Consider the following 72,089-nt stretch of genomic DNA (forward strand, 5'->3'; position numbering starts at 1 on the left):
GCATTATCAATAATAATTTATACCATAGTTTTTGGTCCAACCTTCATCAAATACAGGTGGTAGAGAGATTTTTTTTCATTGAACTTTCTATTTTCAATATTACTCCATTGTTTAATCTTTTAAACTCAACAAGTTTTTACGGAGTCACGTTTGGACAAATTCTAACTCCTTCTCCCATGATTTTTAACATATGAGCTCTAACTCGAGTATAAGATCTATTAAATGATAAACTACACAAACTACACTTGATCACATTATTTCCACCACATGGAGTTTTTGTTATCTTTGAAATATATATCGACAGAGGTTTGATTCATCTTCTTTTTCTATAGCTTGATTAGGTATACTTATCTTAATTTCCTATTATAAAACAAATCGAATAAGTTTTTTACTTAAATATCAAAATAAAATAAAAAAATTTAAAATAAATTAATCTAATGAAAACTTATTATTTGAATATAAAAAAGCATGTAACAAATTAAAATTATAATGTAATATATTCTATATTTTAAATTAATACTAAATTATTATACTATTTAATATTATGTTTTATGTTTTTAGTATGATTATTGTAAAAATTATTTAATCTTTTTTTTTTTTTGCATTAGTAAAAGTTTAATTTATTTTTTATAATTTTTATAATTAATAGGACTTTAATTTATCATTTAAGAAAAATATATTCTAATTGTAAAATTTATAATTTTATGTTCCTAATTTAAAAATAAAATGAAGTCTTAATTATTTGCTTAACCCCACATTAGTTGGAAATTTTAAGTTGGCCTATTTAGCTTTTTGTTTCAACTGCGATTTCGTTTTTTTTCTAAAAAAAGAAAATTGCAAATTTTTCTAACGAAATATCATGTATCAATTCATGGTTTATATTTTTTTCTTTTTTTTTAAGTTTTTATTTTTTTAATTTATTTATTTTATTTTTATTTTTGCAAAAAATTTTGTTGTCCACATGTCAAGTCCTGTGGTATGACATGTGGCATTGTCATAATGTCAAGTATTATTGTGTTGTACTCACTTTAATCCCTATATATGTCTTTTTGATTTAATTTATTCTTATTTTTTTACAAAATGAACCAATATTGTCCCTCTCTAAATTAAGACTAAATATATTATTCGTAATAAAAAATGTTATACTAATATTTTTATTAAAATTTATTCTTTGTATAAATGTTATTATTTAGTTTTAATCTTATAAAAAATGATGGATTAATAATATACATTAGTTTTAATCTTAGTAAAAATATTGGTATAACATTTATACAAATAATAAATTTGGTCTCAATTTAGAGAGAAACAATATAGTTTTATTTGAAAAAAAATTGGGACTAAATTAAATCAAGAAAACATATATAAGGACCAAATTGAGTACAACACAACGAAATGTGACACTCACACTGCAATGTGGGATTGTCGTGCCACGTGACACTAATAGCATCACTTGCCATACCATGGGACCTGATATGTAGACGACAAAAAAATTTACAAAAAAACAACTACAAATTGACACGTCGCATGCAGTTAATGCCATTAATATCTTTTTTGTTTTAAAAATGACTTAATTGAGTTAATTTTTTGAAAATTGGAACACAATTGAAACAAAAAACTAAGCAAGGAACACCTTGAAACTTTCCTACCGAAGTGTAGTAATTAAACCTAAAATAAAATGAACTTTGAACTTTATGTGAAGTTTTTATATTTTTTTTCTTTTAATTTTGTATAATTTTTTTGTTCTTTTCCGGGAAAGTTGTCTAGACATGTGATCCCTATTACATATAGTCAGACCTAAAAAGTAAAGAAAGCTTAACATATGTAAATTAGACTATGCATGTGAATTGAAAGAATCAAAGTAAAACTTATTTAAACTATCAAATAATTCAATCAAATTATTAATTATTAATATCATTAGTACCTTTTTCTACTTCTTCTACACATTTCCTCGTGTTAACTCCTTTTACTCTTTTTCTATTCTTCTTTCTTCTTCTTACTGTCTGCAAGTTTCTTCCTTCTCTCTCCAACTGCTTAAAAATTTGCAATGTCGGTGATGGAAACACAACTCAACTTTTTTGCCTTTCAGCAAACTAAACCAACACAGGGGCTTCTCCCTACACCTCCAAAGACTTCTACTACACCCCCAAAAATTTCAAAATTCCAATAGTACCTCTCTGAAACTTTCACTGTTCAACGATAAATAAAGTTTAAAAAAGATTCTCTGCTCTGCTCTGAAGTCACGGGCTGTCATAACTGTCACACACCCAACACCTTTTAACCTCCCTCCTCCACTTTCTCTTCATTAAAAGAGACGTTTAGTCTCACACCCCCAATTTGAAAGCTTCTGTTGATGGGGAGACCCTTTGCATCCAAACCCAAACCGGCAGTTGCACTGAAGAAATGTGCAAGGAAAGGTTCTTTGTTTTTCCAAGAGTGGTAAGCATTATTCTTCTATTTATGGTTATTGTTTGAATGTACTTGGAAATGTGAATGAATATGGTTATTGTTTGAACATGGAAAAAATATACCATGTGTAACATCGTTTATAGCATCGTTCAAGTAGAAGTGAAAACGGATTTGGGTACACCGGATTTCAAAACCCGGTAAAATATTTAACCGGCTTTCTAAACCCGGTAAAAACTTTAACCAGCTTTCGTAACCTGGTAAACATATTTAGAATTGTGCACTGGCATTTGAAATCTGGTTAAGTGATTAAACGGAATTCAAATTTCGTTTTCTTTGTGTACCGGCATTCGAAGTCCGGTTTAATTTTCTACTGGCATTCGAAGCTCGGTTAGGAAATTCAAAATCAGCTTCTTCTTTTTAACCGGCATTGGTAGTCCGCTGATGATTTAAATTTTTGTATTTTTTTATTCATTTGTTTATAAGATTTAATTTATATTACTTTATAATTTATGTATTAATTATTTAATTTTAGATTATTTATATTTTATATAAGTACATTAAATAAAATTTTATTATTTTAAATTTTGTAGTTATTTTTACTTTGTTAATTTTTAATTAATAATGATAAATTTTATTTAAAATATTTTACTTTATAATATCTAGATTAATTATATTTAATTATTTTCTAATAATTTTGACTTATTTATTATTTGTTAGCTTTTAATGTTTTTATTTATTTATATGATTTTATTTATAAGATTTGATTTCAATTTTTTTATATTATATATTAATTATTTAATTTTAGATTTTATATTAAATAAACCTATATACCGGGAATGGAAATCCGGTATGTTAACTATATTTTTATTTAAAATTGATATTTGTATAAAGACATTCCAGCTAGTTTACCTCTTTTATTTATTTTACATATAAAATTTAATTTTAGATTAGTATTATTAAGTTATTTTTACTTATTTATTAGTTGTTAGCTTTTAATGTTTTTATTTATTTATTTGATTTTATTTATAAGATTTAATTTCAATTTTTTATATTTATATATTATTTATTTAATTTTAGATTGTTTATATTATTTATAATTATATTAAATAAAATTATATACCGGCAATCGAAGTTTGGTTGTTAAACTAAATTTTTGTTTAAAGTTACCCACATTCCAATTATGGTAGTTTACTTTTTTTATTTATTTTACATATAAAATTTAATTTCAATTTGATTAATGTAAGGCCCAATTAATTCTGCCCCTTTTATTTTATAGAATGTCCAATCTTATGGGACTAAGGAAGTTGGCCCAATTCGATTTCTGACCTAAAGTGCCCAAACTCTAAATTGTGCTCATTTTCGTAAAAACATATCCCCATTCCCTTAGAGCTGCTGTCGCCGCTGCTAGGGATATTCTTTTAGGGATATCCCCATTCCCTTATTTGTTAGCTTTTGACTCACCTCTACGATATTCTCCTAGAGCTGTGGTACTTCACTCTTCGGTGTCGGGGCATTTAAAAACTAGCTCATTCCATGTAAGGGAAACTAGAACCTCTTTGTATGGTGTGATTTTGACTTGTACCATTGTAGTTCATTGATTCCTTGAGTTTGTGTGCTACCATGAGTGACTGGACTGTCTGGAGTTTCTGTTTGGTGTGTGTATATGCGTTGTGCAGGTGTGAGCACTAGCGAATACTGATTATTTCACCCAAGCTAGCTGGCCTCGCCTAGGCGAAATGAACAGAGGCTCACCTAGGGTTTTCTACGCGAGTTGTCGCTCAGGCGACCAAACCCTCGTTTTGAGCGAGCGAATGTCTCGCTTAGGCGGTGAGGGTCTCACCTAAGCGAGATTGCGCAGGGACTACTATCCTCCTTGTCGGGCTCTCGCCTAGGCGGAGGGGAGCTTGCCTGAGCGAGAGTCATTCTCGCTTGAGTGAGACCCTCCAGCCTGAGAGAGGAGCTGGGCGAGGATGCGTCCTGAGATGTTGTTTCCTCTATGCTTGGATGTTTAAATTGTGCTTAAATGGGTTATTATATGATGGCTTAATGGGAAGGAGTATGCATGATTGGGAGGGGATTATATGTGGGGGATTGTGAGCTTGGCATGATTTCTATATGAGTTGTACATGAGAAGTTGGATACATATATATGTGCGTGTGCTCACAAATTTGGCATGAGCAACAATGGACCTTGATGGTTGGTAAACCAGTGGCATGGTATTGGTATGAGAGGAAGTATTTTACTCATGATTGATAATGACGAGTTGGTGTTGAGTTAACCGTGAGAAATGAGGATTGGTTATGGATGTTGGTATGAAATTTTATGTGTAATGTATGTGTTAATTCTTGGATGTTTATATATATTGGTCCGTGTCAGTGTGTAATTCCTTGGAGTCTTTAGGTGAGACTTTCAGGGTTGCGCTTTAGTGGTCGGGACGTAATTGCATGGCCCCTATTAGTGGGTGTCCATGGTGGTGCCCCATCTATATGGTCTAGTAAGGATTCAAGGTAAGGTTGCATCCTAACACTCTAAGGAGTCAATTAGTCTCACTTAGAGCGGACTGACTCCTGTGGTGAGAGTAGTAGGAGGCATGAAATTCATTAAGGACTAACCTTGTGTGTGAGGGAAATTGATTCATTGTAACACTTAGCTTGGGGGTGAGCAGCTCGGGGGTGAGCAGAGGTATCCACAACAAGTGCAAGCATCCGTTGAATTCGACCAGGCTATATGTATCCGGATGAGTCGAGTCTTAGTGTATTGATTGAAAGGTCATAACATGTTTGTGTGGTAGATGTATATTGTATATGTATATTGGACTACAAAGGTATCTTTGATTGCATGATAAAAAATATTGTTGGATCTAGCTTACCCTTTTCTTATTGGTTTCTTTGTATGTTGCGCTTCTACCTTTGCGATGATCATCAATTTATTGATGGGAGCAGATGCGAGAGGTAACCGTGGTCAACAAGGGAGAGACGAATCCGCTGCTTAGCCTTCTTGGGCTGGACTTTTTGTCCTTCTTGGGCTATCTTTAAGACTACGACCCATGTACTTGTCCGCCTTTATATCTCTCTAGGATTCCAGTAAACTATTTAACATGTTTTCTTTATTTTTGGTGGCATCGCGGTGTGCCTTGGTTTGTAAGGCGTTATGTTTAAACTCTAGCACTGCATTGTTATATTAGATTTGTGTGACGTTTCTTTAATTACGTGCATTAATTAAATGAGACGTTACAATTAATATTATTTAGTTATTGTTTAATTATTTTTAGAATATAATTTATTAATATTTAATATTTTTTGAATTTTAAACTTCAGCTTTTATGTATTTATTTTTATTTTTTTTAATTTGTTAATTTTTTTAATTCATTTTATTACTTTATTTTTAATTTTCTTTTTCATATATTTTTTAGTTATATATTTTTTAGTTATTTTTACTTTGTTAATTTTTAATTAATAATGATAAATTTTTATTTAAATATTGGCCTTTATAATATCTAGATTAATTATATTTAATTATATTAAAATTATTTTTACTTATTTATTATTTGTTAGCTTTTGATGTTTTTATTTATTTATTTGATATTATTTATAAGATTTAATTTTAATTTTTTTTATATTTATATATTAATTATTTAATTTTAGATTGTTTATATAATATATAACTATATTAAGTAAAATTATATACCAACAATGGAAATCCGGTTAGTATTTGTATATCGGCATTCCAATTCCGCTATTTCAGTTTTTTATTTATTTTACATATAATATTTAATTTCAATTTGATTAATATTATTAAGGTGTTGTTTAATTGTTTTTATATAATATTTTATTTAATTTCAATTTTATTTCTTATTAAGTTGTTGTTCAAAAGATATGGCTAGAACACGTGGAGCCTCCATACACCCACCTAGTACCTCTAGACAGGAAGAGGAAACACGAGTGAATAGTTCTGTACATGGTGATGTTAGACGCACACCTACAACTTCTACTTATAGGAGTCGTGGCCATCATGTAACTCGAGAAGCTGCAGCTTTACTTGATCCTCCTGTTGAGCAACATGAGGATGTCACTCAGCAGCACGAGGATGTTGTTGATCATCAACAGGGAAATGAAGAAGTTGGCTTTCCTAGAGGTCCATCTGACATTTCATTTTGACGAGCTACAACGATCATGTAGCTCGTGTAGTGTGGGAAGGCCAGGTCAGTATATATATTTATTTTTGTTTATAGTTCATGACCTGGGTAATTTTTACATGCAACTGTTCTGTGTAGGATCGAGGTGAAATAAAATTGATCTCACATGGTAAAAAGTTAAATCAATTTGGAGCTTGTCACCTTGGTATTCAAGAGTTTATGCTGAATTCGGGTCTGAAGCCTCTATGTGACATTTCTTATGATTACGTCAATAAGGTCTTAATATTGGCGTTTGTAGAAAGATGGCACAAGGAAACCAACACTTTTCATCTACCCATTGGCGAGACGACCATCACCCTAGATGACGTCTCTTGTCTTCTTTATCTACCTATTGTCGGAGAATTTTGTCCCAATGAACCCCTCGACTATGATGGTGCATTGAAGACTGTTATTACGCTTCTGAGGGTGGAGCGACCCATAGCTTCAGTTGAGCTCAGACAATGTCATGGTCCCCAACTGAGACTCAATTGGTTGAGGAACCTTTACAATGATTGTTTTGAAAAACAACAATGGGAATTTGCAGCACCGGCGTATTTATTGCACCTTATTGGATGCACTATCTTTGCTGACAAGAGCGCCACCTTTGTCATTGTGTCTTACTTGGAGTTGTTTAGAGATGTGTGGTCGTGTCACAGATACGCGTGGTGAGTTGCTGCTCTTGCACACCTCTACGAGCAACTTGGTGATGCTAGCTTTGTTGGGACAAAGCAAATGTTTGGATATCTAACTCTCTTACAGGTACACGAGCAGTTGCTCACTTTTTCTTCTTTTTGTAGAGTTGGATATATGAGCACTTCTCTACTTTGGGAAGAAAGCAGTTGCTCACTTCCCGAGCCGCACGATTTGTGATTGGAAGGCAGACGTCCAGCCTACACCATGTAAGGACTCAACTAGATGCCTTGACATATGATGGAGTGATATGGGCTCCATATGGATCACACAGAGATACTCGTGTCTTTATGATAATATGCATGTTTTCTGGGTTCATCAGGATCGATACCATTGTTCACCGTCATCTACCAGAGCGTGTCTTGCGACAATTTGGGTATGAGCAGACCATCCCATGGTCGCCAAACGCAGTTCCAGATGCTGACATTCCCACCATTGATGATCGGTGGATACATTTGAGACAACATGTCTTCGTTAATGTCACACCAACGTCCTCTCCATCAGCAGGTGCGACTACATACCTATAGTGGTTTAGGAGGGTATCTCATCCCTATATTATTTCTGGTGTGGAGGACGAGCGACCTAGTCTTGTGCCCCGACAACGCCGACATCTCCCAAACGATATTCCATTGGGCAGAACATCTGAGTCATCTCCCAGAGGTTTATTGGTATGTGATCAGTTTATATTTTTTTGTATTTATGTATGTTAATTTTTATCTTCTGCTTAATTGTGAGGTCATTGCAGGGCACAATGAGATGCATCGTCATCGACCTAAAACAAATGATTGACTGTCGGGATGTCAACGAGGGCACGGTTGCCTGGGAACGAACGAACGAGTTATTACAAATAGCTCAACAGGCGTATGAAGAAGGTAGAGGAGGTCGCACTGTACGAGGCAGACGATCATGTAGTTCTACATAACTTTTTATTTCGTTTTGTGATGTTTAGAACTTTCATTTGATTTTGTATTTAGTTGTGTTGAACTTTATATTTATTTTAAGAAAAACCATTCGTCCATAATTTAAGCATTTTATATTATAATCACACTAAGGCCAAAATATATTTGTCCCTTGGCTAGAGGAGTAAGCATTTCATTTATACGCTAAATAATTACAAATGATTTTTCTTTCTCCAAAAGAGAATCTTAAAAATACAAACGATAATGAAAATGATAATAAACAAAATACAAATTTCAGTCCTGCATAAGATCTATTTAACTAGTACTAACGCCCATAAGAAGATGATCAGGCCCTTGCCTTAGGGTAACACTGACGGGATGATATGATATCCATCATGGGTATAAGACAACCTTCTTCTAGTTGAACCTGAAAATAACAAAATAGTAAATGAAAAAAACTATATTCATTAGGTATACAGATTCATATTAACTTTACCTGCACAAAATGACAACCATGAAAATGTCCGATACAAATAAGTCGATGTTGTCTCGCGTCAGACGATGGTGAAGTACGCAGTGGGAATATAGTACAATTTTGAACTGATGACAAACAAGACTAGGATGACATTATATCAACTAGCAATTGCTTACCCCATGTCCGGTATAGTCCTCCACTTGTCAGTCTTAGCCTATTATTAAATAAATAAATTATTCTGAAATATAATGGTAAAAAATCATCATTAAATAATTGTGAAGTATAACACCATGTACCCCTGATTGTGAATCAACTAGCAAAGAGTTTCTTAGTTGTTCAAGTTGGTCATAACTCCCCACTAATGTTGCATATTTGTCACGCCATTGACTAAGTTCTTTAAACAAATCATTTCGGATAAGTGGCCATGACTCTTCACCCATCCCCAACAATGCAGCAATGCATCTATACCCGCAGTGTGAATCTACAACAACATCGACTACATCAACAATATAAGGGTGACAAATCAGATGAAATTGATCTAACATAGGTATTTTTCGTTCACCACTTTTGACTTTAGATTTAATTAGATTCTTTGCTGAAGAACTCTCAATTGTTGAATGCAAAGCGTCTATATGCTCAAAATATGACGGTTCACGCTTTGTAGACCTTTGAGATCAATGACTCTTTTGTGCACCCTTCATTTTAACTTTATATCTTGGAGGTATCATTGATGTCTTAGAAGGACATACAATATCAAGTAACTTTTGTTTGATAAAGACTTTTCCTGCAATGTCAACTTCTTTGAATTTATTAAGCACTAGATACAGTTCCCTTTCAATGCATAATTGTCCTTGTGCTGGCATAGATGAAATATTTGAGAAAGTTAATGTTGTCCATAGGATATGAACTTCAGGCAGAGGAATCACGCCAGGGTCATAACGTGCTAATTCACAGGCACATGAAAGACCAAAAGTTTGTCTTAGGACGCATCCACAAAGATGACTATCAAATCCTATATGCTTAACTCGGTCCACCTCTGCTGCAATGAGTTCTAAAGCATATCTCGATACATATCCAACCAATCCTTTATACCTGTATGCCTTAAAAGCGTCGCTCATTAGATTAAGACTTTGTTCAAATGACACCCTTATTTGGTTACGTTGCAAGATGATGACGTTATGAATTTCATCCCAACACGAACACAAGTCTCCCATACTACTACCCAAGACTTTCTTCAGACTCCAATGAGTAGACTCAACCCTGATACAAATGTTATGATCAATAACATAAAACATATAAGAAAAGAACTTCCAAAACTAAGATATAGACATACCTGTTTGTTGTTGTATTTCCTAAATGCATTACTTTATTTGTCCATGCCTTCATAAAGTATTTTTTATACGGAATGATCCAAGACTCATTCACATATTCAAAGAATAAAGGCCATGAAATACAAACATGGTGAAGATGATCAACATAGTGAGTAAACTTTGACTCATCTTCTTAATCCATCACATTTTCCCAAGATTTCAGGACAACATCCCATGCCTCAACAAAATTCACTAACATTTTGCATTTCGCTTGCACATTTTTTTGAATATAGAATCGACATAGTAGATGATAACATTCAGGAAATACAATGCCAACAGAATTCATCAAAGCTAGATCCCTATCAGTAACAATGACGTGTGGACCACCCTCAGATGTCATAAATAATTCTCTAAACCTTTCTAGAGCCCAAGTGAAATTATTTTGTCGTTCACTTGATAAAAATACAAAAGCTGTCGAGAAAGTTAACCCTGTTGATATGACCCCCCCAACAATCTCAAGTAGTGGCAACCGATATTTGTTGGTTTTATATGTGCTATCCATCAAGAAAACAACATTGAAATTAAAACAAAACATAAAAAAATATTATTAAAACAATAAACAATAAATATAAAATTTTAAAAAATAACAAATAAAAAAATTATTAAAAAACTATTAACATTAAATTAAAAGGAAATTAAATTTTCAACCGATTAATAAAATTAAAAATAAAAATATAAAACAAATACGTTAAATAAATAAAATATTATACCTAAGGCTAACACAACACAACTAACAAAATATTTGAAATAATTAAAAAAAGCATTTCAAAAAAAAATTCAATAAAGCAAAATACAAACCGGATTTCGATTTCTAGTTTGTGTAAAATCAAATATGTGGTTATCATTACCACTATAGGTTGGTTTGTATTAAAAATGAAGAATTAAAGATTGAACAAAATATTTTAATTTTAAAAGTTGGAAAAAAAAATAAATTAAATAAAATATATAATGAATCATAAAAAATATAAACAATTTAAAAATTTAACAATTGAATCGTTTTCATAAAAATTGGATATCGTAATCCGTTTAATTTGTGAAGCGGATTTCTAAATCCGTTTTTGGGCAACTAGGTGTTGCCGGTGCTTGTGTACAAATTCGTTTTCTGTAAAATCGGATATCAAAATCCATTTAATTTTTGAACCGTATTTCAAAATCCGTTTTTGGGCAGAACCAGATGTCGAAAGTCGGGTGTATGCTTTCTAAGTTTTTTTTTCTCTTTTCGATGTCATTATCTATCATTTTCTATCTGCATCTTGAAACACAAATCACCCATTCATAACCATTCACAAACATGCATTCCCTATATACAAAATATATAAAATGCATTCGGTTTATACAAAGCTTATTGTATAAAATGTGTTGATATATGAAAGTTGAACCTGCATATGATAGTATTTCAAAAGGATGGATGATGGACGTCAAACAATAACTTACATACCTTAAGAAGATAAAACTTAAAAAACTGAAAAATGGAAGAACGTTTCGATAAACCTGATGTAAACAGTGGAAATGCAAATGCAGTTGACTGTGAAAGCCGTAGTTCTGAAAACAGCAATGAAAGTGACTTGTCGAGGGAGAAGGGCGCAACATAAGAACCAAATCCAACTCTCAACTCTCAACTCTCAGTTCACCTAACGTAGTAACTATTTTAATTACTTTTACCTACTTAAGAGAGAGGTGAGTCAGAAGGGTAAAATGGACTACACAATTAATATTTGGGAGTGCAGTAAAAGTGTTTGGAGGTGTAGGGAGAACCCCCACCAACACACTATTCTTGTTTCTCATAGCATTGTGTCTGTTTTGGCGTGTCCATGAATAGGGACGTGTCACGCAATGAAATGTGTCTAACACCACCCACTATGTGTTTGTACTGCGTCAGAAGTTGGGAAACACAATCACACCGTCGTGTCCAAGCTTCATATCTCTCCTATTCAATTATAAAATGGTGATAAAAGCAATTTAGTGCATAACTATTACCATTTTTCACATAGAAGCCACTACAACCCTTGGTTCCAATAGAGTTTGAGACAATTATCAATAAGTTACATATTTGGACCCATTGCTTAAGGTATTATAAATAAAACTATCAATTTAGTTTAGCCTGCTTGGTTTGGTCCTGATCTATATGGGTCAGAGCCACAAAAACCATAAAACTAAAAATTCACATACAAAAAAGTCTACAAGGCCCAAATAACAATAAAAGTCACATGGGCTAGATCAACCTATTGGCCGATCTATGAAAGTCGATTTTAAGATAGACATGGTTGGGTTGGAACCAAGTCAAGTAGGCCATTTAGGTTGGGTCTGGGTCAAAATGCGTTTAGGTGAGATCAAGGTTGATGAGTTCTAGTTTGTCAAGGTCGAAGATCAAGCCGACTCGGCCAGGATTAAACCTTGAGTCAAGTCGGTTGGCTAGGGTGTCAAGTTGAGTTGGCTATAATGAAGAATTGAGTTGAGCTAATCCATATTGAAGCTTGAGTTGAGTTTACTCAGGTTGAAGGTCCACCCAAGCTGTAACATCCCGGCCAGATATTACAAATTTAAATAATTAAAATAGGGAATAAGTATAAAATCACATTTATGATAATTGCTTTTTCCAAAACGTGGGAAAATTTAAAGCATTTATTATACCATAATAAACCAAAATCCACAAACTATAATTATCGATTACAAATTTTGAGTCTGGTAAGCTAAATGTTTACAAAATGTTTAAAATTCATAAAACAAGAAAACATTATAAAGGTTTTTCCCCAAGCTAGCCCTTCTCCGAAACTATGATTCACCAGCAACACCTACAACATCATCTGCTCCAGTGTAATGCATTACACGATCATCGCTAAACACAAGTAGATCCGGTGAGCTCAACAAAATAAAACTGCACTACACAATATAATAAATAACCATACAATATTCCAACAGTTCTAATACTCCCAAGTCTCATCACATAGTATACTATTCTCTCACAACCAACCAGATTCCTTTCCTATGCCCTAACGCCTCCTGGGAAGAACAAGCAACAACCCTTACTTGTTCACCAAAATCTGGTAAGAGCATTACTTTCCTTAGGACTTATAAGCAACCACCCTTGCCTACTCAATAAAACCCAGCATGAGCACAACCCTTACCTATTCACCAAAACCTAGTAAGAGCGTTGTTTTTTGTAACGTCCTAGCCGAAAATTACTTGTTAAAGTAAAAACAAAATAAAATTTAATTAAACAACCTCATTTATTATCAAAAATTCTCAAAATGCGGGAAAAAATTTAAAACTTTAAGTCCAACGCGCCAAATTAGATAATATAATCCACGGCAATACCGGAATACAAATATATTTGTCTATGAAATTATTACAATAAATCCATATTTTGACAAAATAAAATCAGTAAAAACTCCTAAGAGGTCCCCACTCCGTCCCTATGCATCAGCCTGCTCACCTGCATCAACATATGCTCTCATATAACAAGTTACATGATCATCACCACACATACACAGATAGTGTGAGCTCATTTAAATAAACCAAACAAAATTAATTTTAAATACGTCATTTCAACATTAAAACCCGGGTTGGTATTCTTCTCCCTTTTTCCTTACTTCTCCATTTCCAACACTTGCATTAGACGTATGTCATTTCTATACCCTTTAGGTGAGATCAATGATCGATCTTCGCTGCATGAGTGTCTACTCGACCCTCCGACTACAGGCCACCACTTGATAGTCCACACGTGGGAATAACTTTGCCACAACATCTCACCGTGACACCAAGTGGAGCTCCTCAAAACAAACATAAGTTTGTAGTTGTTCCCAGAATACCAAAGCTCTATCAGAATACACTGAAGAGGGCAATCACCTGAAACCTTGCCGTGTGAGCCACAACTCGCACACTCCACTAGACTTCCTAAACCACCAAGATAAAACCTAGAGTGGTCACGTGTTACCCCAATACAAGTTACACTCGTAACTGGGCCCCCAGCCAAAGCCTCGCATCATGAAAATCACCTAAAGCTATGTAGAAGCCTTTCCTCGCGCACCATCACTAAACAAAAACCGCCTGGCGCGCATCTCACGCCGCTAGGCGGAATCTAGGTCCAAACCGCTTGGCGGGCATCACACACCGCCAGGTGCCAAGCACCAAGCAGGAGTGTTGCTGCCCCGTCACCGCCTGGCGGACCCCAAGCCTGCCGCTAGGCGCTAAGCACCCTTTAGAGCCTATACAACACTTCTTCCGCCTGGCAGAACCAACACTGTCGCCAGGCACCTCACAGCTTCCAGTACTACTGCTGCTTCACTTCTGCCTGGCGAAACCCATCCTGCCGCTAGGCACCATCTCGTCTAGTGGCCACTGCCACTAAGTTGATTGTCTATCGCCTGGCGGCTTGCCTCGCACTGTTAGACGTCATACCAGTAGCGCAATGCTACCAGTTTTTGGCACATCAAACGGGTTCTAATGGACCCCAAACAATCCAAGCACAAATTATAGCACCAGTATAGTAATCCAGTCATAGTTCTATAACTTGATACTTATGCACAAGTTTAATCATGCTAATGAATCCATATTACACATACAATTTTAACACAACACCAATAAAGAGGATTACAATCTAGGCTGTTATAGGGACATACCTCTCACCTGTCTAAACATATGCATATCACAGAATCACACTATCATATACATTCCTTATATCATATTTCTTATTTAATAACACGTTCTTAAACACCATCATACTTTGTACTTGATATTCATCCCATTACCAATAAACAAACTCAATACCAATTAATCATCCCCACGGTTTCATCACATCTTCTAAGTTATTACAATTACTTATCAGGTTCTCATACCCCCTTATATGATTTAAAACATGCATCCCTATCATTACATACTCACACTTACATCCTTTGATATCTAATGCTTTAGGTTTCCTTTACTTCACTACCTCATTGATTTCCAACATACCACTAGGTTATCCCATATAACCCCCCAATACACGCAATTTTAACAGCACTCGTAATAGACACCAGAGCTGGGGTGTCGCCTGGCAGGTCTCATGCGACCGTCAGGTGGTTTTCAAGAAAATTCCAGAAACCCAGATGCAATGCAGATGACAACGAACAGTGTCATTCTCAAATACTTAGCACATCACAAGTATAGACAATTAAAATTTAAAACAATCAATAGAAACTCCCCTAACCTGAATATTCCTTGCCCGAGACAAAAACTAAACTCTCCCTTTGATGTTGGCGCCGTGAACCCATTAAACTAGCTTCAATCTCTCTGCAACTAACCTCTAAGGCAGCCCCCACGTCCTGAATTTTCCCTCTCCCACTATTCACAATGTTCCAATTTCGAAAGCTTTTCTCTCTCACCCTAATTCTCTCTTAATTATGCCTTAAAATGTCTTAATGAAGGTAAAAACGAAATGGCTTTTAAATTGGGTTTAATTGGCATTCAAAGAATTGTTTTTCTAGCCCCTTCTTAGCTGCCACCTAGGGTTTCCGTGCCTCTTCACCTCCATGCTAGGGTAAGTTTTAACAAAAAGAAAGTTATTTTGTTCAAGCCAAGGTTTGAAAAATCACCACACAATTGCAATTCAAGTGCACAACCAACTCAACCAAGTCATCTTTCATGCCAATCTTTATGCATATAACACTATCTATTACTTATCACGCTCCCACACATCATCAGAAAAAAAAAACAATAAAATTAAATAACACATAAATGGCATGCATAGGACTTGAACCCAAGTCCTCTCACACAATAAAGTACTCTCAACCACTTAAGCTAGTACTTTTCCACATCATAAAGGTTAGCATTAATTGCCATATAGGCTTTTACTACCCTCATTTAATTAAATTCATATTTATTTAATTATTTAAATTAGTGGGTCTTACACTTTTCCTAAGACTCACAACTCATAATCCTTAATCCTTGACTTCCAAATTTTCCTCTGGATGCCTCTTGATTCTACACCCTTTGATGATTACATTGATTGATCTTTGCTATCACGAGTGTCTACTCGCCCCTCCGACTACAAGCCATCACCTAATAGTCCACATGCAGAAATAAATTTGCCACAGCCACGATCCGTGGCACCAAGTGGAGTTCCCCAATACGAACTACAGTCTATATTTGTCCCAAGACTACCAAACTCGTTAGATAACACCGAAGAGGGTAATCTTTCGCAACCCATCTGCACGAGCCATGATTACGCACACTCCACTGGACTTCCAACCTCGAGTGGCCATGTGTTACCCCAATACAAGTTGCACTCGTAACTAGGCCCCATCAAAGCATCATATCAAGACCTCCAGACGAAGTTATGTAGAATCCCTCGTGCACTCCATCACTGCATCCAAAACCGCCTAGCACAACATTCACGTCGCTAGGTTAATTCACGTTCTAGACCACTTGGCAGAACACTTGGCGTCACCAGGCGCTAACCCACTGGATTTTGTGGCCTATCTCTTGGCGGTTTAAACCGTTCCGCTAGACACCACACCAGTAATTCGTAATTTACTAGTATTTGACACTCTAGAATATGACACTCCTTTCATGCAAAACATGCATCCATGACAAGTAAATACACTTCCATATCATTAAGTTGAACTCAACTACACAATATCACATCATACATCAAACACAACCATATTCTTGCTTTTATACATCATGGAGAATCACAATAAATCCACATAAAATCATCAAAACAAAGTGTTATATACCCAATACACAATCCTGGACAATCAAACAATATACAAACCAAGAAGAACACATAACCATTGCCCCAAAATATCGCATGGGCAATAAAATAGTAATAATGATAATAATAAAACAACAACAACAATAATAATAATGATGATGATAATAATAATAATAAAACAAAACAATAAAAATAAAAATAATAATAAAATAAAATGAAACAATAATACTAATAAGATAAAATACTAATAATAATAATAATAATAAAATAAAATAATAATAATAAATAATAATGATAATAAAATCATAAATAAAATAAAACAATGATAATTATAACAATAATAATAAAATAACATAAAATAAAAAAATAAAAAAATAATATTAATAAAGATAATTATAAAATGAAATGAAATGAAAATAATAATAATAATAATAATAATAATAATAATAAAATTAAAATTATAAAAATAAAAATAGTAATAAAAATAATAATAAAAATTATATAAATAATAATATTAAGAATATAAATAATACTATTAATTATAATAATAATAATAAAACGAAATTTTAAAAATAATAATAATAATAATAATAAAAATAATAATAAAGTAAAATGAAATGAAATAATAATAATAAAAAGTAATATCAATAAAATAAAATAATAATAATGATAAATAAAGCAATAATAACAAAACAACAATAATGATAATAAAATTATCAATAAAACAAAACAATGATAATAATAACAATAATAAAAACAATAGTAAAAATAATTATAAAATAAAATTAACAATAATAATAAGAATATCATGCACACATATACTCATAACATCATGCCACGTGTTCATATATGCGCCTACAATAAATTACATAATTAAAACATCAGATTAGTGGCATACGCAAGACTTAAACCCAAGTCCCCTTCAAATGCACCAAGCGTGTTTAACCACTTGAGCTACCATTGCTCCTTTTTCATAATTCTCCGCATTAATTACTTTATAGGTTCCTTTCCTCACATTTATTAAATAAATATTTATTTACTTACTTAATTTTCTCGGGTCTTACACAAGTTGCTACACGTTAAAGGTCAAATGGAGTTGGCTTGCATTGAAGCTCAAGTGAAACTAGCCAGTGTCGAAGGGACGAACACTAGTGCAGGATGGGGATTTGACAGTGGTTGTTTTTAATATTCTGCACCGATTCCCGAACTGAAGCATATTGGGATAGGCCAAAAAGGGAAGGCTTTTGGACTCGGGTGTGAACCGAAGCCATAAATCAACCTTCTGCCTTAGTTCAACTTGACCCGAAGCCATATATCTCCACGTTTCTACTTCGGTTCAAGTTGACCAGAAGCCATATATCCAACCTTTTGCTTCAGTTATCCTGCAACCAAAGCCATATATGTCACTAAATTTTTAATTTATTTAAAAATTCGATGAGCTTTTGGCCTCTTCTAATTAAGAGTTGTCTCAATCTAGTGGCTCCTCTGATGGGTCTCTTAGTGATTGCTTCGTCCTTTGATGAACTATGATGCTCAAACCATATATCTGTGAAATGAAAACATCACAAAACATTAATATGCAACATATAAAATCACATAAAAAACATTATTTAACAAAACACTTAAATTTTAAAAGGAACGTTAAATTCATACTAAAAGTTATTTATTGGTCATATGTATATTCCTTCATCGCGATCTTCTCGAATTGCATGTACATCATAAACTAAAGGGACTTCATCAACATTTATCGTTCTTCTAAATGGGTGGGTGACAACAATATTAAGATTACTCAGATTCTCTTCATTAGGATCTGTTTGTTTTTTTTTTCATGAAGAGCGACAAACCAATGTTCAGACACATGATCTTTAACGTAGAAAACTTGAGATGCTTGTTTTGCCATGATAAATCGCTTGTCTCGATAACCCACCTTTCGAAAATTAGCTAGAGTCATCCATGATTCATTCATTTTGACACCACTTTTATTGTCAACACACTTACATTTGAATAGTGGAATAGTAAACATGGTATAGTCAACCTCCCATATCTCTTGTATTACACCATAGTATGTCATTGATCCAAATACAGGATTTTGATCTTTAGATGTAGAAAATTGTAGCGACTCAGCTTCAAGACTGACTCCACTATTTTATATTATGATTCAAAGACTTCGTATAGAATGTGCAATCATTAATTTCATAACCTGTACAACATATGACATCATGTTTCAACTCATTCGCTAACCACATCAAAGTCTCAAAAGATTGCAAATCTTTCAAAACCTCAGATTTAAACCAAGGCATGAATGTTCTGTTATGCTCCATCAAATGCCATTTCTGTGATTGTCTTGGATTTTTGTCTTTCATAATGGCTTTGTATGGAGATTAGTAAGGGATGACCTCATTTATGTTGTTCAATATGTATAGGTGTACTTGCAACAACTTTTCACGATCTTTGCTAACCACACTCACACCTTGGATGTTGTTACTTATAGAACACCTGTTCAACCATAATCTTTGAGGAACTCTTATTGGTTTTGCTTTTGCCATGTAATCTGAACAAAACTTGACACTTTCTTCAGCAATATACCTTTCGATCATTGAAGCTTCTAGACGATATTAATTTTTCACATACCCTTTTAAAATCTTCATGTAACGTTTAATGGGATACATCCATCTTAAGTATATTGGTCCATAAAACTTGATCCCTCTTACCAATGAACAAGTAAATGTACCATGATGTCAAAAAATGATGGAGGGAAAAACATATCCAGCTGACATAAGATGATAACAATCTCGGCTTAAAGTTCATCTAACTTTAAAGGATCAATGACTTTGCTACAAATTGAAGTGAAAAATGCACACAAACGTGTTATAGTTTGTCTAACATTTTTGGGTAAAATTCCACGAATAGCTACATGTAACAATTGTTGCATTAAGATGTGACAATCATGAGACTTTAGGCCAACAAGCTTCAAGTCTTGCACGGACACTAAACTCTGAATATTTGAACAGTATCATTGAGGTACCTTGACACTCTTTAAACATAAGCAAAAACTTATCTTTTCTTGTCTGGACATAGTGTAACATGCAAGAGGTAAATAGGTATGCCTACCAACCTCCCTTGGTGCTAAGTTTTCTCGGATCTTCATTTCAACCAAATCCAAATGAGCATTTACTCCATCTTTTGTCTTTCCTTGAATGTTAAGTAGTGTACTAATTAAGTTATCGCACACATTCTTCTCTACATGCATAACATCCATGCAATGCCTAACTTGTAACTTCGACCAATATGGAAGATCAAAGAATATTGATTTTTCCTTCCAAGGACTCGATGCAGATAACTTCTTAGATGTTTTTCCAAATACATGATGTACTTTATTAACTTTTCAAGAATTTGAAGGCCAGTCAATGGAATTGGTGATTCGTCATTCTCTTGATGTCCATTGAATGCTTTTTATAACCTTCGATAAGGATGATTAGCTTGTAAAAACCTTTGATGGCGCAAATACATGGTCTTCCTTCCGTTTTTCAATTGATGAGATGTAGTGTTTTCTTCACATATAGGACATGCTGTTTTACCCTTGACACTGTACGCCGACAAATTACCATAAGCTGGAAAGTCATTAATGGTGCAAAATAACATTGCATGCATCCTGGAAGTTTCAGAAGCAACAACATCAAATACTTCAACCCTATAAACCCACAACAACTTCAAGTCTTCAACTAGTGGATTGAGATATACATCAATGTCCTTTCCAAGCTGCTTTGGACCAGATATCATCAAAGACAACATCATGTATTTTCTCTTCATGTAGAGTCCAAGAGATAAGTTGTAAATGAATAATATAACAGGCTAACAATTGTGGTTTGTACTTAAATTACCAAATTGATTCATTCCATCGGTGGCTAAGCCAAACTGAACATTTCTACATTCTTGACCGAACTTGGGAAATTCCAAATCAATATTTTTTCCATTGCATTGAATAAGCTGGATGACGTAGCAGTCCATCACATATTCTCTCAGTTGCATGCTATCTAAGGTTTTTAGCGTCTTTAGGATTTGTAAACAAATGCTCAAGTCTGGGCACGGTTGGAAGGTACCAGACTACTTTCAAAGCAGATCCTTCCTTTTCTATTTGAGCAATATCCTCACTATTTCTTTTTTGCTTGTACCGTGATGACCCACACTTTGGACATTTTTTTTAAATCTTCAAGTTCTTTTCTGTATAATATGCAATCATTAGGACATGCATGTATCCTTTTATACTTCATACCCATCAGACAAAGAATTTTCTTAGTGCATTGTTTCGAGTGGGTAGAGTATTATCCTCGGGAAGCATTTCATTCAAGAGCACGAGCAATTATGTTAAACTTTTATTCGTCCACCCATTGGTCGCTTTCAAATTCGTAAGTCTTAAAACCACTGAAAACCACGTGAACTTAGTTGACTCGACATACAAGGGAGTTTCCGCATTAGTAGACATCGTGTCATAGACATGCGTTGGTGCAAATGCTTCTATGCCAACACCCCGTATCATGTCCTCCATATTGTCTTCTTGCACTCGCTCTTCCATGATGGAATTGACAACATATTCAGTTCGGGAAATAGTTGGAAAGTCTATTAATTCGCTGTGCCATGTCCATATTGTATAACTTCTAAGGAAATCATCACAAATAAAATGTTCTCTAACTTGAGTTGCATTCAAATTTCTCTCATTCAAACAATTGACACAAGGACATCTATACTTCACCTCATCATCACTTCTACCCTCATAACGTTGCGCAAATTGTATAAATTCTTCTACTCCGTTCTCATACTCAACACTGATGCGTGGGGAATTAATCCAATCTCGATCCATACGTATATATACTGAAATTGCGTGAACAATTTCAGTAATCTTTGAATCAATGCTCACGTCACTAGTGTAATCAAGGTGTGCCCTATCCCATTCAAGAAGATTTACTTTCTTTATTTTATTTGAACATAATACTTTTAAAATACATATCTTAAATTTTACAAAATTTTGCTAGCATTTCGCATTATTCTTCAGGATACACAAAATGAAAGTAATTATCAACCACAATCAAATATGCACCCAAAGATCAATACAAAATACAATTGACAAATATTCATGAATTTTAAGATATGTATATTAAAATATATATGCACTAATAAACTGTTAGAAAATGATTAATCTTCTTAAACTGTCCAACTGGACAATTCATTTTGAATACATTTAAATTATTAGTATTGTCTCCTTTTAAGTTATATCTTACAAAATACAATTTTTATGAAAAATTGGAGACAATAAATAATTATCGTATTCAATCTCAAACGGGAAACTAAGGCTAATACGATATATTTAAGCATATAATGAATATATCTAACATCCAAATAAGTGGCATAGAAAAATATAGACTCACATTATTAAAAATAAAGGTTAGAAGATTATGCACCTGCGAGCGTGACACGTGAGCAATAATAAAGATACAGAAGGTGTTTTCGTGCGAATTAGGTGCACTACCAACCGCTAGCACTCCAAACTTGGTGCACACTACAACATTTGAATAAATATCACCTGCAAAACAGATAACATTCCAATCCATTACAACAAACTACATGGACTTTTCTTCCAACCATCTTTCATTTCACTAAATTGCCTAAAACATATAGCATTCATGCCACCACCTTCAATGCACACAAACGAACAATAAACCCAATGCACATAGACAGTAATACGAAGAAAAAAAAATATCACAAAATCACTCACCAGTGGAATCGAAATTCAGTAATATGCGAGAAATGGAGAAGTGGCCGAAGAAGCCCCACAAATTCGAAGAGGACCCGCTGTCATCAAAGCCAAGAAGACGAAACAAAGCTGCTGCCACTACACACCACTACGTCGCACGGAGTCGCTGTCGTCGATGGAAAACCCACCAACAGAGCCATCATTGATGCAAGGAGGAACCACCCAACACCACTGTTGTTAATGACGCTACCACCACAACAACCGTCCACCGTCGCGATGAAGAACTAGTTGCAGAGGGCGAACCAACGCGAAGTCGCAGAGTGGAGAAGAAGAAAGCAGCGCGCGAGAGGAAGAAGATGAAGTTCTACGCGAAAAAGTTTCTGCAATAAATCCCTAAATTAAACTTTAGGCCTCGGTTCTAATTAATAACTGAAGCATATAACCTTAGGCCTCGGTTATAATTCCACCTGAGGGATATAAGGTCCCTTTTTGGCCTTGTTTGTTTTAAACCCGATGCCTATAACTTCCACCTGATTAATTAATAATAAAATTTGAATTTCTACATAGGTTTAGGCCTTGGTTAATTTTTAACCGAAACCTATAGGTTCCTAGTTGCAGTTATATGCTTCGATTTACTTGCAATCGAAGCCTATAAGTTCCATTTAATTACAAAAATGACACCACGTTTATATAGGCTTCGGATGCATTGGAACCAAGACCTAAAAGCTGAGGTAAAAAACGAAAACTACACTAGTGGAAGGTCAAGGCGAGCCCGCTTGGGTTGAGGCAAGTCAGGTTAATGATTGAGGTGAGTTGGCATAGGCGAAGGTCAACCCAAGTTGACTTAGGTCAATGGTAAAGTAGATTCAGTCTGGGTCAAATGTCGAGCCAAGGCTGTTTGAGACGAAGGATGACCTAAGTTGTTTGGACCAAAGAATTGAGTTAAGTCAGCTCGAGTTAAGTGGCCCAAGCTGAAAGGTTGAGTTAAGCCAATACAGGTTGAAGATCGATGCAGGTCATCCTAAGTTGAAGGTTAACCTAAATCTACATGGGTTAAGGCTAAAGACAAGTTATCCGGAGCTGAAGGGTTAACCCTTTGACCCAGGCTGATTTGGCTCGACTTTTGACCTCAATGAGCTTACATCGATCTTTGACCTTGACTGATTCATCTCAACTTTGCCTTGTACTGATTTGTCTTAACTTTTAGACTTGGCTAACTCATCTCGACCTTCAACTTAGGCCAACTTGTATCAACCTTCGGCTCAGGCCGAAGTGATTCAACCTTCCTCATGGATCAACTTTATTTGACCTTCAGCTTGGGCTACTGGTCTTGTATATAGGAGTTAATTAAAGTTTTGTAGTGGAGTCAAATCCACCTTAGCCAATACTCTAACCCACTTTAAGAGGGGGTGATAACACTACCATTTAACCGATCAAGTTAATACTACTTAAATCAGCTTCAATATTGTTAAGAAAGCAACAAAACATATTAGTATGGGTCAAGATAACCGAAAGTCAAATCCCAACGAACATAAAATTTATTTCATACAAATTAGTTCTTATAAAAACTATACAAAACGAGTTAGTAGAATAAAATAACAAAAGAAGAAATGTAAAATATTTACGAGAGATTAAATATCAAAATAATAGAGAAAAGAAAGATTAATATAAATTCAATCAATTATTTTTTTAGATTTCAAATTAATTAATATAAATTCTCAATGAATTTCTTAGTGTTCTTACTATTAACCAAAGCACAAAATCTCAATTAAAAATAAGAAGTTATTACATTAATCACAATAAATTTAACCAAAGTATAGTGATGAGGACATGACCATGAACAAGGGAAAGGACTTACTTAAAGGACTTGGAGGACTTGTGACCGGATAATGTGATCCCAACAAGGCTTATAGCTTGGGTCAACGCCTAGGCCCAAATCATGCTCAAGGCCCAATACATGGCCCACATGCAGCTTCAAGCCCAAGCCCATCAAGAGGCCAATAACAAGGAGCATGCTAAAAAATATCCAATTGGGCTTCATTCAAGATGGCTTAAACCCATATGGGCTTCTCACACTTTTCAAATTGGCCAAAGAAGATATGAAGATTTGAAGAGGTGTATCAAAAAGCAATAGAATAGCAATAAGATTGGCTCATTGTTTAGGCCTTGCTTTCTAGAATAATAAGTCAAACAATGAGTAGTTCAATTGATAAAATTGGGCTTGACTAAGCCCAATAGGAGATTTGGCCATGAACTATCAAAAGCGCCAAGGTGGACTAAGTGGAAGTCAATACTTCTTCTTACACCTCAAGGGTTAGGAATGCTTCCTCCTTTTCCAAGGCATCATCTAATGGCCAAGATCAAGCCTCCTTCTCCAAGCTTGATCTAAGGACCAAGATCAAGGCCCACTCCATCCAATGGCTATCCTTTCTCATGTGTAAATGGCTTCATATAAAAGCCAAAATTTCACTCATTTGTAGACACTCTTGAAATTTTAAGCAATAGATGCAACTTGAGTTGAGAGCACTCCTCCCTCTATTGCCTTTGAGAGTCACCATTTTCTAGAGATTCCCTCTCTCTACCTCTAGCCACCTTCCTTAGGCTAGCATAGATTAGGAAATCCTATCACCTCTTTAACCTTTCATTGCTTGCAAGTGCCTTCCAAACTGCCTCCATTCCTTCATCCATTTCTGTTGCCCATGGAGCTCTTCATGCATCTTTGGAGCTCCACCATAATGGTATCAAGAGCCATCAAATCATGGTCTCTCAAGGTTTGGTAAGGTTCTTTCCTAGTCTTGTGTTTCCATCATTTTCGTCTTGTTCTCATCATCTTCTTCTTCTTTTTTGTTTTTCTTTCACATTTACCGTTCAATGTCTATTATATTATGTTTCTCCATTGATTCCATGCAACTATGAGACTACAAGAGTGTTCTACACTCTATTTGTAGATTTCCTTGCTTGCGATGGTTCACATCATTTACTAGCTTTCCTTTACATTTCAGCACCATTTTATTGCTTCCATTATGTTTCTTGTCATTTTTATTTGATGATTCTTTTTTCTTTTCAATTTTCCACCATTTACAATCATTTTCTACACTTGCTTAAGTGAAACCGTGCCAAACTCCACTACAAAACGCAACGAGGCTTCATGTTATGCGTGTGGTTGTTTGAGTCAACTTTCCTCACTATTTTAATGTCATTTCATCGATTGGTTTGTGCCTTAGAGTGTCCTAAGATGTTCATCTTTATCTATGCTTGATTCTAGATCATAATCAAGCTCCAAATCGAATTGATTTGTCTATTGAACATCTTCCCCTTTCACTCTGCTTTTCCTTTTATTTTCAACTTTTTTTCCACTGCACACCTTCTGTTTGAGAAGTGTCACGAGTGACTCAGTGCACCAAAATTTAAGCTGATTGTTGCTTCGAAACGCTGTCATAAACGAAAATTCTCCAACAAGAATCATTCAATTATGTTGAGAATTGAATTCTATACAAATTTTTGAAGTAGAGGCTACTTTCTGCGTTTTTCAGTGTCAATTTGCTGTTGTTTTCACTTGTGTCCTGACGTACACTTTTCTTGTGTGATTTAACTGTAACGATTCATAGCACCGAATCACCTTCTGATTTTTGCCTAATTTGCTTAACCTCTGGATGAAAAAGTAGCAAAAAGAATCATTCAAATATGTCCAGTACAAAAAATATGATAAATCGACAATGTTAAGGCATCTATCAGCGTTTTCTAGTGCTTTGTTTTCGGGAAAATCACTGTTTAGTGCGTTTTTGGTGTGTTTTGCTTCAGAATTTCAGTGCTCTTGCTCTATACATTTGCTTGTTTATGTGTGTGTTCCATATTGCCATCAATTGCTTTCATTTGGAGTGGATTACTTCCCTCACATTGGCACACATGCAATGAATACCATAAGCATTTTGTGAGCACTGCAGGTTCTGTTTTTGGTTTTTACTCCATTCTAGTTCCATTCTAGGATTCCTTTTGTTGTGCTTTCCTTTATTTCAAGCCTTAATTTCTTGCTTGTCCTTGTTTTTAGCTATTCAATTCAGTCTTGTCAAATCATTTCAATGTGGTTTAGCTTTCTTAATTAACTTTTCTTGTGTTATACATTTCATTTGGCAAGTAATGTTGACTTCAATGCTCTTGATTGTGAATTAAGTGACTTTGTTTTCCAAACTGGTTGCTAGTCTAAGGTAGCATTTTAGGTGGTGGTTGAGAAGTAAATCTCTAGAGAGTGTGCTTGAATTCTTCCTCTCACCTTCACCATATTTTGGAAAGTTTTGAGCCACCAATTTCTTCTTTGAGTGAGAGCTAACTAATGCCTTTGGCATAGTTTGTTTGCTGTTTTTGTTCATTATTTTGGCCAGGTTTTGTTGTTGTTTGGTGTTGCATTTTGCATCCACAAGGGGTCAAAATATTCCTCCAATTGGTGTATACTTCAAAGCCATCAACTAAGGCTTCATTTGGCACCAAAGTGCTCTTGGGAGTGCATCACTTTGCTGTCCAAAATTGTGGTGTTCAAGTTGGCCTCGGGAGTAGCTTCCAACACCAATTTCAAGCATTTTTGTTGGCCATTGTGGCTTGTAATTGTTGCATCTTTTAGTTTACTAGTTTTTCTACAATTTGGTCATTTCTTTTGGTCAATTTGGAGCATCCTTTGTGCCTTATTTTCTACTCAAAGTTCTCTAAAAGTTTGGTGCTCTTGGGTTGCTCCTCTTTGCCTAAATTTTGTGTACCAATTTTAATTCTCTTTGAACTTATATTTTGGCCTACTTAGGTGTCTTGGGGAACCACAAGGTGTTCAATCCTATCTCCTAAGTAGAACCTTTATCATCCATTAGTAATTCGCTTTTAGTTGTAAGTGTGTTGAAAGTTCTAAGTGCTTTCTCTCCTTACATTAGGTCACATAGCTTAGATTCATGTTTTCACGTTGCATACTGGCTTGATTTGTGAGACCAAAGTCTCTAATATTTTGCCATTTAGGGGTTCGTTTTTAGTGTTAAATTTCTTTGAGTCTTGTTTGCTTGTTTTGTGCTTAGTGACTCAAGTGATTCTATTTACTTAGCACTTAGACAATTGTGTGATCTTTGACACCTTTTACAAGTGTATCTTGGCAAGGATTGGCCTTGGTATTTAAGAAGTCTTAAAGACTCACCTTGCCTAACCTGGAGGTCCACTTATGATTGATTTCCTCTACCACACTTTGTTCAAGCTGTATAAGTTCATTCAATCACCATGAGTACATATTCTACATATAGTCCTAGGTTGCATAAGCATGGTAGTCATGAGTTGCATCATACATTTCATAGTGATATTCCATTCTTTGGGGAGGATATAAGACCAATATCATTTAGAGATAGGATGTGGGATACCGAGAAATTGGTGCAACCATTGTTTAGTACTTATAGTCAATTTGACATTCTTAGGCATGTTACTTCTAGGTTTATAGGACGTGCATCTGAGTGGTGGCAAGAGAGGCAATATAGAGTGAAAAAGGGGAGAAAATCATGCATTAACACATTTTCTGAATTAAAAGCATGCATGTGGAAACATTTCATTCCCCCTTCATTTAGGATCACTAAAGAGCAACAAGCTAGGATAGAAAACTTCATTGACATAGGGGATGCTTTCATCCAAATCTTGCTAAGTTTTCTAGACTAGAAAAAGATTTTAAGCACAATTTCGAGTTGCTCTTAAGTGAACAAAGAAAGAGAGAAAAACATAAGAAAGAGCAAGCAAAACTTAAAAAGCTTCGAGAGTATGAAAAGAAGAGAGAAAAGGAAGAGCTTGAGAAGCTTTGTGCTAAAAGAGAACAAGAGGAAAAAGAGATAAAAGAGAGGAAGAAAAGAGATGAAGAAGAAAAGGCAAAAGAGGATAATATTAGAAAAGCCAAAGAAGAGAATGAGAGAAAAGACTTTGAAGCAAGAGAGAAATTAAAAAAAGAGAGTGAGTTTGAAAGAAAATCAAAATTGGTCGAGTTAAAGAGTAATTCAACCTCAAGGGAACTCATTGTTAGGGATTTGGTGTGTAATCCTTCACCAATTCCTTTCATGAAGACCCAAGTTCCAAAGGGAGTTTTCCCATCTTTAAACTCTTCTCACTTTTTCATTAAATCTCTTATTTTGTTTTCTTCTCAAACTTTTTGTTCTCTATCTCATTCCCTTATTTCATCATCTTCAAAATATAGTGCCAAAATACACTTAGAATTTAAAATTCTTTTCAAAAATCATCCAAGTCAAAGTGTGAAACACTCTTTTTGTGAAGTGGACCTAATACCAACATTTTCCAAATTTATAAGCCCACTTTCACACATTCCCCAATCAATTATATTGCATGGTCTTCATGATTTTAATCCAATTCTGTTTGATGACTATTGCAAATATGTTTTTGATCCTAGCGGAACCCAGTTTTAGTTGTTGTGAGCCTTAAATAATCTTCTTGATCTGAGGTCACATCCTCTTCAAGTGGGAGGGGATGATGTGATCCCAACAAGGCTTATAGCTTGGGTCAACGCCTAGGCCCAAATCATGCTCAAGGCCCAATACATGGCCCACATGCACTTTCAAGCCCAAGCCCATCAAGAGGCCCAATAACAAGGAGCATGCTCAAAAAGATCCAATTGGGCTTCATTCAAGATGGCCTAAACCCACATGGGCTTCTCACACTCTTCACATTGGCCAAAGAAGATATGAAGATTTGAAGAGGTGTATCAAAGAGCAATAGAATAACAATAAGATTGGCTCATTGTTTAGGCCTTGTTTTCTAGAATAATAAGTCAAACAATGAGTAGTTCAATTGATAAAATTGGGCTTGACTAAGCCCAATAGGAGATTTGGCCATAAACTATCAAAAGAGCCAAGGTGGACTAAGTGGAAGTCAATACTTCTTCCTACACCTCATGGATCCAAAGCATCCAAGGGTTAGGAATGCTTCCTCCTTTTCCAAGGCATCATCCAATGGCCAAGATCAAGCCTCCTTCTCCAAGCTTGATCTAAGGGCCAAGATCAAGGCCCACTCCATCCAATGGCTCTCCTTTCTCATGTGTAAATGGCTTCATATAAAAGCCAAAATTTCACTCATTTGTAGACACTCTTGAAATTTTAAGCAATAGATGCAACTTGAGTTGAGAGCACTCCTCCCTCTATTGCCTTTGAGAGTCACCACTTTCTAGAGATTTCCTCTCTCTACCTCTAGCCACCTTCCTTAGGCTAGCATAGATTAGGAAATCCTATCACCTCTTTCACCTTCCATTGCTTGCAAGTGCCTTCCAAACTGCCTCCATTCCTTCATCGATTTTCGTTGCCCATGGAGCTCTTCATGCACCTTTGGAGCTCCACCACAGGATATAGCAAGAAAAGAAAAGGAAGCTCTTCAACATGTGTTGTCAATGTTATTTCAATACAAGCCCATGTTTCAAGGAGAAAGGACTAAGGTGGTGAGTTGCATCATGACCCAAATGGAGGACTACTAACAAACTATTTTGTTTCAGTGTTTAGGTGATTAAGTTATTTAAATAATGATTCAATCCTTTCTAAAATTGGTTGACCAAATTATATTTTGGGTTAATAATTTAATAGGATTTAGTTTAGTTTTATTTTATGTTTTTTTGGTGACTTTTGGTTAATACAACTTCAGTTACATTCGACCATTAAGTAGTGGGACCATTATTAGCTTAAGTGACATTTAATTTCACTTAATGGATCTTTTATAATTCTGATGGCTAAGCTTCTATATAAGTTAAAGCATTTTTATCAATGGGACAAGTTGAGTTTTATTTAGAAATATTAGAGTATAAATCTTTTATCTTAGTAAGAATGATTCTCCTAAGTTCTTGAGTTATTTAAGAACCCCTTGGTTGTATCGAAGGACTTTCCCATCCTTTGTGTGTTTCATCCCTTGGAAAGAGTGATTCTTTCCTTTCACCTTTCATATTCACCTCTTATTCTTCCTTCACTTGAATTTAGAAACTCACTTCTGTCCAAGTTTATCTTGTGGTCATATCATTAGTTCTACTCGTCCAAATAAGTGATTCTTGAGCCTAAATTAAAGTTCAGAACGTGAACGTTCACCTCATTTTGAAATCATCTCAATTGGAGTTCTAAAATATTGAAATCACCTCATTCTTGAGATATCGATGTTTCTAAAATATTGTCCAACCTGGAATTTCAACCACTTTCCAAACCACCTTCTCACTAATATTCCAAATTTTCTACAAGGTTCAAATCCTAAAGATCCTAAATCAGACTTTTTTCAAATGGGTTTACATCATATAGTCTTAATCAGATATTATTATGTCTAATCATGTCTATATATTTTATCACTTTATCATGTAATAAGCTAAATAAACAAAGTATAGTCTTGATTAATTCTTGTTAAAGTTTTTATCTTTAAGGTACAGTCTCAATTATTGAAAAAAGCATATTCAATCACATAAAAGTCTTTAAATTTAATCAAAGTACAATCTCAATTAAAATTGAAAACTATTTGACTCATATGATAATGTTATGTAGATTAACATTATGCTAACTTGCTACAATGTAAAAATATTTACTTTTACTTTAGTAGAAAATAAAAAAGACACAAATAAACATAAATCACAACAATAATCTAAAGAACAAACAATTATATTCATCTAATCCCAAAATCCATTAAGAAATTACAGCAGAATGAACCCACTAGGCTTAGCACTCATAGGAAACATAAGAATGAAAGAAGAAAGAGGGTAGAACATGGAAAAGAGAGGGAGGAAGGCGGAGAAGGAGGGTTGCACGAAATTGAGTGCTTCAAAATGGTTTCTAATTAAATATATTTTTTAAGCATAAAATCCAATTCAAAATTCAAAATTAAAAGCCAAATGAAGGCATAAATTTACACTCATCACATAGTTGAGAACTGAAAATGGATTCATTTATCTTCCCAACATCTAACAAAATGAGAAGAAAAGAAACATGTTATATTTATAATGATAAAATAACATATTAAGTTATAAACTAAAATTTATTACATGGATTTCGAAACTAGCTAGACTGCAAAGAGATATATGTTTCATCAATGTTCTAGGACAAACTATTTCTCATGCTTCATTGACACGATGTCCTTGATCATACTCTCTATATTATGAGAAGAAGAACCAACTGCTTTAACACTATTTCGAGCTTGTTTTGCAATCTCATCCACGGAGTTTCTGAGCCCTTCTATCCGATTCTCCAACACATCCTTCACCATCTTCTCAATAGTGAACCTATCACAGGTCCCATCTACATCAACTCCAATCCCCCATTGCTCACTCACACACCTACTGTTTATTGTCTGATCAACCAGCAAAGGAAAACAAAGCATAGGCACACCTTCAGCAATGCATTCCAGTGTAGAATTCCAACCACAATGTGTCAAGAAACCACCCACAGCTGGGTGCCCCAAAACCTCCTCTTGAGGTGCCCATGGCACCAACAACCCCCTCTCTTTAGTACCCAACTCAAGCTCTTTAGCCACATTCTTATGGAAAAAATCACCTTCTCTATTCATCAAGTCCTTCCTAACAACCCACAAGAAAGGCTTCAAACTATTCACTAAACCATGCCAAAACTCCAACAACTGCTCAACTGAAAGCTTCACCACAGTGCCAAAACTGACATAAATCACTGACTTTGCCCTTTGATGGTCGAGCCAAGTTATGCAACTTTTGTCTTCTTTTGCAATATTAAGGGATATTGAAGGGTTTTTGGTGACTTGGTTCTTGACGTGAGTGTGAAGAGGGCCTAATGAGTAGACTCTCGGAAACACAGTAGTGAGCTTTGTAATAATGGGAGCTTCTAAATGATCGAATGTATTGAGTATCAGAGCAGAAGCTCGCGTCATGGTTAAGGTTTCTTTCATGTAGAAATCGAGACCAGAGTTTCCAGGTTTCAGTTTGAAAAGAGATGGAAGATCACGATCTCTCAATAAATTCTCTAACCCTTGAATGCTTGATAGCACCTTTTGTACATCTTCTGCATTTTAATTCCAAGTCAATCAGGAAATTGTGTAAGACGAAAAAGATTGTTTCACATAAAAAATAACCATCTGACAACTTATTGTAGAAGTAAAATGATGGTATAAAACAATTTTTTTTATTTATAAAGAAAAAGAGATATTGAATAATAGTGAAAAGAAAAAAAGAAGAATGAATGACAGTGAAAAGATAATATAAAATGAAGTTAAAAAACTTTTCGAAATAAAAATATCATTCAAAAAGTAAAGATGTTGAAATATATATATATATATATATATATAATTACATTTTTATTTTAAAATAAAAACTAATTTAGATAATAATACATAGACACTATCACTAGTGCAGGGAAGGGAAATGACAGCGGTTATTTTTAGTTTTTGGCTTCGGGTCCGCAACCGCTGCATATACGACTGAGGTAAAAGACTAGTATTTTATGCCTCGGTTACAACCCGAGGCATATTTAATCTTTACTGCCTCGGTTCTCGCACAACCGAGGCCTAATGAGCATCAGAAATTTAAAAAAAAAACACGCAGCGGCACCAGAAGAACCTCCTGGAGGTGCGTGCAGTGGCGGTGCAGGTAGACTAAACAGAATCGCAGTGGACATTGGTGATGGTTGCTCGAAGAACACGCAGCGGCTCCGGTGGTAGTGCACAGCTCCTCCACGGTGCAGCGACGGTGGTGGTTGGTCGAAGAAGAAGAAGTCGCGGCGGTGCGGTGCAAGCGACGAAACGATGGCCTGGAGCGTCGGAGGTGTGCGGAATGGTGGGAGTTGTGCGTCAGAGGTGTGCGGGACGGTGGGAGCTGTGCGGGACGGTGGCGTAGAGCTACGCTGGTCGTCAGAAAAGGGCGGTGCGGTGCGGTGCAGGCGACGAAATGCTGGCCTGGAGCGTCAGAGGTGTGCGAGATGGTGGGAGCTGTGCGTCGGAGGTGTGCGGGACGGTGGCGCTGGTCGTCGGAGAAGATGAAGGTTGGCCGGAGATGGTGAAGCTCGCAGAGAAATCGGAGAAGATGTCGCTGCACAATGAAGAAATTGGGGTTTTTTAACCCTACGAAGGGATACTGCCTCGGTTATTCGAAACTGAAGCATATTGTACCCTTACTGCCTCGGGTGGGCGCTTGACCGAGGCCTATTGTCTCGCTATTGCCTCGGTTATTAGAGAACCGAGGCATATTGCTTCAGTAAAAGAAAGAAAAAAATTCAAATTATGAGTCAAGCGTGAGTCAAAATTTTTTTTTAGCCATATGCCTCGGTTAGTATGATAACCGAGGCATAAAAGATGAATTTAATTACGAAACTGCCACCGCGTGCTTATATACAGCGGGTCCGCAGGAACCGAGGCATATACTGCGATGTAAATGCTCCAAAATGCACTAGTGTATTTTTTACTCTACGATTATCTAATATTAAGAAAAAAATTATTTTTATTTTAAATACAAAATAAATTGAGGTGAATGAAATAAAAATGAAAAATATTAGATTTTATATTAAGTGTTCAAAGAGTGTGTGTTTATAATTTTCAAAATAATTTAAACAATTTAGAATAGAATCACTTAAAGTGATTTTTTTTTTTTATCATTGAAAGGGATAAAAACTTTAGAGATATGTACACGAAATGTTTTCCCAAAAGTAAAAATAGCCTAATTACAAATAAATGAAGAATGTTTCTACATAAAACATTAAATTCGAACCTGAATTAAGGAAATGTTTTTATTATTTAGTGGCTCTAGAAGAGATTTTACACGTGTGGTAATAAAAAAATGGGTTAGATATGATTTTTGGTCTTTAAATTTCATAGAAATTTAGAATTGGTTTTACTTCAAAATTTTGGGCCAATTTAATCCCAAATTTTAAAAAATAAGTGGATTTAGTCCTTCGTCACCGTCGCGACGGACATCGCTCTTCCTATGCATATGGGTTTCTTGTCCTTCCTTAAAAATGTGTCAAACGCAACGCTGCAGCGGTTTTTTCCTTGTTGACACCACTGTAGCAAGATTAGGGAAGTCGTCAACATCAGCATCGCCTTCCTTCCTTTCCTCTTCCAAAAACTCATAGGACTTCCTTTCTCAGACCTGAGAATCACAACTTCGCCTTGCCACTGCCCTTCCTTTCCTATTCTCATTAAACCCTATATTTTTGTTCCATGTTTTAACTAGTTTCAATTTTATAATTATTTGATTTTTAATTTACACTGAGAGCTTGAAAGTGAAGGGGGAAATGATAAACAAAAGTTGGAAACGTTGAATGCTTAAATAATTTTAAATTAATCTAGAATTGGTGGTATTTTTGTTTTTTGCTTTGTTGTGATTTTTGGTAATAAAGATGAAAGTTCAGTTATGCATGGAAGATGATTGGTGAGGTTTGTGAGTGATTGTGGTTCTGGTTAATGGTGGAGGGTTCGGTTCCACAGAGATGGAAAATTGGTGATGGTGTCCCCCATATGGGAAGAGGAAGCTGAATAATATTGTGATTGAAGATGGAGTATCACTGTAAGGCCCATTTATTTTCTGCCTTTTTTTAAGGGCTGCCCCAATCTTATGGGCCTAAGGGTTGGCCCAAAGGGAAAAGATCAGACCTAATCTGCCCTAATCCTAAACTTTGTGCTCATTTTCGAAAAATAGAACCCACACACCCTTAGAGCGGTTGCCATTTTTCTCTGCTAGGGTTTTGGATCTCGTTCGTTCCCAAGTGCATACAGCTCTCTTTTGTCCATGTAAGTTGATCTCAGCCATGCTCTTCTTCCTTTAATGTACTCTTCGTAGTCCAGGTAGGGTTCATACTGATAAACCCGTTTAACTTTGTCCGCTTCACTTTTACAGTGTTGTAATCTCTTTCTAGAGCAGTGGTGTTCTGTTGTTCGGTGTCGAGATCTTATTCTAGCTCATTCCAGGTGAGGGAAGCTAGAACCCTCTTATTTGTTGGTGTGATTGTAGTTGTTTTGCGTTTGTTTCGTGATTGGTTGAGTTGTATCCTGTTGTGGATGCATGAGCTGGTTGGCATTTTTGTTTGGGTATGAAATATGACTATGGCAGGGAGAAACAATGGCGAGGTTCGACACACTCGCCCAAGCGAGCCTTTCTTGCCTAGGCAAGACTTGTAGGAACAGATCAGAGTTGCACTTGAGCTCTCACTCAAGCGGAAGCTCTTGTTTTGAGCGAGGCACTATCTCGCTCAGGCGAGAGACGCTCGCCTAAGCGAGGACGCATGACAGCTTTGGGCCTGTTGCTCTTGTTTTAGCCCAGGCGAGGAACTTCACCTTTGGGCGATGGATTGTCTCGCTCAGGCGAGGAGGGCTTGCCTAAGCAAGCCATGCGAAAGCCTCCCTATGCCCCTGTCGCGATCTCGCCTAAGCGAGGGTCCATCGCCTAAGCGAGGGCACTCCTCTTGCTTGAGTGAGGGCTCCTGGCTTGAGTGAGATCTACTGTGAGTTGTGTTGTTTTCCTTCGCTTGGCTAAATGCATGTTTGATTTATGATGTACCCTATATAACACATGAGACCTACGAAATGAAATGCATGATATAAGTTGTGGTTACAAATTGGATTTATATAATTGCATGATCTCGATATGTGAAACAAATGAGATGGTTGGTGTTAAAGTGGCATGGTATTGGCATGAGATGAAATTCTACAACTATGGTTTGAGAGTAATGGATAGGTATGGAACCACTGGGAAATAAATAAAAGAGGTGAATTATAAAGAGTTGGTATGTGATGTATATGTATATGTGTGATAAATCTTTCTTGATTGGTCTGGTATGCTTAGTCCGTGTTAGTGCATAATTCCTTGGAAATCTCTAGGTGGGATTTCAGGGTCGTGCTTTAGTGGTCGAGACGTAATTCCATGATCCCTGTTAGTGGGTGTCCATGGTGGTGCCCCATCTATATAACTTGGTAAGGATTCAAGGTAAGGATTACATCCTGACACTCTAAGGAGTCAGTTAGTCTCACTTAGAGTGGACTGACTCTTGTGTGAAGGAAATTGATTCATTGTAACACATAGCTCGGAGGTGAGCAGCTCGGGGGTGAGCAGAGGTATCCACCACAAGTGTAAGAATCCGCTGAATCCGACCAGGTTATATGTATCTGGATGAGTCGAGTCGAGTCTTAGTGTATTGATTTGGAAGGTCATAACATGCTTTGATGATGTATGTATATTGGACTGTGAAAGTATATCTGATTGCATTGATGAAATCATTTTGGCTCTAGCTTACCCTTTTCTTGTTTGAATGCCTTGTATGTTATTCTTCTACTTTTGTGATGATCATCAATTTATTGATGGGAGCATATGCGAGAGGTACTCGTTGTCAATAGGGGAGAGATGATTCTGCTTCATAGTCTTCTTGGGCTGGACTTCATATTCTTATTGGGCTTTTCTTTAGGGCTATGGCCCATGTACCAGTCTAACTTTTAGATTTCTATATGTTCCTTTTGAACTTTAAAACTTGTTTACTAGGTGAATGTACCTTCATGCTTAACTTACTAAGCAAGGGAGACTGGTTGTTGGGTGAGCCTGAGGTTTTTGAAAACTCCCAGTTGGTCTTGTTGGACAAGGGTATGTGGTCGCTGAGCAAGAGAGGGAGATTTTTGGAAGGAAAATTAGCTCAGGTTCTAAGATGCGAGGTCGAGTATAGCCTGAAAGGTTAGTCAAAATCTATTGAGAGTCTATATCACAGTGCAAAATCTCCAAGTCCAATTCACCGCATAAGTCCCTATAATAATAAATAAAATGTGGCTTAATTACTTATTTGCTCACCAATTTGGTTAGAACGTTTCAAGTTGGACCTACTTTTAAAAAAGTTTCAATAACATCCTAACTTTTGAAAAAGTGTCTCAATTATGTCGTTCAAAAAAAATATTAATTGCATTAACGACATGCCGAGTCTCAATCAGTGGGTTTTTTAAGTTTTTAATTTTTAAAATTTTTGTTCTAAAATTTATTTTTTGCCACGTGTCAGGTCCCTAGGGTGACACGTGGACGTGGCAAGACACTACTATGTGTTAGTGTTTGATGAGAGACCTCTAGCTAAGGGACTAACCACTAAAGTCATGGGTATGAGGATACAAGATGATTGCGTCTCCTCTAAGCATGCAAGGCCAAGATAGAATTTACATGGCCAAGGAGGATGTGAAGACCTAGCTTAGTACTCTTTGTTTGTAAATATTAGATTAAGATTTAATTTTTGGCTTTATATTATGGGCCTTGTAGAATAAATTTTTCTTTGAGCCATGATTGGACCTTGCTAGGATTAGGGGCGTTGGAAGTGTTTTAGACAAAAAGAGAGTTGGGCCTACCTTTGGGCCTTGTGGATAGCGCTTTCCTTCAAGGATTCTAGATCGTTCGTGCACTAACTTGGCCATCAAGCTACAACTTTGAGTGCCTAGGAGCAACCTCCATGTGACTTGCTTAGTTCATAAGTCAGAACTTCCTCATGCTCTCCTTTTGGCTTTAAATACCACATTTTAGATCCTTTTTTCCTCCATTTTTTTCTAGCTAACCTAGCTCTTCTTTTCTCCTATAAATAGAAGCTTAGGGTCTCGTAAAATCATTCATGAATATAGTACAAAATTTTTGTTAAGATGACTCAAGACATTCTCCTTTTGTGAATCAACTTAGGATAGATCTCCCCATAGTGAATTCTTCTAACCTCCTTCCTTGAGTTTTGGCCTAACCTCACTTGAGAGTGGCCCCCAAATGCTATAGTCAAATCACTTCTTCACCATATCTTCTAGCTTCTGCGCCTTCATCTTACTCCATGGAAGTCTCATCAATTGTGCATGGATTTCTCTTGTTGTTTTCCTTGAAGATGGACTCATTAGTGTCGATGTCAAATGTCATTATCTTGATTTCAATTTAGTTCTTAATATGTATCTATGATTCAATTTAATCTCCTTTTTCTCAAATGGAGCAATATTGTGTCTCTCCAAATTGAGACCAAATTTATTAGTTGGATAAATGTTTTTACTGATATTTTTGTATAAAATAACTTTTTAACATACAACATTCTTATATATTATTAATCTATATTTTATTAATCCATTACTTTTTTAAAAGATTAAACTAATTAAGTATAAATATTTTTACAAAAATGTAAGTATTTAAAACTAATATATTATTAATCCATGTTTTTTATGAGAAAAAAATAATTAATACCATTTATTCAAATAATAAATTTGATCCTCTTTTAATTGGAACCAAATTTATTATCTGTATAAATTTTATACTAATAGTTATATTAAAATTTTGTAAAAAAAAAGTCATGATTAACAAAATATGGGTTAATAGTATACAATAATGTAATATGTTAAAAAATAATTTTAAATAAAAAATATCAGTATAACATCTTTACAAATAATAAATTTGGTTTCAATTTGAAGAAGGGCAATATAGTTTCATTTTGAGAAAAATGAGGACTAAATTGAATCACACACACATTGACAATGAAACTTCACACTAACATCTATATATTTATTTTCTTAAGGACTAAACTGAAATTAAGACAATGAAACTTGACACTAACATTGACATGTGGCAGTGTCTTACCTCGTGACATTGATAATGCCACATGTGACCTAGGGACATGATGTGACCCCACCAAGCCCAATTGCACCTTCAAGCCCAAGCCCATTAAAAGGCCCAATTACAAGATCAATGATGAAGAAGATTCAAAAGGGCCTCCCATTAGATGATCAAAAATTCAATGGGCTTCTCACATTCTTTACATGGGCCAAAGAGATCACAAAGACTTGAAGAAGTGCATGTAAATCTAGTAGTGTAGATTTAAATTGGGCCATTGTTTGGGTTTTGTTTTCCAATAATACATAAGACATGCAAGGAATATAGGATGGGGTTCAAATTGGGCTCGGCCCAATTCTCTTCATACATGGCCGAGATTATCAAGACAAGGAGACTCCTTTGCTTCATGGTTTGATTAAGGTTGATCATCACATCTAAAGGCTAAGAATCCTTCTTGTTCTTCAAGCCAAGATCCAAGGGGCGTGATCTTGACTCCTTCTCCAAGCTTGATCTAAGGGCCAAGATCAAGGCCCACTCCATCCAATGGCTCTCCTTTCTCATGTGTAAATGACTTCATATAAAAGCCAAAATTTCACTCATTTGTACACAGTCTTGAAATTTTAAGCAATAGATGCAACTTGAGTTGAGAGCACTCCTCCCTCTCTTGCCTTTGAGAGTCACTCCTTTCTAGAGATTTCCTCTCTCTACCTCTAGCCACCTTCCTTAGGCTAGCATAGATTAGAAAATCCTATAACCTTCTTCACTTTCCATAGCTTGCAAGTGCCTTCAAAACTTGCATCCATTACTTCATCCAACTTCCGCTGCCATGGAGTTCTTCACGCACCTTTGGAGCTCCACCAGGACAAACGTGAAAACAAAAATTTTAAAAAATAAAAAAACATTAAAAATTAAAAATATTATAGATTGAAACGTGGCATGCCATTAACATTGTTAGTAATTTTTGTTTTTGAAAAAGATCTAATTGTAGAACTTTTTCAAAGGTTAGGAATATATATTTGATAAAAGTTGAAACATTCCAACCAAAGTGGAAACCAAACGAGTAATTAAGCCTAGATATATCTATTTGATCTAAATGACATGTTTTGCTTTGTTAAGATATTATGAAATGTTTGTTTCTAAAAGTGAACTTTGATCTTTTAAAAATGGTAGCTTATGTGTTTTTGTGATTATAGTTTTTATCTCTTGTGATCATATGTTACACGAGAGAAGAAAATAACCCATGTAGGAGTGCTCAAAAGTGAGGAGCTAATATATTAACACTCAAATTACCCTCAAGTCTTTGTTCTCTTTATTCTCCTCAATGAGTTGGTCAAATCCTTCGTCCAGTGCAGTCGTTTTCCTCCACTGTTTGGTTAGTCTGGCGATCGGTATACCTGTCTATAAGGCTCCGATGCTTAAGTTAGTTAAGGTCGATCGGCGGATAGCAATGAATGTTGTAATAAATGTGAATTAATGATACTTACCAACCTACATTGGGCCTCTATTTATAGTTTCCGGTATGGCTTGTGATTAGGGTTTCTTAATCATGGCCCAATTGCTTTTTGAACTTGATTACTAACTTTATTATAATTTACTTCTAACTTACTGATCCAAGTTTTGGTATGGCCGCCCGACTGGGGGTCGTGCGTCTTATCGGTTACCCTTTCGAGTGTGGGTCTCCATTGAGATGGAGACAAAGTGCAACTGGAAATGAAGACGAAGGGGATCTTTAGTCCGTCTGAGTGACGGATAGCCGATTTAGCGTATCCAGAGCTGACACTTCGTCTGGAGCGCAGGGGGTCGCGGGCTCTTCTTAAAGCATTTCGGAGAGATGGTCACATCAATGTCCCTAGGTGAGGTCTACCTGTAGCGGGCGGCCTACGGCCCTTGACCTTAGTCCGCCTGACCGATGAACCATACGGTATATATATATATATATATATATATATATATATATATATATATATATATATATATATATATATATATATATATATATATATATATATATATATATATATATATATTTCTATAAATGGTGTGTAAATTAAATTTGGAGAAATTTACTCAAAGGAGGACTGTGAATAAATTTATCTCTATATGAAATATCTACCTTTTGTGAGATGATTAGTAAAATAATATCATTAGGTAATTACAATTCCAAAGTAAGGTATTATACTTTCAAGATGTAAAAACAAAGAGATAGTAGTGTCAAAAGGCAACTCAAGTTTAATTAAGTAATTTAATCTATTAAAGACAAATTTCAAATGTTTTTTAATATTTATTTTTATTTTGTTTAATCTAAATTTTGTTTAAAATGGTACAATATTAACCCTTCCTTTAAATTCCCGCATGTCAATATCTAAATATTTTTTTATTTAATTTTACTTTTCCTTTCTCTTTAACTTGTTTTTGTCATCCTTTACCTTTTTTTCTCTTTTTTTTTTTTCATTATCCCTCGGTCTCTCTCTTCAGTTTCCTATGTCTGTATTTTGACTTTCAAATCCATGTGCTGTCTGTGTTTCGCTTGATATTTCAACAACCTCGATCCCAATTTCGACCCCATCAGATATGAATATATTGGGAAGACAAACTTTCCCGAGTTCGTGTCATGGTCACAGAGCGGTAGGCTGCGATTATTTGGACGGGTACCTAGAAGATGCTTCTGTGCCACGAAGAACGAAGGGGAGTTTCCAAAAAATAGTGGGATTCATTTGAGATGTTTATAACTAGGGAAATTGGTTGGGGAGTTAGGTCCTCTTACCTTATTCAATTAAGCTCAAAATTAAATCTCATCTCAAGTTCTTATATATTTAATTAAACTAAAAAAATTAAAAACAATCCTATTCACTTCAAATAGATAAAAAAAAAAAACTGAATTCTTTTCTATTATAATTTTATACTATAAACCAATAAAAAAATGAGTCCAATAAATTTTAAACTAACCCGGATCCTGCATATTCATCACTCCTTCTTGAATAACTTTGCTTACGTGGATTGTCACCCACGTCGCAGTGGCACTGTAGGTTCGGAAAATGATGACCGGGACACCCAACTCTTCAGCAGAGTCCATGGCAATCGTTGACATCATCCCATCCACAACGATGCAAGAAGGCGCGCCCCACTGCGGGGGATTCCCGACAAGGCTTCTCAACATCTCTCGGAACTCCTCGGCAACCTTGGACCTGCTGGTCGGAGACAGTATCACGCTGAAGTCGTTCGGAGGAACGTCGTGAGGCACGCCATCGGTGACGAATGTGAAGCGAAAATCTGTGTCGAAGGACGGTAAGCCAGAGGACTGGAGGAGGCGATTGTGGGTGTGTTGGGTGTTGACGAAGGTGATTTTGTGGCCTTTGTGGCAAAGAAGTTTTGCTAAATTGAACATCGGTTTGATGTGACCTTCAGCTGGAAAGGGTAAGGCCACTACGTGGAGAAGGCGTTGTTCCATGGTTGGAGGTTGGTGAGGAGAAGGACAGTGGCTTTAAGTAGTATCGATAGAGGCGTTTGATCCTATACCACACATGTCAATAAATAAAGTTTGTTTTGGCCAACATTGAAAAGATACGTTCGGCAAAAGCTTGTCTTGTATAATCCGCGCGCAGCGCGTTGGAGGATTTTTTTATTAGACTTTACGTTCGTTGGAGGGGAGTTAGGAATGACACGTGGGCTTGATCTATAGGCTAATAAAAAAAATGCAAGGCGGACCAGAATATTGAGCCTGTTGATCTGCATAAACCTGACCTGCAAGAGTTTGCAGTCTGTGTAGACTGGTTCGCAGACCACGTAGGTCGGTCTGTTGGTCCATATAAAAAAACTTGTACTTGTGTATATTGGTTATTTTTCTTTTAAACTTTTGTATGAACGTTTTAAATATTTGTATGATTAAAAAAGACAAATATTATGTATTTTTGAATATGCTAAAATTTGAAGAATGTAGATGTATGTCAAAGTACAAATATGAATACGATGAAAATGTTAAATTATCAATTTATTATCCAACTTTCTAAAGTCTTTGCTTAATTTTATAAACTTTTCAAAGTTTCCCAATTTGTTGAACATGCAAAGTTTTATGATGAGATATTTTTCTAAAAAAAAGACAAACTGATCCGCGAGCTCGTGGGCCCGCACATATGCAAGGCAGAACAAACTTTTTAGCCTACGTTAAAAATGTTGGGCGAGCTAGTTCGACCCACATTTTATAGACCAAGTGCAGGTCGGGTCAGCCCGCATTGCCACTTTTACTCGGAGTGAATGAAAAACACTTTCCTTTTACCCCGTGTTGCTAGAGATAACTCAATTCATTTAAGTTCTCTTGCATTTAAACATTAACATGGAGACTTTAAATAGTGCCTTGAATGATATTTACTTTAATGACATTTGAATAGTCATCGTGTTTAAATTTTATGAAATTGAAAATGTAATAGAATTGATATAATTAGTAATGTTGGATTAACAATAAAAAAACACGTTATAATACACTATTTAGTAGATGATTTTTCTTTTTTTTTATTAAATGATTATGTTTTTGAATCCATAAACAATGTATCTATTCGTATTTGAATTACACATGTTGAGAATATACGACATAATAGATATTACTCTCTAATTAAGTCAATTAGAAAGTATTATTCTATAATTAAGCTAACTATCTTCATGTCAATAGGTTGCTAATTTCGTAATTTCCTATAAGTATGTTATGCATAATTAGATACCTAATTTAGGTTATACAATTTGTGTATTTATACTGATCTCTAACGAATAAGAAAGCACACAATCAAACTGTCATATGTTCTTACAGGGTATCGTGGGTCTCTCTTTTATCAACATCTTAGAGTTAAGTTTCCATGATGTTTTGTTGAGTTTCATTCCACATTTGATTCCTTTAAGTTTCCTTCTACTTTGCTTCTTGTTTTCCAACCACATGTTACATGATGAAGCTTTGGTAGTGATGATTTTGTTTTAGTGCTAAAAGTGCTATTGTAAAAAGAGATAAAAGAAAGAAAAGAGCACTAAAAGAGCAAAGAAGAAGTGTCAAAAAGAAGTGTGCAAAAGGATTAAAAGAAAGTGGCCAAAATTGTGCATTAGAATCATCACCAGCAATTGTATTTTTTTTTCTGTTCGAGTAATCTGTTTTAAACTACACACTATTATTTTGTTTGATTTATCACAATTAATTGAGAAGTGCAAATTCAAAATTGTTTTAACTATAAATGAATAAGACATTTGTGTCCATTTTGTAGTTGACAACATTTTGATAAATCATACTAAAGTGCATTTTTTATGCTGTTTTAGTTTATTTTCAATTGGGTTTAACAAAGGTGGATTAATTCACTTGTTTCTGGTCTAACATTGAGATTAGACTAAGCTTCCACTACGAGAAAATTGTGTATTATCGACAGCAAGATCGGTCGGTAAGAGCAAATATCCGTCGGTAACTGTTAATTTTTGACGGATTTTCGATGACAAATTTTGTCGGTAACAAGCTTGTCTGAAAACATTATTGACGAATCCAACATCCGTCGGTAATTACCAACGGATCTGACATCCGTCAGTATGAGATTGTAACATTCCGTCAGGATATTACTGATTTAAATAAATAAAACAATTAAAATATAAAGTCACCGCATTTATGAATAAACCTCATTTCCCAAAAACGCGGGAAATATAAATTTTATTAACTTCCGAAAATAAAAGCAAAATTCATAGTTCATAAAACTGAAACAACTTAATAAAATCTCTCATAAGAGTTTACAAAATAGCCCTACTCAAATAATACAAAAATATATAAAACTCCCAAGCATTTCCCACGCTTCGTGATTAAGCCTCACCGGCTCCACCTGCATCAACATTCTCTGCTCACGTGTACCGCATACACGATCATCGCCAAACACAAGCAGATAGGGTGAGCTTATGAAAACAACATACATCATAACATATATCAAATAACCAATTAAACAGATGTAAACTCCACAAGTATCAGGTACCATCTCTTAATCAATTCTCTAATGTCTGGCCACAGCCAGACCATTCGGGTTCTACCTCTTCTAGTGATTACCCTAAGGTAATTTACTGCCAAACCTATCGGCCACAACCGACAGAGCACGTGCGGGAACCAATGCCACAGATAATACACCGTAACGCCAGGTGGAGTTCCCAATTATGAACATAGTCCGTAATGTCCCAAGACTACCAAACTCGTCAGCCAACAACTGAGGAGGGCAATCTATCTGGACCCATCCGTACTGGCCACAACCAGCACCCTCACACTGGCAACACTCGCCAACCTGAGCTCAACTTAGTGGTTCCTCGTGTTCATCCGCCATCCCGAGCTCAACTCGAGGGATGCCATTCCGAGCTCAACTCGAGGAATGTACGTGCTTAACCCCTATCCCGAGCTCAACTCAAGGGATACGTTTCGAGCTCAACTCAAGGAACCCATCAATCTTACCTTTAAAGCACCACCAAAAGCCTTGTAGAACACCCTACAAAGTCCAATAACTAGGACTTACAGCAGCCAAATCGCCTAGCGGGGGACACGTACTGCTAGGCGCCACAGCTTCCAGACTGCCTGGCGGGGGACACGTACGGCCAGGGGCCAAGCACCTCAAACATGCAAACACAGCAGCTACCGCCTAGCGGTTCAGCCCCCACCGCCAGGTGACCAACTCTCTAGGACCCCACTATTTCAAACACAACCGCCTAGCGGATTCTCCTTCACCGCCAGGCGAACATGACACCAGACCTCACTGTTTCTGACGCCATCGTCTGGTGGAATCCTTTCCCTTCGCCAGGCGCCTCCTGCACCATCAACCCAGTGGTTTCTCGCTGTCGCCTGGCAAACCTAGCTCTGCTGCCAGGCGCCATATCAGTACTGGTTTTGGTCCGATATTCTTTGCACCATACTCACAGACCTACTCTCAATCCAATTGTGCTCCTAACTCGGTGCAAAGTATCGTATATTGGATGAACATATACAATTATTCCCCTATGCCACAACTCCCCACGAAATTATTCCACGCCGAGAGACTCCCCAATTGTTGGGGGTCATCCATGTCCTTCCAAACCAATACCTATATATGTAGTTTATGAAGGTCCTGACAGTATTGGAATATTTTATGAGCTAACATGCTTCCCATATTTCTAATTACCATTCTCTCACTGCTTTATACACCCAATATTTGGTTTATAGATAGATTGTAAATATCCTTACCTTAGTTGGGTAACTATACACTAACGTCCTCAACTCCCCCTTTAACCTTTTCAAATTTCCATTTCCTTCCCTCACTGAACACCAAAATACCCCAAACCCAGCACCACAATAGTGACCACGCAGACACACTACTGCTGCGATGGCGCCTGGCACCTGGCCCCGTGCGGCCAGGCGATACAATTATTTCTGGCAGAGTTCCAAACTCTCAGCCCCCGTGATGCTTCCCACACTTCCTTCCGAGGTTCCCCTTCATCTATCTCAATCAAAATTTCCAGACACATGATACATATGACACACAATTCACCTTGATCACTCACAAAATTGGTATACATGGTTTAACACCTATTACAACTAGTTCCATCTAAGAAGCAACCCAATATGAACTCTAAAGTTCACCCACACTGTTCCATCAATTTTACCTATCACTTGTACTGGTTTTCAATCGATTAAGACTTTATATCATCTCTAAATCACTAACCCTTGACTTCCATCCGATCAGAATCACTCCAAATCCCACAAAATATCAAAACTCAATCATAGACTCGCGTCGCCTGGCGGTTTAGCCAATACCGCCAGGCACATCATCCAGAAATCTAGAAATTTGAACAAAACCCTACGCGTCGCTTGGCGGCCGGGAATGTGCCGCAAGGCGGTTCATCTCCAGAAGCACAAAATTTCACAATCAACCATGTGTCGCCTGGCGGCAATGAACAGCCCGCCAGGCGGTTTCTGGAAATTTTCCAGAATTACATGATTTCAACCAGAATCGGGTACATGCATATAATATCATACCAAGGTATATACAGTTCATGCTATAATACATAATTTTACATGGAAACTCCCCTAACCTGGTTTTTCTCCACTTAAAGCTTGACGATTTAGTGTCCTCCCTTCACCAATTGGCTCCTTAGCCTCCTCTCAATGCAACCCCAAAGATCATACTCCAAACTCACAAACACTCCAAATTCTCGTGCTCTCTCTCTAGTGTATTTTCAGCTTGCCAAACCCTTGCTACTTACCCACTTTTTCCCTTTTAAAGTGTGCCTAAAACTAGGTTATTAACCTAAAACGAAATTACCACTTAATGGTGGTTAATTCCCATTCATTGCCCCTTTATGGGTTGTTTCACAGCCACCCTTATTTTGCCCTTCCACTAGGATGTTCCTCAACTCTTCATATTCAAGCCAAAGCCAAAAATATCAAAAGTTAAAGTTTAATATAAGTTCTCCAAGACTCGAACCCACAACCATGCAATCCCCAAATCAATATCAAACCACTCAACCAATTCAGATTTCATGCTAACAATCATAATTCAATTGTCATATTATTTCACAACATGGTTAGGCTATATTAAAATAACAATGAATAATACACAAAATGGCATACATAGGACTTGAACCCAAGTCCTCTCACACAAACCAAAGTACTTTCAACCACATAAGCTAGCACTTTGCCATGTCATTCCACTCATAATTTAATGTCATAATTAATTCTCCCACCCGCATTTATTAATTAATTAATTATTTAATTAATTAAATTTCATGGGTCTTACAAGAATTATGACTACATATCTATTGGTAAAGTCATCGGTATATATTGATTAGACTGCAAAGTATGTTTTGCATGTTTGCTAAACTACACTTGCAAATCACAAACATTTAGAAACATACCTACCAATTATAAATTCTTATCCATTCTAAACAAATACATATTTAGTTGAACTCTAACATTGAATTGTATATCACGATATTAATTAAACATAATATGTATTTGTATGTAAACATAAAGTGAAAGTATCAAATTCTTATTACTCAATCAAACTAAAAACTAGTCCTTAGTAACTCTGATATATGGTCATAATAGTCTAAGTAGTCATCTGATTCAGAGTCCTCAATAACTAGATTGGGCTGGACTGGTGGGGGTTGGACTAGGGAGGGCTAGACTACTACAGGCTGGACTTGGTTGGGGTAGACTGAGGTTATTGAAGGGCATGGAGGTTAGGAGGCAGCAATGTTAAGACTAGATTGTGAAAGTTTTGAAACTGACCTTTTAATTCCTCAAAAGCCTGATTACGGGCTTCTAGTCTTTGTCTGAGGTATGTAAACAAGAAGGTATTAGTGAAAGGTCAAGATTATACTTTTATAGGAAACAAATGAAAGTGTTTGCTTACATGGGTCCTCCGAGATCTTTCATCAACATACTCGCTGGATCCTTTACGAAGATGGGTTTTTTTGAAATACGTCATCAATGTGTACATGTCGTCCAAGCTCCTGTGCCTCTAAAAAAATATGGTGTTACTTTTTAAGCATAAATTTTTAAAATTCCAAGTTATGAATTACTTAAGAGAGAAGGTTTTTACCATACGAATGGCATGCTCATGAGTAGTAATGGAACCGCTTGTTTGTAGGCTCCCACCCTTGGGGGAAGCTCTGTTCCTTTAGGTTGTAACATATTTATTGCAATAGGATGGAGAATTCCAATGTGCTAGGAATTGACTTCACATACCATCCCCAAGCCAGTAAGGGCATTGTCCTGCATTCCTGGCCTCTCTATACATCTTAGAGAGCCTTGTGTGAAGCTCTAGAGTTAAAATTTGTGTGAATTTGAGCTTTATGCTCAAGTCTCCATTGAACTTTACTTTGCGACAATGAATCAAGTACAAATCATCAATTGCATTGCACTATTAACATATAAAATTATTAAATGAGAATATGGTTTATGATGTGTTTATCTTAAAATGTTGCCAAAAATGATCTTTATCTGCTAGAGGTATTGCTCCCCATGATGACTAAGCAGTCATATATTGTGATGGCCTAGAAAGCAACTTTAGAAGGATAAAACCTGCACATGGATTGAAGAAAATTTATGCACAAAAGGGCAAAGTAAAACAAGTCATGTAAAATAAATTAGTTTTTAAGATGGGAGAACTTATTATTACTCTTTTTCATAAGGTTCAATCATCAATTGTTCATGGGGAGGAGGGTCAACAAGAACAACATCTGCATCAGTGGGATTTGTAGAGGTAGGAATACTCGGTGAAGGGACTGATGATGGAGAAGGTATAGTAGCAACAGAAGAGGGTGAGGAAGAAGGTTGTGGTACCACAACAGGGGGTGGCATGGGCACCATCACAAGAGGTGGTATGGGTACCATAACAGAAGATGGTATAGGTACCAAAGGAGGGCATGATGTGGGTACCATAATAGAAGGTGATGTTGGAACCACAGGAGGAGGTGGTGTGGGTACCATAACAAGAGGTGATATGGGTAAATTACAGGAGGTGGTGTAGGTACCATAACAGGAGGTGGCGTGGCCTTTACAATAGAAATAAATGGAGATGATAGTGGTGTGGGTGCAACAACTGGGGAGGTCGACTGTAATGGTGCACTATGTGTGTCAGCAATAGTGGGTGGAATGGATGTGGATGGTCTTGCAGGAGGAACTTTTACTAGATAGGGTGGCCTTTTTGGTGCCTTTTTTGCTTTAGACTTTGCGATCTCTTTCCCCTTACCAGGATTAGGTGGACTATCGGATGACATTGTAAACTATTTTCGATTAATACTATTAGAATAAATAAATGATGAATGTCAAATACAAATGTTAATGTCAGAATTTAAGCATGGTTACAATCTTAGAATTTAAGAATAGAACAAAAATTTAGCAGTGGATGCATTCTCAGACATTGCCACTTGCCTTCCTCAATGATGCAACCATAAAATCAGCAGCCTCCCTCGTAGCCTGGTCACGCGAACATCCCAGCCTCCCTCGGTGGTGATTCTTGGCTCTAACGTTCTCTACCTACAAAACACTTCAGAATTCAGACAAGATGGATTGAATGGCAAAAAGAAAAAGAAAATCACTCACCAACAACTTCTCCGCCCGTTAACGATGTGCCAGTTTGAGGATAATAGCGGCGACAAGATTAGTAAGAGGAGATAACACGAGAAGCGTTGAAGCAGCTAGCACCGACGACACTATTGTTCTGATCGAATCTCCGATGGCAGGCGAGCTTCTTCCAAGTGGGGCGAGAGGTTGGGGCGAGAGAAGGCAGAGAATTGGGAGAGGGGCAAGACTTGTGATGTTGGGGGAAAACGATTTGATTTGGGGGAGGGAGTCTGAAATATTTCAGTTTTTTATCGACTGACATACCAGAGGATTTATCGACGGATATGGCCGTCGGTAAAGGTCAACTACCTTATCGACAATATTACCGACAAATCAGTGGTCCACTATATATTCTCACCGAATTACCAACGAATGTATCTGTCGGTAAATTCAGCATACACAACTGTCGGTAAATCCATCGATAAATAAAATTTTGTCGAAGGAATTTATTCCATCGATAAATATCCGCTGGTAATACCATGTTTTTTTTAGTGTTCTTTGGAATTTATTCCATTTTCCTTTTTGTTTTTAATTTGTCAATCCATTCTAGAAACTTTCTTTAGGTGCTCATTTTGATGTGCTTACTTTCTTTCTATGCCTCAATTTTTTACTTGTCAATTCTTTGGCCACTTTGACTTTCAACCATTTGACTTTTGCATCCTTAATTTGTAGCTTTTCTTGCTTTATTTCTTGCCCTCTTTTGGTTTAGTTATCATATTTGGTGTAGTTTTCCTTTTGGAGGTGAACTAACTTTCCTAAGGTATCATCCTAGGAAGGATGGAAGAGATGTTCCACAAGCATAGCGGTCACGAGGTGGTGGTGGCAACAACGACGACGACAATGACGACAACGGTTGCAACGACAGTGGTGATGGTGATGGTGGTTGCGGTGGCAAGGATGGTTTACCAAGAATAAGTGTAGTTGGGAGAAAAAAGAATTATAAGATAAATCGTAAAAGGAAAAAAGAAAGAGGGAGGAGGAAAAGATGAACAATGTGCATTTTTACCGACAAATTATTTCGTCAGTAATTATTGATGAAACAGGATTTCTGCTGGTAAAATTTTACCTACATATTTTTTACCGTCAGTAATCTATTGGTAATTCTAATTTAGCGACGTATTTTGACCATTACCAGCGAATTTTGAGCGTCGGTAATATCAATTTTTCTTGTAGTGTTCAATCGACTGATTTCACTAAAGTCAAGTGAAATCAAGTAAGTGTAGGGAAAATTCAACTGATTGATTTCACTTAAACCTGACTATATATCCTGTGTTTTTGTGAGCAGAGCTAAGTTTCTGAGTTTTTGAGGGCAAAATCTTGTCATTCATTGCTGGAAAACTCTCTCTCTAGAATACACAGTTGCAACATGTGGATTGAAGATCTTGGTTGATCTTGGAGGCATTTTGACTTGTGATTATCTTGAAGCACACAGGTATGGTTGGCTAGATTTGTTGTTCTTGTGCCTCTGATTGGTTTGCCTGATGTGATTTAAATTTTGTAAGTGTGATTCTTGCAGGGTGTGTGTCTAGATTTTTGTGTGAGTCAAAAATCTTGTGAGTTATTTTGTTCAAAAGTGTAATCTTGGTGTGTGATTTGTAAAACTTTTGAATATAGTGGAAACCAGGCTCAGGTTGTCCTGGTAAATTGAATGTAGCTCTGTGATTGAGTGAACTAGTAGAAAAACAACTGTGCAATTCTCTCTCCCTCATCTCACTCACTTTGAATCTATTTAAAAACTCAAGAAAACCAAGCAATTCATTCTTTGGTATGATTTAATGCGTTCTTGTTTAATCTGAGGTTGTATACTTGTTAAAAATATTGATTGGAACAATTCTTGTATGTAAAAGATTGTTGTTTGAGTTAAATATGCGAATTCTGCATTTTGCATAAATCTCGAGTATTTTAGTCGACTGATTTGTTTTTTTAATCGTTGTTTCATAGCTCAAGAATAAAGTAGTCTACTATTTTATTTTTTAATCGATTGAAAGTGTACTCTGGTCTGCTTCTTTTACATCCTAACTTTCCAGTCTATTTGATTCAATTGAAAAAAGATTTAAGCTTTCGAAAAAGTTTTAAAAAGCCAATTCAGACCCCCCCTTTTCTTGGCTTAAATCACCATTTCAAAACTAACACAAAGTACCATGTGAGAGGTTGTGCCCTAGAGTTTATTTGTGTGAATGCTATCACTTTGGACTCATAATTGATTTTGTTTGAGTTCATTTGCTAATCATTCACTCACATGCTACAGATGATCAAAGCTGTCTTTCTTTTTCCTGTTATATAATTAAGCCAAGCTTTTTCAAGTAGAACCCTTGTGCAAGCTCTTTTTGTCTTTGAGCCCTTAAAGACAAAATTTCTCATCCCTGGAACCTTGAGCTTAGTGAAGATATTGACTACCTTACTTTGAGCTTGAGTGAGCAAATAATTGCAAGTCATGAGTATGGTTCAAGTTTGGGGGAGTTATTAATGATATAAGGGGGCATGAGAAACTTTTTTAAAGCTTTTGGTTCAATTCAAAAAATAAAAAGGTGCAAAGAATAAAAATTGGTGCAAACAAGTTGGGATTTGGTTTCGTTTGTTTCAATAGAGAAGGGAGAAAAACGCTTTCATGATTTGAGTAGTTGCTCTCTTAGCTCAAGGTAGTTTTGTTATCCTAAAAAACTAAATTTCATTCTTAGCCTAGCCACGATACAAGCCTTAAAAGACCTTGTGATGATAGCATGCTTGTTAAAGTTTTCAGCCGTTTTGAACAAAAAGAAAAGTTAAATTGTGTGACATTATGATGGTAGAGAGAATGTTATTTATATTCATACACTAGTGGGCTTGAGTGAAACACTTGTTCTTATGAGAAGTGGTTCCCATTGATCAAGGAAACATTTAGCCATGACTGTTGATCCCTTATAAACTTCTGCATGCACTTGTGAAGCTTTTGTTTTGTGAGCACCATAGCTTAAGCTTGCCTTGCTAATGAAACACATGTGCCAAACAATCTTTTCATATAAGAGCAAGCATGATTGACATCTATTTTAGTTGTTTAAATATGTTATCTTGAGTTCCTTGATCATTGCAATTGTGTTGTTCATCCAGACTAAGTTACCTTTTTGCTTGAGGACAAGATATGTTCTAAGTTTGGGGGAGTTGATAATGTAGATTTTTACCATTATCTTAGCTATTTTTTGTTAACAGAATCAACTCCTGTTGAGCTTTAAACCCACTTAATCCTCACTTTTACATTACTTTTGTGAATAAATACAATATGGGTTACATAGATTTAATTATAGTACTAATCCCCTTTTTGTGTCCAATTTAATGATAAGAAGCTGGTGTCTCAAACCAAAGAAGTTGTCAACGAGAGAAGAAAGAAGAAAAAAATCAAAATTGAAGATCTCAACCCTATATCTAGCGTTGAGCATCAAAAAGTCAAGGCTCAATTGGGCCACTGTTCCGAATTTGGGTTAATTTCATATTATTTGACCTAATTTTCATTTTTAATTCTTTTTAGGTACTTGGGTGAAGCAATTTTGGAGTTTTAACATTAATCTTCAGATGAAGAGAGTTGTCACACCATTTCCACGTCATTTCCACGTCATCTAAGTGAATGGGCCAACATTTGAGGCCCAGTAGTGGCATTTTTGTAATTCTACACCCAGTAGTAGCATTTTTGTAAATAGTAGTGGCATAATTGATTTGACCATGAGACTTTAGGTCATTTAGCATGGGTAGCCGGAACTTGTGTTCTCCAACCTCCATTCTCACATTTTCAAGCTTTGGTGGGTGTCTATGGAGGTGCTTTTTTCGTTTTTCACGTTTTTGGACTAGTTTTTACTGTTTTACGTTTTGAATTCAACTTCTAGCTTGGGCATCTAATTTTATGGATTGTATTGACTTGGAACACCACCCATTGATGGGGCTTTTAGTTTTTTATACCACAACAGCGTTTTTCATTCAATTGAAGCTTTAAAATTTCTCTTTTGCTCTTGAATTTGCGTTTGAATTTGTGTTTGAACATTTCGTAGGTTAGGGTTCGATGTTCTATTTTGGTTAATTTCATTTTGAAGTGTTTAATTGCCCATTTCCATGTCTAGCTAAATTCATGTATTGACTCCTTGATGAAAAATGCAATGAAGCTTTGAAGTTTTTATGCTTAATTTACAGATTAATTGCATATGTTTGGGTTTGTTTATGTTCATGCTTAATGTATGTAGCTTGGCTGTCACAAATTTAAGGATGTGTGCTTTATTGCATAATGAAGCTGGATTGTAACTTTCGCTTAGTGGGCTATTATACATTGGATTGAGAGAAGGCAGAGGTGTTCATTTGGTGACCTATGATAAGTGAAATTGTGTTTGAATCAAGGATGTCAATACGTTTTTAATCACTGTCGCATTTAATTTAATATGTTGATTAGCATACTGAATTTGCCAAACCCCCTTGTGTTATAGTGTTATGTTCATCTGGAAATTGAAGCTTTGGACGAAAATATTGATCGTTGGGAGACAACTTGGTTCAACTTTCACATACTGCATTTAACTGTTTTAATTTGGTGGGGTACGACCTCTATCACCTATTTCTTTTGGAATTCTATCCACCCCGTCTAACCTTTCAACTAGGTCGAATTCATATGCATATACAAAAAAAATGCATAATTTATTGTTACGAGTAATTAACAATCAGCCGCTGGGATCAATTCCTAATTGACCTCTCTCAAGCCCTATCATAATTCAATGATTACACTCGCATCTTTACTAAAAAGCTTTATCATACAATTCAATCATTCAATTTATATTATTAATGATCGAACACTATATACAACAACCAATTCCAGAAGTTGCAATGACTCCTGCACCAAACCACACATCAAAAGAATCATGGACAGCGTCGTACCGCCTGGTGGAAACTCATCGTCGCCAGGCGATTCATAGTAGAACCTATAAACTTGGTCAAAACTGATGTGTCGCCTAGCGGCACACTTATGACTATCAGGAAATTTCTAGGCGGAAACCTAGAAACTTAAGAAAACAGCGTAAGCAGAAAGGATTTCATGCAATTTTGGTCAAAACAAGGCACAATATATTATACACAATGAAAAACATACGAAAGCAGCTCCCCTTACCTGGACAATCCTTGCTCAATTTGAATAAATGGAACTCTTCTCGCACCCCAACCAATCCAGCCCATTCCACTACAAAAAAGTAGACATTTGCGACAGTTAAAATTAAAAATGTTAGTAGTTAAAAATTGCCACAAAATATTTTGACAGTTTAAAAACCGTCAAAGTTATGCATGTCAAAAACAGATTGTGACAAAAAAAAATTAATTGTTGGTATTGCTGTCAAAAAAGAAAAAAAGAAATTTCTAGCGGTTAAAGATAAAAAATTTACTTTTATTTTATGATATTTTATTATATTTTGATAGTTAAAAACCGCCACAAAATATATAATATTTTGACGGTCAAATACCGCAACAAAATATATCATATTTTGACAGTTAACAACCGCCACAAAATATAATGTATTTTGACGGTTAATAACTGCCACAAAATATACCGTATTTTGACAGCTAAAAACCGCTACAAAATATATCATATTTGAACAATTAAAAACCATAAAAAAAATGAGTAAAATATTTTTAAATTTTTTAATATTCTAAAAGTATTTAGTAATTATTTTTCACTCATATGTTAACTAGTATTTCATTTATCTATTTTATTTTAAATTATTTTTTATTTACTTATTTATTACAGAAAATAATATTCTCTATTTACTTATTTATTAAGTTATTAAATATATATGAAAGTCCTTCGACATGGGTAGGATCAATGAAAGAAGTTTGGACAACATGCTTTTTACAAATATTTACCTACTTAATAAAAAGGCTTATGTTTCTTTTCTCCATAAAAAAGTGATCAAGATTTTTTGTTAACTCTTCCATTAACTACACCAAACAACACTCCAAAATCCCATATACTTTTAGCCAGTAAGCAAGGAAATAGTATGTTGCAATGCAAATTACAAATTATAAAGTGCAGAATGAAGGATTGAAAAAAATCCTAACACATGCAAGAGATGTCGGAATATCATAACATATACTTCAAACTCCATGAAAATTACTATCAAGTGATGACCCTCCGCGCGATGTTGGCAGTTCTTGGCCACTCTCTTCAACCTGTGAAATTAAAATTTAAAATCATATCATGCTAGCATATTTAAAAAGAATACACAAGATATTAAATTATACATACAAACTATAAAGCACTTACAATTACATTAGTCTAATTATCAAACATGACACCCAACTCATGAGGAATATGCCCTTCCTTCATTTGGATGTATGCAAGCAGGACACTTTTTAATGTCTTTAAATTTTCTTCAAAAGTTGCTAACTTTTCCCTCAGACTAATAACTTCCTCTTTCAATTGAGAACTTTCAGAACCAGAATTTGTTAAATTGTGCCCTGCATTACTAAATCTAGTCGTGGATTGAAATGCAACACTATGAAGACCTCCTAGTCCTAAGCAACGTTCACCTCTAGACCCTTTCCCAGCACTTTACTAACACAATCATCATCTGAGATTTCATTATAATTAACACTTTGACTCATTTCTTCTGTCATATTCTCTTGTAAATATAAAAGTACACATTGATTTCTTCTACATTTCATTCACAAACTATAATAAAAGACAACTGCCATTATAATCCAACATACTCAAAGACAGGGAATTGTTTCAAATGAAAACTTTTCGTGCAGTAAGTTCTTCCAACATCAATCATTTTAGAACTTGTTTAAAGATTCAGTAAATAATGTTTACCAAAGTGAATTTCCAAGCATCCTTTCTGAATCCTCTAGAACGTGTAGTATTAGCCCACTTGCATCTAAAGAGTACAAACTCTAAGAAAACCATAATAGTTAATCTCAATTATGTCTTCTAACTTCCCATAGTATGGCAAATTCGACAGCCTCAAATTTTCATCATTATTGCTTGTAACACATGATGTGTTTGAAGTTAGAAAAACTTCGCTATTTTGTGTTTGTAAACCTTCATCCCACCCTACTGTTCTAAAATTGTACCCATTCATATTATATGTAGAATATCTTTTTGCAATTGGCATTGGGCCTCTAGCTAGATACTTTAATTCATCTAGAATTACATTTGTATTGTTTGGATTTGTAACCTATATCAGAAATCATATTAGTCATAAACTAAATCATAAAATACACTAGTATATTTTTAAACTTACCTTTTGATGAAACCAATTTGCAAATTCTTTACTAACTATCTTTTCTAACTTTGCATTTGAAAGTTTTTGATTTCTTGTCTTTCTCTTGGTGAATATTTTGAATTCACCGCCATAAGAGAATATCATGTTTAATTGAATCCATGGAAACTAATCACCACATAAAAGATATCTAAATACTTACTCAACATAGGGTTGAACTTTTGAACAATTTAGTAACAAATATCGATGTGCTTTATTTTCTCTAATTGTGTAAGAGTGAAAGTCGATGAACTTCCCATTGATCTACCTATTTGAGGATAAATAATTTGAAGATGTTCACTTTCATTAGGATGATCATCAACACGTCGACTTCTATTCAACCTTGATTCAACTTGTTCATACAATGAGTAAAAATTGAGAGTCTCTTCAGCTAAATAACTTTAACTTATAGATGCTTTAGGTTGTGCTCTATTTCATACAAAGGACTTCAAATGTCCTAACATTCTACAAAAAGAAACAATAATTTAACCAATATTTTAATCAAAATAAATAGGTTAAACATAACTACATGTATTTACCTTTCAATTGGATACATCCAACGATAATAGATTGGTCCTCCTAATTTCACTTCTTCTACAAGTTGACAAGTTAAATAGACCATCACAATGAAGAATGATGGAGGTAAAATAATTTCCAAAGGACAAAGAGTAAGCACAATTCGATGTTGTAACTTGTCAAGATTTAAGATATTCAATCTTTTACAACATAACTCCTTGAAAAATGAGGAAAACTCTACAACACTACAGTCACATGGTTAGGAAAATCATTTTGAATAGCTATTGGAAGTAAATGTTGCATTAAGATGTGAGAATCGTGACTCTTAAGGCCAAATATCCTATAGTTTTCATCATGAACACAACGAGATATGTTACTTGAATAACCATCTAGCATCTTCACATTCTTTAATGTATTGAGAAATATCTTTCTTTATTCTCTTGTCTTTGTAAATAACAAAGGAATTTATTTTCCATTTTCATCCGGCTAAAGGTCTTCTTTTATCCCCATATCTTTTAGATCTTGACGAGCTTGAAGATGATCTTTTGATTTTTCATCTTTGAGCATTGTATACAACACATTATCACACACATTCTTCTCAATATGCATAACATCAAGGTTACGTAAAAGATTGTCCTTCCAATAAGGAAGATTAAAGAATATGCTTTTTCTTCTCCATTGGTTTCCTCTACTACTTGACTCAAGATTTCTATCAAATGTTATGGCATCAAGTTGTTTCAAAATTTCTAACCCAATTAATAATTTTGTAGCACCTCTTTCTTCAATTGTGCCATCAATCTAAATTTATGGCTTCTCTCTAAAAAGCTTCGATGACCCATGAAACACCACTTGTTACTACGTCTTAATCGACAAGGAAAAACATCAAAATTACATGTTGGACAAGCATAACCTGTATAAGTTTTCCACCCAAATAGAGTACAAAGTCTAGGAAAATCAACATGAGAGATGCTCGCATTACAAACACTTCGTTTGAAAAAGAATCATATGTTTCAACTCCTTCTATCCATAGCTCATTCAACTCTTTCACTAAAGGTTGTAAATACACATCTATCTTGTTTCTTGGCATTTTTTTTCCTGGAATTATCATTGAAAGAATAAAAGATGATTGTTTCATGCACTTCTAAGGAGGTCTATTGTAGGGAACTAAAATCATTGGCCATATACTATGACTATTATTCATTGTTCGACGAGGATTGAAGCCATATGTTGCAAGGCCAAGGCGAACATTTCCAGGTTCTAGAGCAAACTCAAGGTGAGGTTGATCAAAACTCTTCCATGCTTTACCATCTCTTGGATGTCTCAACAATCCATCTGGGTTATTGTTTAAAATATGCCATCTCATGGACTTTACTATTTTTTGAGACATGAATAATCTTTGTAACCTTGGTTTCAAGGGAAAGTAATGTAATACCTTTACTGGTAGTTTCTTTTTTCCACTAGTGCATTTTTTCTTCCCTCTAGATTTATTAAAATATTTGCAATTCTCCAATTTTTCATCTTCTCCCCAGTACAACATGCAATTTTTTAGGAAAACATCTATCTTGGTATAATTAAGACCAAGCTTTTGTATCACATTCTTTGCCTCATAAAATGAAGTAGGAATTTTTCCATATTCAAATGTGTTTGTTAATAACTCTGAAATCATCGTCAGAGCCTTGTTAGTCATACCATACAAACATTTTCTATGATACAACCTTAATACAAGAGACAACTTCGAATACTTTTGACATCCTTCATACAACTCTTGGTTACAATCTCTAAGCAACTCAACATATTCTTCATTTGGTATACTTTCTACAAATCTGGAAGGTCTTTCATATGCATCATAATCCACATCATCATTTTTATTCATCCCAAATACATCATTTATCATATCTATCACTGGATTTTCATTTTGTGATGGCACATTTACTACATTTGTGTCTCTTGATTGCATTGTGCCATATGTTTCTCCATGCCAAATCCAAAGTTTGTAATTTTTTGGAAACTGTTTGCAAATTAAGTGGTCAAAGACAACGTCTCTGGTTTCCCATTTATTATAGTGACATCTAGGACAAGGACACCTTATTGTACCATTTATAGATCGGTATTCAAATGCAAAATCTAGAAACTTATTTAACCCATCTAGATATTCAGTTGTATTTCGTGGCATATCAATCCATGACTTATCCATTACTAAACATGTCTAGTTGAGTTCAAGGAGAAAAAACTAGTTGTAAAGAATTGGATATAAATGAGGGACTCAATGAGATTAGAAGTTGTAAACACTGAAATAGAAAACAAAGAATTATGAATAAGAAAGGCAAAAGAAGTAATCATCTAAGAAAAAAAGACTATTCAAAATCCATAGCTGACAAACAAAAATTTCTTAGTTTTCCAACAACTAATTAACGTCTCGAAATCTATGTTAGTTTTTATAATACCTTCTTCTACATATCCTAATTTTCATATCACTCACCTTTAAGGATTTTTCCTACATCTAACCTTATTTAACCACTGGAGGAAGATTTTCAAAATCCAATATCGTCATCGTAATAAGACTTATACTTTTCTTCTTAGTGAATGGGCACCATTAGAGAGAAGAAACCAATAATCTGTTGCCAAATTGACAAGAAAATTGTCATTATTCTCCAACTTAATCCCTTTAACCTACCTTAAGGTAATGTTCTTTATTATATACGACATACTAATCATAATGTTTAATTATGTTTTTTTTTTTCTAAAATTTAGAACAATTTTGGTCGTAATAATATTGAAGCTTAAAATTTTCTTCCTATTTGATTTTGTTAATAGGTAGACACAAAATCTATCTCTGATGCATTGAATTCAACCATTGCAGTAATAGAGAATATGAAACCATTAAGCACAAAATCCTTGTTTTTTTTATCGGTGTTTAATCTTTTGAATTAAACAAAATAAATAATGATTTGATTGATTTCAAATTCCACAAGAGAATGAGAAAAGCATTGGAGTGCATCTTTATTCAAGCAGTAATGGAGTCAAATACTACAAACTATCACCATGGCATTGCTTAATGAAGTCTCTCTACACATATTCAAGGACCAATATTTTCTTTTCCTTGTACTTTTATTTTTATTTTTCATTTTATGTATTTACTTTTTAGTTACAAAACTTAATATATACTATAACTTTTTTTTTATGAAAATCATGATATATACTTAGAAGTCATGTTGATAAACTGTAATGATAAAAATTCATAGTTTTTAATTTCTAGTAAACTTTGCTTTAATTATTTTACGTTTTAAAAATGTTCACTTTTACTCGATGCTGACAACTGAAGTATGTTTAGTATGACAACTTGAAAATTAAATGAATACATCTTTTAATTCATTATAAAATTTCATAGGGAAACTTATAAATATAAATATTGAAAATATATTGAAGGTAGAGGAAACAATTTTAATTTTCAATCTTAGTTTTCAAACTCTTTATCAATGTCTTTCTTCGATAATCCATTGGTGAACAAAGTTAATATTTTATAATTTGAGGACACTATTCCATTATAGAAAAAAATCCCATATTTTCCTTTTTTTTAAGTTTTATTTTCCAACTTATTATGTGATAACAATCAATGTTTTTAAAATATAAAATTAAACAAAATTACAAATACTTAAAAACTAAGGCACTAAAATTGTAGAAAAATAAATAGATCGAAAATGTAATTTTATCTAATGCAATGGTCAAAACTATAATTGGGACTAAATATTTTAATTTCTAAAACAATTGTCTTCAAAATCATGCTAGCAACTTTCTGAAATAATTGATAGTATATTTTATTTCTCATATAGCAAAGTACATAGCATATACGGTGATTTTCCTTTTCAAATTGATTCCTCAAATCCAAAATGGATTTTAAGCTATAAATCTGTCCTATTGAAAGATATGCACCACCAAAGTTCTCTTTTTTTTTTTCAAGTCAAGTACATTCACTTTAAATCAAAATATTCTCTCCATTAAACACAAACATAGAAACAATAGAAGAAATAATTAAGTGTGTACTTTGGGACACTATATGCTCTCAATCAAATGACAACAAAAATGAATCTAATGATCGTAATTTGTGGGAAAAAGACACACAAGATATGCATTAGTATTGAATCATGAAAAAGAAAAAAAAGTGTATTTGAGTGATGGAAAGGCATGGTACGTGAGTATGTGCAGTGAAGATTGAAGCACGCGAGAACAAATGGGATTGCATTCATTAATTAACTTAAACGACTATGCTAAAGAGTAGCCAAGCAAACATCTAACAAAAATATCAAAATCCAGAGAGAGAGTGTGATATATATCTATATACATATAACAAAATTCTCTAGAACAAATACATCTACATTTATGAGGAGCATCAGAGAGTAGAAATAAGAATAAAAGTGGAAATTTAGTTTGAGAAGCATTGAGATTCTTACTCTTTTAACCTTTAGGAGAGAAATCTACATTGATGCACTTGTGTTTGTCCAAAACTAGTGGGTGACTCTGAATTGGAGAAAAGAGAAGAAAGTTCAAACCAGTGCAGGGAAGGAAAACGACAACGATTATTTTCAACTTTTAGCTTCGGGTTCACACCCGAGTCATATACTGTCGAGGTAAAAAGACACTTCTTTATGCCTCAGTTATTAACCCGAGGCATATTGAATAGTTATTGCCTCGCTTTCCACCAACCGAGGCCTAATTGTGTATCAAAAATAAAAAAAAAATTAAATATAGTTTTTGCCTCGGGTCTCGTCCAACCAAAGTAGAAAGTTAGATTTACTGTCTCGGTTCTGGTCCAACCAAAGCATATTAGTTATTAAAAAAAATTGTTATAACCTTCTGCCTCGGTTTTGGTTACAACCGAGGCATAAAGTTGTCATTTTTCTTTTTAAATTTTGATCTTGTTTTATTCATAATCACCACATTTAAATTGCAAATTTTCAACTAGAAAACCAAAACCAACCAGAAACAAAAAGCCAAATGCTATTCAAATAGAAAATGTGGCAAAATACTTAAATATTATTCATATTATTGTAGGACACATTACAATCTCATATGGTACCATAAACAAATATACTAAGTATTATTGTACATTTGTATAATGTACTTTGCACAAGTTATCCTTGAATATTTGATGGACTTGGCGGGGATTGATGTAGAGGTACTGAATCTCTGCACACAAGAGAACAATTTAAATTAGTATCTAAACTAAGATAAAATTGCAAATAAGTATTTGATATAGTGAAACTATTACCGTTTCCCAACCACTTGTAATACGAGCACGTACAACGGTTGATATCCATTGCATTACATAGTAACCGCACTCATATGAGCCAGTTTGTAAATTACACTACAATGAAGGCACAATTATAAGTAATTGAGAAAGGAAAGAAATTGAATAACTATAATACCATAGACCAATATAGCAAACCTGAAGGCCCAACCATGCTAGCCTTTTTGTCATAGCAATTGATTTCCCTAACAACATGCTATGTCCAACAATTGAACTATGAAAGAGGTAAGGTATTAAGATAAAATTATATAAGAAAGAAAGTTCATAAAAAGGTGGTTCTTACCAATCTATAACTTGTTTGAGATGCTTAGGGGGAGGCCTGTGCAAGGAACAAAGCCACATAATATTGTTGTCCTTCATTGAAATCACAATTAGTTATGATGCTTGCAATTAAAACAAAAATTCATTGTTTCACCTTAAAATGACATATTATAATTAGAAGTCAACAAACTACACATACCCAGTAATATAGGGGACAAAATATATTTCCTTCCCTCGTCCAAAGCACTAGGTAACATATGCTTGAATGTCTTCAATTTTATTGTTTGCATGAGTTAGTTAAGGGTCTATGAACATATATACATCACTCAACCCCATATTGTTACTGACACCAAACATATACCTGAACAAAAATATTTATTTAATATAAATTAATAGATAAAGTAGTTAAAAATAATGAATGGTTTAGATGCTTACATCATTCATAACTGAATAAGGGTAATATTCAATTCTTTTGTCTCTGACGCAAGCTCTAAGACATCTTGCTTATGCAGGTAAATTGGGATGTCACTATCTCTCCCAAATACATCAGAATCCTATAAAACTGCCATCGACTTATCACTTATGATGTTAGCAAGCTGGTGTAATGCACTAAGAGGATCGTCTAAAGATATTGGAATCTTCATAGATTTAGGACTTTCGACTTCATGCGACTATTATTACATGAAAAAAAATTAATTGTGAATATAAATAACATGTAAACTTAAAATACAAAGTATTATAAGATAAGTTTGGGGATCCATATCGAGGGATCAGAAATAGAACCAACCAAATCTTTAGGCTAGGCGAGGAAAGACTGAAATGCATGTGCCACAGTATATTCCTCATTTGTTAGCACAAGAACTAAAGCATCTGGTACAATGACTTCCTCTACCGTGACCTTAGCCTCATCATTCGTTAGCTCCATACAATGAAAAACATTGGTTGCCGCAAATACTGTTCCACGAGCCACTAGTGTCTTCCATGTACCATGCAGAACATATAGTTCACATCGATGAGCGTCATCTACATCCTCCCCTAGAACTTGCCATCACAATTATGGAAGATCATAACTTAGCACAAAATGATTGTTAATTTTACCTGTTGGGGGCATAAAAGGTTATGGTTGGGGTATTAGTTGCGGAAGGATGCCAGGACCACCAAAATGCTGCTTGAACTGACACATAACCCTTTCAGTGATTTTTTCTGTTAGTCGTTTTGTTAGTTTTTCTTCATACTCAGCATTGTGTGTCCATGAAGACTGACTAGAGGAGCCACCAAAATATTGGCGAATGTAGACTCTTGCTTTAACAGCACCCACACGTCTAGGTTGCTCAGGCCGTCCAATTACAGTAGCAAGAATGTCATGATGACCTTTTGGAATGAAAGTACCTTGGGAGCTCTACTCAACTAAGGAGTCCTGCAATATAACAAAAGAAAATTAAAATAAAATCAGTATAAAATGATATTATTGTTTAAAGTAAAGTTAACTCTTACAATTTTTTCAGAGATTTCTCTTGCAGTTTCAGTAGTGTAAGTGTCTGATGATTGTAGACGGGCTAACTTCTACTTTTGATGACAATATGGTGGTGAAGGAGGCACGGGAAAATCATCTTTAGAAGGTGGGGGCCTAGACTTTCCTTTTTCCTTCAATATCTTTTCTTGAAGCTTTCTATACTCACCACAAGACAATAAGTGTGAGTTTTTATTTTGAACACTTATTGCTTGGGCTTTTGTCCTCTTTTGCTGTAACATATAATTCATTTTATGAATTAGTTCAACTTGTACAAAATTTCAACAATTGAATTCAAGTAAACTACCCTTCCATCCTTCAGATGTACGAGACTCAACAAACTAACTCGAAGTGTTTTCGTCAATTGCCTTATAGATCTCATGTGAATCTTCATTCTTTTTAGATCCATAGATATACGTAGACGTTAGTTTTGTCTTAAAACCACGAAAATCCTCGGCGTCAGCCGACAAACATTTATGTTTAAGCGTCACCACATTTGAAATATAAAATGTCATCTGCAATAAAGAAAATGCACATCAATAAGTGCTTTACCAATATAATGTTTCGTTGAACTTCAAACACAAGATCGAAACTAGGAGTAAGGATGGATATTTTGTCATGTGCCAGTACTCCTAAATAGCTTCTGACGAGTTCTCCATTACAACCTGAAGCATAACTAGTCATGACGTCAATAATGACATGAGTCTTCTTACCTTTAGCTTTTTTCAACAAGAGCTTCCTAAATCTAGTGGCTCCTCTGGTGGTTATCTTTTTGGGCACTTCATCCTCCAATGATTAAGTCTGATGGTTAGCCATATATTTGTAATTAAAAGAAAAAAATACAAAAGATTGATAACAAATATTTAAAATAACAAATAACATATTATTTAACAAAACACATAAATTTATACAAAAAATTCAGTTTCATACATAAAGTTATGGATTGGTCATATGTATATTCCCTTATCGTAATTTTCCCGAATTGCCTATACATCATCAAGTACCGGTGCCTCATCAAAATTTATCGCTGTTTTAAATGGATGAGTATCAGCAATATGAAGGTTACTCAAATTCTCTTCATTAACATCAATTTGTCTCTTACCATGAAGAGCAACAAACCAATGTTCATATGCAGAATCTTTTACATAAAAAACTTGAGATGGTTGATGTGTCATGATAAAAGGCTCATCTCGATGACCCACCTTTCAAAAATCAACTAGAGTCATAATCGATTCATCGATTTTGACACCACTTTTATTATCAATCCACTTACATTTGAACAATGGAATATTGAACATAGTATAGTCAACCTCCCATATCTCTTCTATTACACCATAGCACGTCATTGACCCAATTACCGTATTTTGATCTTTGGATGTAGAATATTTCAGCGAATCAGCTTCAAGACTCACTCTATTATTTTGTACTATGCTTTTATCATCCAAATACTTTGTATAGAATGTGCAATTATTAATTTCTTAACCTGTACAAGTTACGACATGAAATTTAAATCATCTTCATATTTTCTTCTCGCCATGTTTCATGGCAGACAGTGGTGAACATATCTTTAATGCATGAAATATATAAGTATTATTAGAAAGTCATACCATCTTTTTCAAGTGTTTTCCAAGGCTTATTGACCCTCTAGTGTGCACCATAGCCTTTGGCTTGGCAACCCTATTATTTTTACCAGCAATAGATTTATTTTTCCAGTCTGGTGTCATCCATATGTCAATTAAAGTGTCCCACATCTTAGTCCTTATTCCTCTTGGCCCAAAACCTTTTATGTCTTCTATATTATCTGAGTTTGCTCTTTCTCTTGCCTTTTTTTTACTTTAGCTAAAGATTTAGAATAGAGATCCATGCATGTTAAATTCCAAACCTTTCTTGGCATGCTACGATCATAATCTGATGCAAATCGGTACTTATTCTACACCAATACAAATTTATAAAAATTAATGATAAGTAAATGTAATATAAAGATAAAAGATTATATATAGTAACTTGCCTTAAAATCATTGAATAAGATTTCTTTCATATCAGTAGAATAAGTTTTCCATTTCTCAGCTAGATTAGGCATTCTCATCAATAATTCAAATATGATATCTCAAGTCACAGAATCGGGAACAAACCTTCTTCTGCATGTTCAAATAATCATTTTACAAACCAATAATTAACAACATTGAATTGAATATTTGATTGGATGTACTTACAATCTGATAACTTTTTTTACAAATATGACAAGTCTCCTATCAACTTCATTATTAGAATATACACTTGAAGGATTTTGAGTAGGTACATCATTAGATGTTGGATCGACATTTGATTGGCCACCATCAAACACTAGGGTGGTAGGTGGTGATTGATTACCATCAATTGAAGTAGCACCTAAAAAAACACATTGAAACTATAAATTGTTGATAGAAGCTAATTTATTGTCTTCTTTCTTTTTTTTTCTCTTAATCTAAACAAAATGAATTGTCATTTGTTTTTCATGAAGATAAATGTTGTTAAATACATAACAAAATTTGATTCTTTTTACCTATAAATGGTAGTTAGATTCGCTACCATTTATATGATAATTCTAATATCTCCTCAACAATACTATAAAAGTCCAAATCATTTTCACCATATATGTTTCCTCGAACACATATCCCACTATTCATGGTGGACTTATTATGTCCATAATCCTTTGCATGGAATCTATATCCATTAACAATCAAACCATTATAAGAAGTCACAACCTTCAATGGGCCATAACTTATCTCTCGAATCTTTTGATCTAGACATGACCTATACTAAATTATGAATGATTGAAAAAGTGAAAACACATAATTATATCATTATTATAATTAATAAATATTAAATTGTACATTATAAATAGTATGGGAGAGCCTACTTACTTATTGTTTCAACCATCTACTAAAATCTCTATCTTGAGCAATGAGTATTTCATCCTCAGATATATTTGGATTTCTTTCCTTTAGTGAATCCTCGAATTCTCTAACAATACGGTAATTAATAACATAACTAATATAATTATAAAATGCATAAACATATAAATTAAAAAGAAAACTTACTAAAGATAAGATTCTGATTCTTTACAATTCACTAAGATATATGTCTCAACAATCTAAATTTCTTCATCTTTTAAGAATCTTGTTGACCTTTGCCAATAAGGCGACTTGGATGTATAAAAACAGACAATTTATCATCCAGTTTTTGTTCACCACCATCATCATTAGGAGGAACATTAGTGTACCTTGTTTGAATGCTTGGATCAAAATATAAAGAAGCAAAGTTAGAAATTTCTTCCAAAATATATGCTTCACAAATAGATCCTTCAACCTTTGCCTTATTTTGAACTTTCCTTTTCAAGTACAACATACATCTCTCAAATGGATACATCCATCTATGATGAGTTCAAATTTTTGCCCTCATTTAATATTTAAATTTGGGGATTTAATTGAATTTTCTGTGCTTAAAGATTGATTTAATTAGGATTTGTGATTATTGGATTTATTGAGTAAGTTTGGTAAAAGTGGCGTAAAAATTGATTTTAGTTGCATAAAATATTATTGGATATTCTAACGTTTGTTAATGCAGCTGGAATTTATTTTTGGTAAATTAATAATGTGATTTTGAAATATTCAAAGTTACAAAATAAGTCCAAAATCAAGAAATTCTGAAAAAGAATAAATCAGGAGCTAAATGCACCCCTAGATTTTATTTGCACACTCCTTCCTCAAGTGGACCACAAAAAACCTGTTCTGCACCCCCAGTTTTCACTAAGTTGCACCCCTCCTACCACTTAAACTCCATTCAACCAGATCATGCCATGTGGCAATCCCCACCTCTTAAAATTAGCCAACCAAAGCAAGCCACGTGGCAACAATCCTTGCACTAACAAGCTGTCCAATGGAAGGTTGCCACGTCATCATCTTCATCTCCCAAAACCCTAACCCTAATTTTCTTTTCTCCTTCCACCACCATGGCAGCCGCCGCCGCACCTCTTCACCTCGCCGGCCACCACTGCATCACCATCACACCATTGTCGGCGACGCACCAGCAACCACTGCACCACCAACCGCTGCCACCGTGACCATTTCCATCTTGTTTCGCGCCTCCACCAACGCGCATCCAACCTGCACCATGTCGGCAACTACCTCCCTGCCGTCCTCTTCGTCGGAAAATGCTGACGCGCGCCACACACACATATCCATGGCAGCCACAAGTACATCGCTAGCGCGACCTGCGCAGTACCGTCACGCATCCAACCTCCACCATCGTTTTCTCGTCCGCAGCGCCACCATCGCGACGCCATTTCCTTCTTCCCGCGAGCGTTCAGCCACTTCACGCGCAGCACACCTCCATCTTCTCGCGCAGAACGCCACCGCGAGCACACCACCACTGCACCTGCAACGCGTCGTGCACCAGCGGCGCCTTCTCCGCAACCATCCTTTTCGTTCGCGCAACTGCAGCGCACCTCCGCAACACCACCGCAGCCACGTTCCACGCAGCAACAACCACCACGCCGGAAATCTGACCGCCGCACCGTCAGCCGCGCCGTCACGAGGGAGGGAGGAGAGTGTGAGATTGAAACCCTAATTCTAGAGAGAGAATCTGCACTGCCACGTGTCAGCATCTGATAGGACAGTCAAACTGGTCAACTGGTCAACTCTGGTCAACTGGTCAAAGTCAGCAGTCAACTCTGGTCAAAACTGCAAATATGGTTAAATGAGAGGGGCGGAATTGGAAATTGGACAGGAATTAAGTTGCTAATTAATTAAATAAAAATAAAAGATTTTAGCAGATACCGTCTCCACCACATCTCTCATTCTTTCTTTTATTTTCTTTCTTTCATATCATCATGTATTCCATCAAAGCCATGGAGGGCTAAGCTTTTATGGTTGATTCCACTGTAATTTCTTAACTGGATTCTGAGGTTAGATGAATTTATATGTTTTGTTATTTTGATTATTGTTGTGGTTTTTGTTTATCTATGTCTTTTGCTTCTTAATTGAATAGAAAATAATGATTTTAAATCTACATGCATGCTAATCATATGAGTTAAAAGGTTTTTAAATTAAATTGAGACTTTACTTTGATTTTGTTTAGAATCTTTCATTTGATTAAATAAGTTTTTGCCAATAATTGAGACTTAAATTTAATTAGAGGTAATTACTTTAACTAAAATTAGTCAAGACTTTACTTTGATTAATTAAGTTTTCTATTTGGTAAAGAAACAAAGGAATAGACATGATTAGGCATAGTAAAATTAATTGAGACTGTACTTTGATTAAATTTACTATGGACAATCTAACAATTCTCACTTTTAATTGAGACTGTACTTTGATTAAAAGTGAGGATGCCAACAAATGAATTGAGTCTTTACATTGATCTATTTGTAAATCAACAACAATAATTAATTTAACAATAATCTCTAGATAACCAATGAAGAATCTTATTTAGAAAAAGCAGTGGAATTGACTTATTTACTATTACTGTGTTTACAATCTTCCGTGTCATTTTCTTTGCATATCAAAACCCCCCTATTTTTATAGTTGCTAGTTTTAAATTGCATTTTTGAGAATCAGATATTTGAGATCAATTCCGTATTGGTTGTGAGACGACTCAGGGTTATCTTAACCCTAATGATGAGTGTGTATTTTTGCCCTCATTCAGTGTTTAATTCTGGGTATTTAATTGAATTTGTGTGTTTAAAGATTGATTTAATTGGGATTTCCTATAATTGGGTTTATTGAGCATGAGATACAAAAACATGTTAAAAATAGCTTTTAGTTGCATAAATGTTCTTTGGATATTTTGAGGTGTGTTAGTGCAGCTGCAGCTAAGTTGAGCTCATGGAGGTGTGGAAATAAATTGATTAAAGCTTCGTGACACCTTAAAGATAAATCCAAGAATAAGAAATTATCAAAAGCACAAAAATTCAAGCCAAACATTGCATGAAGACGGCAAGAAAAACTTGAAAAAGTGAAAAAGTTTGGCTAAACCAAGAAGAGAGCAACAAAAAATTGGACCTTGCGATTTTCTTTATCTTTATGATAGAAGATAATTTAGGAAAAATATATCTTAGATATTTTATTTGATATTTTTAAATAATTATCTTATTTAATTATATCATAAAATATTAAAAGATAATAACTACCAAATCTTTTTAAATATGACAAGATCTTCTTGAATCTTTTTAGTTCCACAACAAACAAAAATATCTTGAAGATATTGGATTATTTAGAAGATAATTTAAGGAGATTGCAAAAGGTTGATTTGGAAAATTAATACAAATACTAATTGGTGATAATTTATCATATATCTTTAATTAATTAATTAATTTAATTATATTAGATATTGATATTATCAACCAATTATATTTGTCAAATAGTTTATATCTCTCCAAATATTTTTAAATATTTATCCTTATCTTTATTTTAAAAGATATTTGAGAGATTTTAGCAACATAAAAGCCTAGTCCAATTCCTATATAAAGAGACCAAGGGAGAAGCAGAAATGACAAGCTCGGCACTTCGGAATTTAGGAACCCTTAGGGGGACCTAATTTCTTTCTCTCTCTTTTCTTCTCTTTATTCTTCTTTTATTCTTATTTTGTATTCCATGGATTGCTAAACTTCTTGGGTTGATTCCATTGTAATTTCATTATGGATTCTGAGGTTAGAATGAAATAATTTCTTTGTTCTTTTTATTATTGTTGAGGTTTTAATTCATCTATGTCTTTTATCTTTGAATCACGTGACAAGTAATGATTTTAAATCTATATGCATGTTGATCATATGAGTTCAAGGGTTTTTAAATTTAATTGAGACTTTACTTTGATTTTATTTAGAAACTTTCATATGATTAAATGAGTTTTTACCAATAATTGAGACTTTACTTTGGTTAAAGGTATTTACTCTAACTACAATTAATTGAGACTTTACTTTGATTAATTAAGCTTTTTATTTGGTGAGGAGATAAAAGAATAGACATGATTAGGCATAGTAAATTTGATTGAGACTGTACTTTGGTTGAATTTACTGTGGATAATCTAAAAGTTCTCACTTTTAATTGAGACTGTACTTTGGTTAAAAGTGAGAACACCAACAAATTAATTAAGACTTTACATTGATTAATTTGTAAATCTATAACAATAATT

General features: G+C 35.0%; 1 protein-coding gene and 1 pseudogene across 1 annotated transcript; both read right to left on the minus strand.

Moving 5' to 3' along the window:
- Positions 1–31,398: 31,398 nt before the first annotated feature.
- Positions 31,399–42,523, minus strand: LOC114165738 (7-deoxyloganetic acid glucosyltransferase-like). Its single transcript, XM_028050312.2, has 2 exons — positions 41,923–42,523; positions 31,399–32,455 (listed from the first exon to the last, which is right to left on the minus strand). The coding sequence occupies exons 1-2, from the start codon at positions 42,422–42,424 to the stop codon at positions 31,533–31,535; spliced, it is 1,425 nt and encodes a 474-aa protein (XP_027906113.2). The 5' UTR covers positions 42,425–42,523; the 3' UTR covers positions 31,399–31,532.
- A 13,638-nt stretch (positions 42,524–56,161) lies between these two features.
- Positions 56,162–59,800, minus strand: LOC146882185 (uncharacterized; annotated as a pseudogene).
- Between the last annotated feature and the right edge of the window lie 12,289 nt (positions 59,801–72,089).

This window comes from Vigna unguiculata, chromosome 10 (genome assembly GCF_037176805.1).
Source record: "Vigna unguiculata cultivar grain cowpea cultivar isolate G323 ecotype 2 chromosome 10, ASM3717680v1, whole genome shotgun sequence".
NCBI lineage: Eukaryota > Viridiplantae > Streptophyta > Magnoliopsida > Fabales > Fabaceae > Vigna > Vigna unguiculata.

What these genes read in the sequence shown, in the direction of transcription:
- LOC114165738 (XM_028050312.2), bottom strand. Translation starts at nt 42,424, where the DNA reads ATGGAACAACGCCTTCTCCACGTAGTGGCCTTACCCTTTCCAGCTGAA. An exon ending in GATGAATATGCAGGATCCGG is followed by an intron (nt 32,456 to 41,922) that starts GTTAGTTTAAAA and finishes ATTAAAATGCAG; the next exon opens with AAGATGTACAAAAGGTGCTA.